This window comes from Hippichthys cyanospilos, chromosome 4, assembly GCF_059441005.1.
Source record: "Hippichthys cyanospilos isolate Australia breed blue-spotted pipefish chromosome 4, RoL_Hcya_1.0, whole genome shotgun sequence".
Classification (NCBI taxonomy): Eukaryota; Metazoa; Chordata; class Actinopteri; order Syngnathiformes; family Syngnathidae; genus Hippichthys; species Hippichthys cyanospilos.
Window position 1 is genome coordinate 4,441,658 of NC_142372.1, and position 72,089 is coordinate 4,513,746.

Sequence of the window (72,089 nt, forward strand, 5' to 3'; positions counted from 1 at the left end):
CCATCCTCCTGCCCTCTGCCTTCCTTCTTTTATCTTTCCTCCTTCCTTCCTTCCGTGCTGCCTTCCCTCCTTCCTTATACCCTGCCTCCCCTTACCAATCTTTACTTTATTTTCCATCCCTCTTTCCTTTCCTACTTCTCTCCTTTCCTTCTTCATTCTTTCCTTTCCTTCTTCTTTCCTTCCCTTCTTCTTTCCTTTCCTTCTTCATTCCTTCCTTTCCTTCTTCTTTCCTTCCATTCTTTTTTCCTTCCCTTCTTCATTCCTTTCTTTCCTACTTCCTTTTTTCTTTTCATCCTTCCTTTCTTGGATTTCTACTTCCTTCTTTCCATCCTCCATTCTTTCCTTCCTCCCTCCCTCTTCCTTCCTTCCTTCTTTAGTCTTCTCTTCTTTCCTCCACCCTGCCTCCGCTTACTCCTTCCAAATTTTTTTGTTCTATTTTTCCATCCTTCCTTTCTTTTTTCCTTCCCTTCTTACTTCTATCCTTCCCTACTTCCTTTTTTCTTTCATCCTTCCTTCTTCCACCCTGCCTCCCCTTACTCCTCCCTCTAACCTTCTTCCTTACTTCCATTTTTTCGTTCTTCCTTCCCTTCTTCCTTCCTTCGATTCTTACCTTACTACCTCCCTCTTCCTTCCTTCCTTCCTTCTGTCTTTCCTTCCTTAGTCTTCTCTTCTTTCCTCCACCCTGCCTCCGCTTACTCCTTCCAAATTTTTTCCTTCTATTTTTCCATCCTTCCTTTCTTTTTTCTTTCCCTTCTTACTTCTTTCCCTCCCTACTTCCTTTTTTCTTTCATCTTTCCTTCCTTCTTCCACATTGCCTCCCCTTACTCCTCCCTCTAACCTTCTTCCTTACTTCCATTTTTCCATTCTTCCTTCCCTTCTTCCTTCCTTCCCTTCTTACTTCCTTCCTTTCCTACTTCCTTTTTCCATCCTTCCTTTCCTTCTTCCTTCCTTTCTCTTCAACTTCCCTTTTTCTTTCCATCCTTCCATCCTACCTTCTTTTCCAACCGCCCTTTCATACATACATTTTCCTCCCTTTTTCCACCCTTCCACACTTCTTCCATCCTTCCTTTTCTTTTTTCCTTTTCTACCTTCCTTTCATGCATCAATGTTTCTTTCTCTACCTTCTTTCATACATCTGTTCTTCTTTCCTTCTTTGTTACCTGCATTCCTTTCTCCCTCAGTTCCAATTTTTTCCATCTGTTTTCTGTTGTTTCCTACCTTCATTTTATACATAAATCTTTCCTCATTTTCCCACCCTTCCTTTCACACCTTCTTCCTTCCATCCGCCCATCCTCCTTTTCACCTATCTTTTTTTATTCTTTCATGCATCCTTTTCTTTCGTCCTTCCAACACATCTACCGCTCTTTCTTACATTCTTCAACCTCCTTTCTCCTTCCATTCTTTCCTTCCTCCCTGTCTATTTAGCAATTTTACAGATGTGCGTGCAATTTGATAATGCACCGATAGTGATTCTTGTCTCGGCATGCACATCAAAAGAATCGGCATTGTTGCGAATGTCAATTTGGACACTCAGCAATAATCCGCGTGCTCGAACGTATGCAAAGCAACTTTATACCGAATCTTGCATATACCGGCACTGTTGCATTTGCGACTATATTTAGTCTTAATCCAAATGCAGGGCACTTTCCACCTGAAGTGGTGTCACGTTGACGGCTCTCATGAGGTCCACGCGCACGCCACCGCTCGAGCGTGTCCGCGCGCGCACGGCCCGGCGTGGGCGTTCCGAGTCAGCTATCCACGCGTGCTCTCGTGATCCCGCGAGCTGATTGGTGCCAAATGCGCACGGCCGATTCTCCCAGCCCGGCTCACTCACTCACTCAGTTGGACTCGGACTACCTGACTCACACGAGTGGACCTCACCTGAGGGGGTCCGCCGTGCGCGCGCACTACTGCGTGATGATGGCGATATCGGGCGCGCTTGTACATCTCGTGCGCACTTTTAGGAGCCGCCGGTAGGTGTGAGCTCGATACCATCACGACCGCCACCATGGACTGTTTGCTTCTCATCATTTGGGCTCTTCCCATGCCGCTGGTCGGCTGCGCCCGGGTGCGGCTGCTCTCCAGCCTGCTGACCTGGAGCCTCATCAAGGTCGATTCCGAAATGTATCCGCATTTATGCATCACCTGTTGCTGTACCTGGCTGATTTAAAAAAAAAATGTTTTTGCAGACGCTGCACGTATGCTGCACGCACGCATCCCTGCACGGCGTGTCAGACAACTATTTCTCTTCGTCTTCTTCCAAAGGCCACGGTTTGAATCATGGTGAGTGCTCCGTTCGTTGACTTCAACTTTACAATTAGAAATGGTAATTAACTCCATGCATACACGTGGGAAATGCACAAATTGGTGTTTCGATTGGACTCAAAGCTTGTTTGGTTAACACAAAATAAAATTAAGAATTCAAAGTCACTTTTGGGGTATCATTAAAATTAAAAATAGTCTTCATTACTAGGACATAACAAAATAACTAGGTTTGTCAATGTTCAAGCATTAACTTTGGAAATTAATTCAAAAATAAAATAAAACATATTCCTCGGTTGTATTTACTTCCTGTGGTAGGTGAACTCTGCTAACTTTACCAAATTTGGAGGCGGGTCACTTGTATAAAGACAGAAAACTTGGATCTCTTTGTAATTTTACTTTAAAAAGTTGTCGATGGCTCACTGGTTTTGGAAAGCCAAGTTTAAATGCTGTAATGTTACAATAATTAACCCTAGAGTAATTCATAACATAATATAATCACTTTATCTTAATTAACAAGCGTAATACATTATTTTAGTACTTCATTACTTAATTTAACTGCTTTAGCACTAAATAAATCAATTACTTTACTTTAGTACCGTACTTTATTGCCTCAAGTAATTGATTACTGTAGTAATTAAGTACCATCTAATTACTTCATTACTTGTTTAGAATAATTAATTACTTAAGCACTTAATTGCCTAAAGTAACCATTTACCTTAGTGTTTCATTACCTAATTAAGTAATCAATTGCTATAATCCTCAACGACCTTAATTGATTACTTAATTAATTTAGTACTGGCCATTTGTGACCCTTCTTAAGCCAAACGCTTGAAACAAATTATAAAAAAATATATATAAATAAACACCTGGGACCTAATGTTTTGACTCTTAAAAATAAAACATGTCTTTGGGATTGAATGAGTTAAAGGAACTGTTTTTTAAACAAAAAAAAGTCTAATATTTTACTCAAGTAAATATCTGTAACAATCTTAGAAAATAGTTGTTGATAAATGAGTTTAATCAAGATTAATTAATGAAAAATTTGCGATTCATTAGTAAAACAATTTAAGCCTTTACAACAAACAGTGTAGTTTTATTGTTCAAGTTTCACAAGTTGCCTGGGTTTTGTCTTGTCATGTTTGCAAGCTTAGTTGTGATTGGTTGTTTTCTGTCAAGTCATTTTCAGTCAACAGAAAATGGCCACACTGAGGTGGATTTTTGCATCTTAATTCATATTCCACAAATGCAACATCAATATAGGAATGCTGTGTTTACAGAATTGGGGCTCCATAGAACATAATATGTCAAAAAAAATTGGGGTCGACTTTAATACAGTGACAGATTTCCATGATTTCTAATTCCCCCCCAAATTTCCCAATGTTGAATCCCTCTCGATTTTTAGAGATTTCACTGTAAATGACAACCTTCTGGATAGCTCGAATCATCAACGAGCGAATGAGCAGTATGACAATGCCGGGGTCAATCGGGTCATGGCGAGGTCCAAAAAAAAAGCTTTGGGCACACTGGGATTCCCTCTTGGCCTGGTTGGCCCCTCACAGTGTCCTAGTTGGTAATTTGAAACATTGGCTTGCTATGACAGGCACGGGGATTAAAGCTGTAAAATATTTGCTAGCTTCCTGTCCCTTTCTGAACTGCATCTGACATACAGTTAGTGTTATGTATGTCGTCTATGGGTCAGCTGTATGATTAAAGGAGGCAGTAGATCAGTAATATCATCATTAGTCTTAACAGAGATAATATACGAGAGGAAATCCATCGGAATTATTATTTTTACATCTGATAGCCGCGGGCATAGCTTCACTTTGTTTGTTTATACACTTCTTGTCCTTTAACAAATGTGTTTGGTGTGAGAACATTTTGGAATGGAAAATTAGTGGAATTCAAGCTGTTTTCTGAAGAAAAAAAAAATCACCTATTTATGTTATTATATGATCTCTCTGAAAAGTGAGATTGAAGATGCTACCCAAATTGGAATTGGTGTCAAGGAAGTAAGTTGAAGTGATAGGCGAAAGTGATTTTAGTCTGGGTTGTTCAAGAAAACTACGGAGATATTTTAAAACATTTGCATTTATTTTTCTTAACTATTATTCATTCTAAACTTTGTTGTGTATTCGGAGTTGAAACTTTATTTTAGGTAAATAATGAACACGTGTGTGTGGTCTCGCCCCAGCTACTGGCGAGGGAGTAGCGGAATCCCAAAAGGAAGTTGATAAGGGCTGAAACGAATCCGCGACTAGTTTAAGTACCTCGGTCCAAACGATGTCAACAACACTATGTTGTCGTAAAAATCAAGTTCAATTGCTAATTATGTCAATTAAAATGAGACTTATTTACCCTGACATTGTTTTGTTTGTTGCCCGTGGCAGCACTAGCAAAAGTGAGCACAAACTAGATGCTAGCAACATTAATGGCTAGAAACTGCTCCATATAGGCTGGCGAGATCTTTGTGTCCTTCTCAAAAGGAGTTTATTGGATTTAAATGACTGAATGGAGACAGTTCCTGTTTCTACTGATCACTTTTTTACCAAGTTTAGTTTGGCAAAGACTTTTGCTGTGGCCCACTACATTAGCACTTTCGTTACCATCATTAGCTGTAGCTGCAGCTGGGTGCTTTGCATTTATACGGCAGGCTAAACTTGAGTTGCTCATACTGATTTTCTCAATGTAGGAACATAGATCTTGGTTTTAGCAGCAGTAACGCTAAAGACTGTCCTTGATTATCTGTTCTTCTCCCCCTCAGACTACATTTTTACCATCCCAGTGGAGGTGGACGCTCAGGGACAATACCTGAGCCATGACGTGAGCCATCAGGGCCGCCGCAGCAGGAGGTCTGCGTTGCGGTCGTCGTCCGTGCACTACCGCCTCTCCGTCTTCGGCCAGGACTTGCACCTGGACTTGCAGCCGTCCTCGGTGGTTGGCCCGGGTTTCACAGTGCAGACGCTGGGATCGGACGGCGCCGCCACGGTAATCAGAGGCGACGGGTACCACGACTGCCTCTATCAAGGATTTATCCGGGACCTGTCGTCCTCCTCGGCAGCCATATCGACGTGCTCTGGGCTGGTAAATCTGCTTTTCTTGTTGCGTTCAAATTTTTTTGATGCTTCTCGAGTTACACCGACAAGAATTAGCCCAACAAATGGGACTGAGTCATGAAGTCTGAGTTCTTGGTTTCAAGCGTGCCAGAAGATACAGAAGTAAATAAGTGCTATTTTCTGCTTCTGCATCAAAGAATCATGGGAAATGTGATCTTACTAGCCTAATGCTGCAATTGGCAGTTCTGTCAGCATCTTTTCAATGTCACAATGTGGGAATTTGAGGTAATAGAAAAAAACAGATAGGTTAGTGCATTGACTGGTTTAGCACGGTTGAACTGTTACCATGATAGCTATTAGCTTTAGCTTATATCACCGGTCCTTAGATTGACTAGAGATGATTTTTAGCGAAACTGTAGTGACTTGATTTTTCATTCAGAAAATCGTCACGCAGTCGCTGCATATTCACGTTAGCTACTTTGCACTCAGCTATACTTCTGCTGTTTCTGGATATATGCTGTTGGCGGCTAGCAGCCCAATTGCAGCTCCACGCCAACTGAAGGTCAGACAACTTGTCGATTCGTTCGTCGGACCTAAAAACAAAAGTTGAATTAATTATGACATCCTAATCCGTCTCCTTATCCAAGTACTATCCCGCCGTACATTTATGCAACTCTCCTGCCAAGAATCTTTTGGATTAAGTACAAAATGAGGAGCGACTTCATTCAAGGACGCCTGAGGGGGGATTAAGGTGGGATTACAAACAATGCGGCAGAGGAAGAAAGACACATGAGAGGGAAGAAAAGAGGATGACATCATCAATGGCGAGCGAGAGAGCGCGAGGGAGAGAAAGTGTTTTGCGGGGATAATGTGGAGCCATTGTGCGCTCGTGGAAGCTCCCAGGGAGGTGGGATGGTCTCTTTTCAAAGATGGACTTTTCATGTCAAAGGGCTTTGGGGGACAACAAAATGGGGTGAGAGCATGAAAAGCGGAGAACGAGAGAATAAGAGCACCTCGTTCTTGGCGCTGTTGTCCGTTCAAGAGGGGAAGTCAGCTGGGGCTGGAGGACTCATCGCGACGGTGGAGAGCTTCGGGCCGGGGGGGCGGGGTCAAACAGATGGAAGAGTAGCAAATGAGATGGAATTAAGAGCAGCGCTAGATGAGGACGGATTTGATCCCGCAGAGCCTTGTTAATTGCGCACACTTTGTAATTACTTTCTGTGTGTCCTTAAAGGATGGGTACTTGAGGGAAGTGAACTTGTCGCTGAGAGGAGGACCATTCATCAACACGGCTTGCTTCTTGAGGAAAAGAGGTTTTCTCATGTTAGGGTTGCTGAACCAGCTGACCCCCAAATTCTCGATATTGAGGGGGCCGCATCGCCTTCTAGAAGGCCTGGTAAAAAGTGCTGGGTCCGGTCTCGGTTGATCTCATATATATACAGTATATAAGTCAGTGGTTCTTAACCTTGTTGGAGGCACCGAACCCCACCAGTTTTATATACTCATTCGCCGAACCCTACTAAAAAATCAAATATGATTTTTTTACTGGTGCACGAAATGAATGGTGGACCTCTGCGCCGGAAGCTCCACCGAATCCCTGAGACCGACTCACCGAACCACTAGGGTTCGATCGAACCCAGGTGAAGAACCACTGATATACGTATATATGTGTATATATAAAGAACAGCAAAAGGATTGAACAAAAACAACCACACTTAAAAAAAAACTCAAATTTTCAAACCATTTTTCACAGACCATATAGTGAAAGTTAAAATATTATGTTTAATTGCCAAACTTGGTGTTGTAAAATTGTTTAATAACATTTACAATTTAAATTATTTATTTTCAAAATATTTGGGTTGGTCAATAAACAAAACATTTAGATTCAAGCTCATTTCAAAGTTGGAAAAGTCGTGCAGAATTTTTTTTTTTAAATGAAAAAAGCCAATTTTTTTCATGGCAGTTGCCTGACTTTTTTTGAGAGGGGGTTGTATTTAATTCTTAGTCTGCTCAACTACTTTTTTAAACAATTTTTTTTAACTTTATTTCATTATTTCATTATTCTTGCGAATACTGGAAATGACATTTTTTCCACACTACCCAAATTTAAAAAGTTTTGTTAAATTAGAACATCAAAATGCTTGTTGCCTTCAAATGTTGAACCCCCCCCCCCTTTTTTTTTTCTTTATCAGTGCAACAGAAGCATTAGAATTCCAGAAACAAACACAGTGTAGTCAGAAACAACAATTAATGAGAAAAAAATATCGAAATAAACAAAAAAGTCAAATAAAAGTGACATCCCAAGTTTTATATTAGGGTCACAGTTTCTCCTCCAAAACTTACACATTGCGCAACCTCATTGAATTCACCTTTGGAAACAGCATTGTAAAAGTATCCCCCTGAAAAATGTCAGTTTCAACCGATGAAAGCGCATCATTTGATTCCTTTGTTCTTTTAGCACATTCCCCCGCTCCCGTCGTTGACACGATGCCGCAAGTTGCGACTTCCGCCAGGAACAAGATCACACACTCGTGCCTCCGTCTGAATTACGTCCGACCCGACTCCCTGTGGTGTGAAGTAGCTTTTCCCGCCGCCCCCATAGTGAATGAATTTAGGCATGTAGTAGAAGAGCAGTTCCCAAACAGACCTCCGTAAGGTGTCAGCAAATCTAATTGAATGATTTTTTTTAATGCCATGACAGGAACAGTACGGTTTCCTTTCAAATTAAGAGCAAATTAATTAGAAGATGAAGCTCACGCGCCAAATTCTGTTCTACAGAGTTTCTTTTACAAAACATTGGGGCACGGGGGTCAAACTCATTTTTATCGCGGGCCGCTTTGCGATGGTTTCTATCGGAGGGCCGTTATCAATGTAAAATCAAATAAATTGGAAGAAAAATACAGTAGGATCTTTAAACATTTACCTAGATTTGAAATCAAACGGCAGTAAAAAAAAAGAAAAACTATTCAAAAATGGGATTAGTAACAAATTTTTTTTGTTGTTTACCAAACTTTTTTAAAGTTGGAGATAAGTTGAAGATAAGTTTAGTATTTTAGTTGGAAACTCAAAGGCATAATTGGCGTTTTGCGGGCCGGATCTGGCCCCCGGGCCTTGAGTTTAACACTTGTGCATGAGGGCTTCTACACGCCAAGCCGATGTCGGGGGTCAGTCGTGAGCCACCCACTAGATGTGGCAAATCGTTGTTGTAAGAGTGACTATCGCCGCCTGTGGCACGGAGGAGTACTGCATCAAACACTTGCGGATTTTTAGCACAGTGATTTTTCTGAAATGATCTGCCTAAATAATAGGCTGACACTGCGGGGAGCCACAAAACCAAGTTGGTTCGTAGAGGGTCTTATATGTCTTTTTAAGTTTTATACAGATTGTCAGTAACTCATCTCGATCTATCTCCAGGAGTTTCAGAGTAAATATAGCACCGGCAATGTAATGTTTATCAATTGGCTGCGCAATAATGCCCCCACTTCCCGATCCTCCGTTGCGTTCAAATGACACATCGTGAGTGATCTCCAGCCAGCATTGGGCCCATTTGTACCTGTCTACTTTGTGTAGAGGCCAACAAATTGGGACGCCCCCCCCTTGCCTCAGGTCCGGAGCCGATCCCTGGTGGTCCGTACGCTGACAGTGATGTAGTGCCCACTGTTAGATGCCAGCTTGAAAGGGGAGGGGGGGTGGGGTGGGGGGGGGTCTTGGAATGGCTAAGGGACGCCGTGTGTTTGTGTGTGTCCTTTGTCGTCTTTCTCACACAAGACTAATGGGCCGTGTGGAGGACTTCAAGTGGATGCTAACAGGAGCCATACATCAAAACTGGACCAACTAGTGTTGCACTAGTGTAATAATGGGATTTGTTGGCCATATTGTTAAATAAAGTACAGTACTTTATTATAGTCATGCACTCATGTGGAAAAAGCTTGTCGAATTTATAGTGCCCTGTCGGGAGAGGTTTCAAAGTTGCAGAGTTGGCAAAACCAAAAAATACTCACGCTAACGTTATCTTAGCTAGCCTGTTGATGTACTCCACAAGCTCAGAAAACTTCTTGCGGGTTCTCACAAAACTTCTCACAAAAGGTCTGTGTCGCTATTAGCTATTAGCGACTAGCTACTCCGACACAGGACAGTAAGTGACGTTGCAGCCGTAATGCTAACATTTTGACATCGTCATGCTAATGACAATTAGCATCTTACTGCTGCATAATAAAGAGTTAGTGAAACAACAAATTACAGACATATGTCACTTGAATCAATTTTTCAGAAGTGATCAATTACTTTACTTGATAAAGTAGTTGATTACTTTCAGACTTTAGCACTTAAAGTAATCAATTACTTTAGATAAGTGCTACAGCCTTGATTACTTTAGGTAGTCAAGTACTAAAGTGATCAATTACTTTAGGTAAAGTACTGATGGTAATCAATTACTTTAGGTAAATACTCGATTACCTTCAGTAATTTATGACTTTAGAACTTGAGGTACCTTGAAGTAATTTCTTACTCTATGACTTAATTGATTTAGTACCACCAAAAGTAAAAAGAAGATGAAAATAAGTATTTGAGATTAAATTGTATTGCACGGCAGCCGTATTGGACATAATAAATTGTCCTAAGGTGTGATTGAGTGCGCGAATGGTTGTTTTCAATTTTTGCCAAGAAAAACGCAACCTTTTATCGGATCACATTTATTTGATTATCCCGTATTTATTTTACGTCAGACATGGTCTCGCACTGCTGCCGGTCTCCTTGCTCTTCTAAATATAATATTACCACCTTGTGCTTCTTCCCCTTACAAGACCCATAATTCTTCTGGTCACATGACTCCCCGCAGATGTGCAGTAATCACCGGCTTGGGGCTTCTGGCCACTCGGCTCCCCACTGGCCCCCCCCCCTCCCCCCTTGTCTTTATGGCGTGTAAGCACTTAGTCATTTGCGTCATAATGTCATGGTAGGAAACCTTAAAAGCAGTTTATAAAGAGGCCAGTTTCGGATACTCAGTGAGCGGCCTTGTGCAGTAGAAGAAAAGATGTCGTTATTGACCGGGCAGATTGATGTGCGTTCAAATAAAAGAAGAAGCTGATGAAGCTTTTATTTGCTAGCTCCTGGCTTCGTGTTTGCAGCTCTCCAAACAAATGTGGACCAGCTGTCAAGCAAATAAAGATCATTTAGTGCATTCAATATAGGTAAAATAGGTAATTTTAGGAAACGTTCACGTTGCATTTAAGACCTTATGTCACTGGAGGGTGAAAGTTAGCGAGTGTCGGCGAAGGTAGCAGCACTTTTGATCTCGTCGGGGTTCGTCCGAGGTCATAAACGTTCGCGAAACATTCGCTGGACATCGCCAAACTTTAGTCAAGAAGAACTTTTCAAAATTTTTAACTTGTAAACTAAAATGAGTTCAGGGAAACGTCTGGTGAGTATGCGTACATGTACAGAAAATTGGATGAAAATTTCTAAATTTGCTTGCGGAAGGTACGGGTGAACCTCTGGTGACTGTCTGGTGATGATTGGCGAGTGCCAGTGAAGGTCGCGGATCTTTTGATGTCATCATAGTTTGTCCGTGGTTGCAAAGCCATTCGCAAAATGTTCACTAGACAGTCGCTAAACATTTGATTGCGCACCCCTTGTAAAAGCAATTTTTAAAATTTCATTACACACGAGGAGTACTGGCAAACTTTTATGAATGCTTGGATGAAAATTCCAAAATTTCCTTGCAACTAGAGCAGTAAAGGTGAAATTCTCACAATCATTTGGCAAACGTTGGTGAGCGGCGGCAAAAATTGTGGATCTTTCCATCTAGTCAGTGTTCAACTAAGGTCACAAATGTATATGAAACCTTTGCTAGACATCGCCAGACATTCACCATTAAGAAATATCAAAAATTAAATTGGCAAAAGTGTTGTACAGATGAATGTCTTGTGATTTTGTCGGGTTTTGCCAAGGCTGCACCGTTCGCCAGACTGTTCTACTGTACAAGGAAATTTAGCAAATTTCTTTGCCACAATTACCTTAGGTGAACGTCATACGATGCTCATCACAAGGAATTTTCCAAAATTTTCTTGTAACAAAAGCAGTACAGATGAACGTGTGCTGAAAGTTTAGCAAAAGGTTGCAGCCTTGGATGGAAATTTAAAACTTTCCTACATTTCCTTGTGACAAGACCATCTGGCAAACGTTGTCGAGTGTCAGCTGAGGAATTTCGTTGGGAGAAGAACAGGACAAGCAAACATCTGGCGAATGTTGGCCAATGTTTGCCATCTTGAACAAAACCTGACAGGATCAAAAGAACCGATACCCCGCCAACGTTCTGCCCTCATTAGGAAAGGGCTTTAAATCATTATTTGTTTTAATAGTTTCCAATAATTTTCTAATGCAATTTTCTTTTAATCTTAACCTAGTCATTATTGAATCGTCAACTAGTCTAGACGCACTTAAGACGCTTTGATTTCTGCAAGAAAGAGATAGACAGGTTTAACAAGTTACTTTTGACGTTTTAAAAGTTGAAAGTCGGTAATTGCACCTTTGTATGGTGGAAATGAAATGAAATGCGGTGAAAAACACAGACAAGCAATGCGGTGATATATTAGGCTTCACAAAGCCAATCCCTTTGAAAAAAAAAAGTCACATAGCGCCGCTTGAGGGTGAGGGGAAAGTTTCTGAGTGAGGATGACAGCGATATCGTTTGACGAGGTCGTAAAAATTTCAGACGGCGGCTGATGAAAGCGCCCTGACCTCTCTGATTTTACCATTCACTTTTGATTTCTAATTCAAGGCGCTGCATCATTGATTTGATCTGGAGAACTTGATGCGATAAACACTTTCCTTTCAGATATATGATGACGTATAACGTGCACGGTTATCCATTTTTTTGGTTGCATTAATTATTCTTATGTTGTGAAAAATCTTGTTCAATCATAACGTATCAGCGCACTGGGCTAGAGGAAGTTTACGTTCCACACAAATTAGAAAGACTCAGGCTCAAAGCGTCCGCTCCACAGCGAGCCCAGTCATGTTTTGACAACACCAGCTTCTCTTTTGTCGGCCTTCTGTTTATTTTGCAACCTGCTAGTCTGCTGTGTTAGACACATTCGCACACACTGATAGCCAAACACGCATACACACACTCACACTAAGGTCAAAGGTCACTGGGTCAGTGGGTTGATGCGTGTGTTTACATCTTACGGTGTGTGCCGACTATTCTGATGGGAATTAGTGGGAGTAGACAATAAATTGCTGCCATAATAAATGTATTTAATGAATTAATTTGTAATTAATTAATCGAAGTCATTTGTTTTTAATTTCACATTGATATACATTGATAAACAACAACAAAAAAAGTAGATCTGTTCATTTATCAAAGGTTCTGTAGCGTGTTTTCTAAGTTAAATTTACCATTCATGGGAACAACTCTCACATCTTCCATTTTAATGGCATAATGTTGAAAACTAGATTATCACAATAAAAAAAAACACTTTAACAACTGTAATGAATTGATGGGCACTCTTAATTAAAGTGACATTTTTTGCATAATACGATGCCAAATTTGAAGTCATTTTTTGCTACCTGCTACAAAAAAAACACACTGATATTACATAAAATTGTATTTGAGAGTTTTCTTCTGTGGTTTCCTTTATTTGTGCTGTAGAGTTAAACTAAAGTGACTTTAATGAAAAAGTATCCTTTTTGCTCAGCGGCACATACTGTTAAATCTGATATTCAACCGAATAGCAGTGAAAAGAAATACAACTTTTCTTTGAGATCGAAAGCAAGGGCAACAAGCGCAATGAAAACTGCAAGGGGCCTAAACTCGAACCCTGTAGGACACCACACCACAGTCGGACTGAAAAACCAAGGCTGACTCAAAACGTTCTGTCACCAAAACAGGATCTAAACCACACAAATGCACTATCAGGAACACCCTCCGATTGCTGTAATCGAGCCAACACAATACTGAGGTCCAACGTATCCGCCACAGCAGTTAGATCCAAAAACAGCACATAATCTCCACGGTCATTGGCCAGGAGCATTTCATGACAGAACTCTGGCGGAGGTAATTAATTGTATGCATTGTATTTGTGTCCCAGTCAGGTTTGATTCGTGTGTCCGAGCACGAATACTTGATCTCGCCTCTACCTCATCATCTGGCCGAACGTCACAACTACAGTGCACCCGAGGGTCACCAGCCGCATGTCATCTACAAACGCTCCGCCGAACACATGGTCCGAGAACAAACTGGCGTTCCACCGGGTTTCCGTCTGTCCGCGCAGCACCAGGACCAACAACCCCACCAGGATCCACACCAACATCAGGATGACCAAAATGGGGCCACGGAAAGACCGCACTTTTGTGGACGCCGCAAGCAATGTATGTAAGGGAACTTTATTTTCCTCTCCGAACTAAAATTTTGTGAAACTACAAAGATGCTTGGAATTTTCAGGATTTAGGCAAGATCAGTCAAATATTCAGAAAAACAAATTGTCTTTTCAGATTTCTGTGTATTTGGAACTTTAAATAGGTACAAATCTAACTGAGCAGTCTAGTGGACTGTAAGAGAGTGCGCTGAAACATAATCAAGGGAAGATTCTTTTCCACGCGCAAAACAAACAAGTGCTTCAGTTTTGAACACTTATCTGTTTTATCTTCACAAAGAATTCTCATGTACACAAACTGAAAGGGTGGTCACAATAAACAGTAGAAATTTATGCTGATGCTTGCTGAATATCGCAATTTCACAAATATAAGACACTTTTTTTCCCAAAACGGCAATTTAAAGATGAGATTTTTTTTTTAATTCTACGCCATTCGAGGAAAATTGATCTGTCAGCCGCATAACCGAGTTTTGACGCATTTTGGTGCGGTGTGCATTTTTAAACCGGCAGTATTCTTACTTACAATAACTACCGTAACGGGACAAGCGAGAGGACGGACGGCAGTTGGCTTAGGATTCGGTGCCTGTTGCAGCTAACAGCAGTGAGCTGTGGTTGTTACAGCATTATTTTCAATAAAAGAGGTGAGCAGACTGAACCGACGTACGAGTCCATCCTTGTTCACAGATGCAGTAATATTGCTAAAATGGAGAGGATCGCGTACAAATTATGATGTCTCCAGTTAATTCAATAAAAAGTGGCAAGGTATGCAACTAGAAAAATATTCCATTTGACTCGTTTATTAATCGCGGCCTTTTTGCATATACGCATCATAAAATTGCCGGAACACGGATGGTGCACAACTTTGGATATTTACGGCAAAATAAACTCGAGCTGCGTCGGGAAGAAAAAGAAAAACAACGGCAATAAGCGCATTCATTGTTACACTGGTGTTGCGTTCACTGCCCGCTCACAATGCCTGAAATCTGATACACACTAATAAAGATGAAGAATTTACAAAGATGAGATTTGTTCTGTTTTGCTTTAATTTTCATATTGTCACCAAACTGTTGGGGCAACCTATACAAGGTAACATAAAAAAAAATCACAGAATTTGAGCCCAAAATTAAGGGTGCGCCCTATATTTGTGAAACTACGGTATTAATTTTCCATTACTTTCTTTACTCTAATTTTCTGGCTGAATGAAGCAAAAATCTCCTCACCTCGCAGACACTCCCAAGCCTCCTTCTGAGGACCCTTTCCTGATGCCGGATGAGTTCACCACGCTTGACGAAGACGGCCCGGGAAGGCCGAAGCGCTCACCTATTGACTCCAACCGGGTGGGAAGTCTGAATGTGGAGACCCTGGTGGTGGCTGACAAGAAGATGCTGGAGAAACACGGGCGGGAGAACGTCACTACCTACGTCCTCACCGTCATGAACATGGTCAGTGTCCAAAAGGAAGACACCTCAAGGAGTTTACGTGTTGCAACGGTTCCACCAAACCTTGATCTTGATCTAGATTTCTCAATGTCTGTTTGAATGCACGACATACGTAGCTAGCCGCTAGCGCTAACGCTGGAGATTTGTAGCCTATCATACAATTAGGTGAATAGCATTCTCTTTGTGTCCTTCGTCAGGAATTAAATGTTACTTTTTTTAATGGTGGTGTGTTGATCTTGGTAGAAATGTGATATGACAGCAAGCTCACAGCTCAAGCTAGCCACTCCGCTAACACTGTTACAAGAAGTTTCAATGAAAATGCTGTAGTTGGATATGTAGACCTTTCTTTTAAATTTCTGTCATTGTTTTTTCGTGGAAAGTTGTTGAGTGCGTCGGCGATACTTGATGACGGTCTATATCTCAAAGTTGAGTACCGGTACCTGTTTCGATCTGGATTTAAATGTGGACTCAAACATCCCTAAATATTACCAAGTAGTATAATTATATTTTGTTTGCCTTCCAGTTATATGATCATCAACTTTAGAGAATTTTACCACAGAAAGGATCCCTTTTAGTCTTGCATTAGAATCAGGTCCAGAGAATGCCAGTTTTTGCTGCTCACAGGTCGGTCCGTACCCGTCCTTAAGCCCTGCCTTTCATTTTGAAAAGTGTGGTTTCGGTGGCGCCGGTGGCTTCTTCCCATTCTCCTAAATGCAGCACTTGTTCAATCCCCGCGTGCATCGATGACAAAGACTTTCCACATTTTCGTCTACGGTCGCCCCGAGCGTATTCGGCCGTGACGACGCGCAACCAGGAAAACACACGGCGGTAACTGATTTTAGAGTTGGCTCATTTGTTGAGTTAACAGCCACTTTTACTGCTTTTTTTTTTCTCCAGGTTTCCAGTCTTTTCAAAGACGGCACCATCGGGACAGACATCAACATTGTGGTAGTTAGCTTATTGCTACTGGAACAGGATCCGGTGAGTATTTCTTAGTTATCGCCCTAGCAGGAATTCAACCTTGCAATATTGGTGAATTAGTAAAGTGTCAACCGCTGGTATGAATTTCTGCTCAACAACAACAGCTGGGCCTGAACATCAACCACCACGCTGACCAGTCGCTCAACAGCTTCTGCCAGTGGCAGTCGGGCCTGGTGGGCAAGGGCGGTAAGCGGCACGACCACGCCGTCCTTCTCACCGGGCTGGACATCTGCTCCTGGAAAAACGAGCCCTGCGACACCCTGGGTAAGGCGACGTGCCAAGACCAACTTGGAGGCCTCCCTATTTTGGTTTTGCTTTGTTTTGACACCTGAACGTCTTCACCAGTCTCCACACACGAGGTTGCTGGGTTTGGATGCCGCGTGCGGGTTGCTGACCCGCTTCCTGCAGACCCGCGATAGCTATCTTGATTCACATGCTTGGATTTGAAACGTTGCGCGTCGAAGCGCTAAGTTCTCGAAGTTTAAATGACATACATGTGAGCCAGGCTTGGGATTTCGAGTTTGACTTCCGAGCCAGGGATGTGTTCTTGAGCAAGTTAGAATAAACGTTTGTGATTAGCAAATTCGTCTGAAAATTCATTTGCAAATATGTTCTGACTTACTTGTAATCTAAATTCTTAAAAAGTAGCATTTTTCTCCCATAATGCTATGGGGTGTTCTAGTTAACAATGTTAAATACATTGTTTGAAAGTACCTTATTTTCCGCACTATAAGGCACACCTAAAAGCCTTAAATTTTTGAAAAAGCTGATGGTGCGCCTTATTATCAGGTGCGCCTTATATATGGATCAATATTGAGATTGGGATTGGTAAATGGGGAATGAAGTGATAAGTTAGCTTTACCTGTTTCTTTTGTGTGTTTACAGTTGAACAAGGTTGCTCATATTGACATTGAGTTATAATGCTATTGAGAGTTTAGAGTTATTATTATTACTTTGAGTGTTACTATATTGTGATTGAAAAAGTTTTAAAATATTTCATTAATTGAGGGTGCACCTTATAATCCAGTGCGCCTTATATCTGAATTTTTTTTTTAAGAAATATGTCATTAATTGAGGGTGCGCCTTATAGTGTGTAAAATACGATACTTTTAAACATGCTTGTAAATGTTTGAGCGTATTTAACAGAGTTAACAATAAAAGATTAAAATAAATCGTTGCAAGTAAAACACATCTGAATGTAATTGCAAATCTGTTCCAATGGATTTATAAGCTAAATTCTTAAAACAATACCCACCCATGCCATTTTGGGCCTATAAGTACGTTTAAACGTACTTTGAGATACAAACATATTTGCAAGTACGTTTGAACATTTTTGCACGTATCTTTGCCCATATTAGAAAATGGATTTGAACGTAATTGTAAATATTTTTAAGTACTTGCAAGTGAAAAACGTACACTTCGCAGGCAGCTCCACACTTATTTAGTTTCAAATGTTTTCAAGCTTTAAAAAGAAACAGACTGGACTGAAACAAAATTCTGTACAGTATCTGGCATGGCATCAAATCCCACTCAGTCTCAAGCAGTCCAGGATGAATGTAGTATTTTTTCCGCCTTTGACATGGTACCCTCAAGAGACGGATGGATGGACAGATGGATTGACCTCGGATAATTGCTGGAAAGTCTTAACCGTCCTACCCAGGGAGTCTCCCATGTTTGCTTGGGAGTCATTTGGATCCAGACTGCGGTCCAAGGCACATTTTCATTCCTGTTATTTTGGTTTGGATCAAACTAAAATGTCTGGACTGACCGAGCAAGGTGGATGTAGAATTATCCTGAAGGGACATGCATGGCATTGAAGTTTATTCCAGCGAAAGGCTAAAAAAACTGTTCAAACGTTAGCAAAAATTAACCCGCTAGCTGCAGCAATCACGTCGAGAAAACGTATTTTCGTTGAATATTTTTATGGATTCATGATCGTGCGTGTTCAGTAAACCTTGTGTAGTATTTCGGCAAATCCTTTGACCTTTAGATCACTAAGGAGCTGAAATTTCACCCAGATGGTGACAACATGTCAAAGTTCAACATGGTATTAATATTACTAGGAGTGTGACGTCCATTGCCTAAAATACCATGAGAATGACGAGGAAGAAAATGACCCAAAAACCAGCAAAATACTTCACAAGGGTTAAATTTCTTACACCTCCAAAAGTTTTTTCACTTATTTTTGGTGAACTTTTTGGAGTACGTAAATTATTCGTGTCCCTTAAACGTGTCTTACTTCTTTTAAAGCACATATGTGAAGGCAATTTGTGTTGCAACTAGGTCATAGCCAATGATGGTCTTCTACTACCCTCAATCGGAATAGTACAAATTCTTTTCAGTGATTTTTGGTGAATATTTATGTGACTGATTTTGTCCATTAAACGTCTCTTACTTCCCCAAAAAGACAGGAAAAGGCAATTGCAGTAACTAGTAACCTTACATCATCTTCCACTTTGGCAATTAGAATGAGAAAATGAGCTTTCATTTATTTTTGGGGAGGGAATACAAAATATGTCATCTATATTGCATATGTCAAATGTTGTCCCATAATTTTCTCTTCCCCTAAAAGACATATATGAAGACAACTTGTGTTTTAGTAGCCAATAGTCTTCCAGTGTCTTCAGCATTTATTCAGTTTTGGGGGGTGATTATAAAATATTTCATTTGTAGACAAAAGCATATACAGTAATATCACTGGGCAACTATACTTACTACATGTGCCTGAATAAAAAGGCATCTACTACTACCAATTCTGACTCGCAAAAAAAACAAAAAAACAACTTATTTCTGAACCTGCTTGACATGCTAAATTTTTCTGTTTATACATAATAGGACCATTGGGTTAAAGGTCGAAAAAATTTTCCAGTGACCCGTTGTTGTTATCTTTTGTCCTTTAGGTTTTGCTCCAATCAGCGGCATGTGCAGCAAATATAGGAGCTGCACCATCAATGAGGACACGGGACTGGGTCTGGCGTTCACCATCGCTCACGAGTCCGGACACAAGTACGTGTGTGGCGACAACGCGTGGCAGCCAATTGGCATAAATTGATAAAGCTTCGGCGTTATTGACCCAAAAGAGGTCCAAACATCACACGCAATGACACAAAACACGCTTTGGCCTGCCAACATTACGTCCAAATTCAACTGTTGGAGACACCGCTCTGTTTGTGTTTGCGTTTCCATCGAGATACTAGTTTGATTGGGACAATTTACATAGGTTGTTTTTTTTTTGTTTTTTTTTGAATGGGCGTGATAAAACTCTGCTTGCCTGGCACTCACCCAAGACAAACTTTGGACATGTTTTGTCCTGCTCTTCACCAGGCGGCTTATATATCAAAAAGGCACTAGTGCATGTTGAGGCCTGAGAAATGGAACATTATAACGCAAATATAATCAACCGTCACTATTCCATGTTTTAAGGTTCAAAACAGCTGCAATAAATGAATGAATACATAAATACAAACATGCATGTACTGTATAATTGGCAAGCTTTTTTCAATGTTTTTTAGCCATGTACCCGCTAACCAAGCATTTTTAGATGGAAAAAAAATTGATTTAATGAACCGAATTACATTTGTAGTGGTTTCTCTAGGCGTATTTTATACGGCAACACCAAAAGAAAATTTAAAATCATCCTTATTAAACTTAAGGGGGCAGTGTGTAAGATTTAGCAACCTGTAGTGGTAAATCACTTATCTAAAATCACTTAAAGCCCTATCACATCAATTTATTTCCTTTTTTTTTTTTAAAATACAGTAACAGTAGGTCTAGTAATCCGTAATTATGTTACAAAGTTAGATCTGGCATGATTGAGATTTGTGTGTTGCAAGAAAAAAATAGTGCATCCCCCCTTTTATCATTTGAACCATTTATGGTTGCTGTCATAACTCCAAAAATAAAAATGCATTAAAATCAGTAGTGTTATGATTTATTGGCCATCCAGGCCCTAATGTAATCATTTCAGTGATTCTACTTCAAATTTTTCTGCGCAAAAGTAATCCATATTTTGTCTTTATGCCCCCCCAAAAAAATCAGGTTTTCCTGCACAATGTTTAATCATTTTTGGGTCATTTTCTTCCTGATTATTCTCACAGTATTATAGCCAATGGATGTTTGACATGTCGTCACCATCTGGGTGAAATTTCAGCTCCCTAGTGTCTTTTGATCAAAGTATTAGACAAAATACCGCACAAAGGTTAAACAAACTTTATATCTATAGTTAGACTGCAAGTAATTGAAAAGATCTATTATATGAGATTTATTATTTATTTCAACACTTTTATAACAGTGACCATTTATGGTCCACGAGTGTTTACCATATTTTCAAAAATTCTTAATGCTGGCTTGAATCCCTTGCGTGAAAGCCAAACTTTGACTCAAAATCCGATCTTGAGATGCTATTTTTAAAACCTGACAGAGGTTTCAAACCCTCACATCAAACTCTTTTTTTTGTTTGTTGGCTTCAGTTTCGGGATGATACACGACGGTGAGGGTAACCCCTGTCGCAAAACCGAAGGCAACATCATGTCCCCGACCCTCGCCGGTAACAACGGGGTGTTCTCATGGTCCATTTGCAGCCGTCAGTACCTCAATCGGTTCCTTGGGTAGGTATCCAACAGATCAAATCAAGATATGGATTTTTTCGGATCCTAATTGCGACGCGTCCTCCAGGACGACTCAGGCATCCTGTCTGGTGGACGAGCCCAAGCAGATTGGTCAGTACAAATATCCCGAGAAGCTCCCCGGGCAGCTGTATGATGGAGACACGCAATGCAAGTGGCAATTTGGCTCCAAGGCCAAACTGTGCAGCCTTGACTTTGTTAAGGTAAGTCCTTAAAAATCTGCCAAACGTCAACTTATGCGGACCAGTCTTTTAAACCAAGACCAGAATGTTTTTCACCACTTTTCCCCCCGCACTCACCTCATTGTTTGCACAGCATGAAAAAGATCTATAGAACAGTTTTGCCTCTTATGAACCGGAACTACCCCACAAGTCTTTGAGACCATTCAGAACCTCCGGTAATGATCACCCCTGTCATATGGGATCCAAGCATTATTGTCTTTACAGCATCAATGATGTCTTACAAAATGGGGCACTTTATTAATCGCCGTGATCTCTGCCAAACAGCCCAAGACCCCCTTGTTTTACTCCTGGTTTGAATTCCCTCAAAGGACGGACCCCTTCTATGCCAATGGAGCCCCGTGGGCTAGGTGAAGTCTTTATGCTAGCTGTTATTCACATGGAAATCCCGCTTGGCCTCTAACCGCTGGGAAATCGACTCAGACAAATGCTATAGCTAGCGGATTAGCGCGTAACACGCCTCCAGGGCTATTCAGGACGTTTCAAAGGGTGTTTACACGATCATGATCTCTTCAAAGAGCGTTTGGTATTGAAAATAAAGATGGCAAGGTGAATAACATAAACATGCTTGTCTTTTGTGTAAATCACGGTAACTTTGATGCTAACATATATGCTAGATGCTAACAATATTGGCTTCAAAAGCTTAGACAAGAGCCCGGCCAATCGAATTTTCCGATTATGGGCCTTCAAATACCCATCCATACATTTTCTTAAGAGCTTGTCCTCATAGGGGGTCACGGGTTTTCTGGCGCCTATCCCAGCTGAGCTGGTTGCCAGCCAATCGCAGGGCATACAGAGATGACCAACCATTCGCACTCACAAACACATCGAAGAAAAATTTGGAGTATGTGGAAGTAAACGTGCGGCACAGGTAGAACATGCAAATTCCACGCAGGAAAGCCAGAGTCGGAATCGAACACTTGATTTCTGCATGTTAGCCGGACGTCCTAACCAGTCTTCCACGGTTCCGCCCCCTTCAAACATCAGCCAAAAATAATCGTCGAAATGACCAATATACACCGGTGATTTTACCCTTTCTATATGCCCTATTTTTACCCTTACCTATATGGACTTTAACCAATGAATATTCATATTCATTTCACTTCCCGAGCGGACTGCATTCCATAATCGAGCAAATAATAAAGTAGGCAATAAAACAAATATCAATGAAAAGGAAATCTAGATTTGAAAGGCAAGCTTGAAAGGCCAATCTTGAAAGGCCCTCGGTCGCGGCGGCTTCCCCCGTGCCCGGTGCAGCCGGGCGGGCTGCCAGCGCGGGCGGCCCGTCTCCCCATGCGAGACGAAGCGAGGCTCTCCCTCTGTGCTCACTCACTCGCTCCGTTTCTGTGTTGTTGGGTCAGATGACACACGTAATTATCGGCCGTTTCATTAAAGCGGCGCGCTGATTAGATTTGACGTGCGGGCTTTTTTTAGAGGAGGCTCATTGTCGGGCTTATGGCGCGGCCGCTGCGAGCAATCGAGTACAAATACTTTGTTGCTTTTGCTGCTAATTGAGCGGTATTTTGGAGCTCCCTTCGTTCCTGGAAGAACTTAGCTAGCGGCAAACAAACAATACGAGACGCGGTTTTTAATCATATCAATTTCGATATGCGTGTGTCTCATCTCGCAGGACATCTGCAAGTCGCTGTGGTGTCACCGCACGGGCCAAAGATGCGAGACCAAGTTCATGCCAGCCGCCGAGGGCACCACCTGCGGGCCCGACATGGTGAGCAGGCTCGCTACAAAATGATCAGTAATGAAACCTTAATATTAGGGTCAAATTCTTATACCGCGTATAAGACGTAACTACAGTTCGCCGACGATGGAAAAACGACAGCAAAACAGGATGAATCAAATTTTCCTAACTTCTTCATATCTTCTTGTGTTCATATCTATATACAGTATTATATATTTGTTGCGGGTTAAGTATGTTTCCGATTTCGCGCGTTGTGAACGGTCAGTGAATGCAGCGGCAGTGTAACATCGAATGCGCTGATTTTCTTTTCCTCACGGCGCAGCTAAAGTACAAAATACCAAAGTTGCGCAGCATCCGAGTTCCACCAAGTTTACATGATCCTCTCCTGCATGTGAAAAAGGATGGACTCGGACATTGGTGATGTCTGCTAGCTTCTTTTATTGAAAATGCAGCCGTAACAACTTCAGCTAACATAAGTAGCTGTTAGCTGCAATAGGCACTGGCTGCTAACAGCCAAATGACTTCGTCTCTCTCGCTCGTCCCGTTTGGGTAAATATTGTAGGTAAGAATATGGCCAGTATAAAAATGCACATCTGTGTGTCAAAACTTGATTTGAATGAATACGTTGGAATCAAAGAATTTGGAAATTGAAAGGAATGAATGAAATATTGAATTGTGTGAAAACTGAAGGTTTAGAATGAAAAAAATGAAACGAAACAATAAGACTGGAATTATTTGAATCGGTCAGGAAATATAGAGGCAATTGGATGTCAAAATATTGTGGAAAAAAAACTAATAATTATAACAACAACAATAATAATAATAATAATGTAGACTAACATATTCGTAGGTCCACGTTTTCAGCTTTCACAGTTTTATTTAAATATACTGCATGTAGGAAATTATATAGGAAATCTGATCATTGTTTTCCTTTAGTGGTGTTGGCGCGGCCAGTGTGTCAAACATGGGGAGCACGGCCCCAAGGCGGTCCATGGCCAATGGTCGTCCTGGTCTCAGTGGTCGGAATGTTCCAGAACCTGCGGAGGTGGCGTCATGTACAGGGAGCGCTCCTGCACAAGTCCACGGTAACAACCCCCCCACTACACACACACACAATGTAACACTTAGGTTTAAGTCTATTTTATTCAGTCCTCAATCGCTTTGCTTTGAAAAATGATTCACAGAGGCTAAATTAATGAAAAAAGTTTGAGACCCGCTATAGACGTCATTTGTGTCACCTATGAGAACCTAGCTCGCCTATCCTAACTACTTCCATGAAAAAAAACGAGCAAGAAAAGCTCCTTTTCACCTTTTTTTAAGGTAACACCTGAAAGCATCATCTGCCAGGTAGCTGTCAGCATAAACACACAAATGCATGTCCACTCACACACACACCGAGTCAGCTGACAGTCCAGACAGCAAGACGATCTCTCCCCAGGCTCCAGACAAGGGTGGGGCAAAACTTCTTAAAAAAGGAGGGGTTTTTTTTTTTTTTTTGTGCCGAGAGCTGCCAAAGTCCCGCATGGCTGCTCGCTTACATAAACGTAACATCGCACATCCCACAGTGTCCGACGTCTCTTTTCGTTCGTATTAGCAGACATTTTATAACGCTTTTTGCATATAATAACGATACAAAACGTTTATTGGTATATCGTCGCTTTAAAAAAAAAATCCCCTTTCAAATGGTAGGAAGCAAATCAGGAATTTTGTGGCTGAAGAGTTTGCGTTCACGCCAGGCAACAGTGGGTGAGGTTTTTCAAATCAGACTGATGATGTGAAGCAGAGGGGAAAAATAACTGCACTACCCCTCCTGTCCAACAAGTGGCGCTACATAAGAAGCGGAATGTCAAGCAGAATGACGAACAAAAGAAGTGCTGTGAATGAATGAAACCAAATGAGCTTTTTCTTTATGATATTCAACTCTGTTAGCTGTTATAGCAACTGAGTGAATACTTTCTTTTTTTTGTGGGTGTGATTTGCACTTCACGGCCTCTGTACTTTGGAAGACTGAATTTTCAAATAAATTCCATAGAGTGCTACCATGCCAAATTGTGGAAGTCATGCCTGCTCGATTATACGAATGATTTGCTTCGTGTTGTACAACCGTGGGGGATAGTTGGTGGAACTAATTGCCGTCGTTTGGCTCGTTGGGCTCTTGGCCGAAGAACATGAAGCAACAGTCAAGACAAATTTTATGGCCGGCAGCACCTTTGTTGTATTTTTTTCTCTTGCCTTTGTGTTCCGTCAAGCAAATACAAATTTTCTTTAATTTAATTGCAGCTGTATTCACGTACTGGAAGATCAATGTTATGTATAGCATAATTATAGACTTTTATTTATGGATTTTTAATCATGGATTTTGAAATGAGACAGACAGATTCAGGAAGCTAACTAACTAGATATTTACGTTAGCATCTAGCTAAATAGATAGATAGGTAAGTAGAAGCTATATAGAGAGATCTAGAACAATTAGATATCATAGCAAAACCTAACTAGATAGTAGCAGTAGCTAGCTAGACAGTAGACAAACAATGGTGGCCATCAGCCAGCTAGCTAACTGCTATCTATCTATCTATCTATCTATCTATCTATCTATCTATCTATCTATCTATCTATCTATCTATCTATCTATCTATCTATCTATCTATCTATCTATCTATCTATCTATCTATCTATCTATCTATCTATCTAGCTAGCTAGCTAGCTAGCTAGCTAGCTAGCTGACTAGCTAGCTAGCTAGCTGACTAGCTAGCTGGCAGATGGCTACCATCGTTTGTCTATTGCAGCTGTCTAGCTAGCTGCTAGCTAACTAGCTAGCTAGCAAGATAGATAGATAGATAGATAGATAGATAGATAGATAGATAGATAGATAGATAGATAGATAGATAGATAGATAGATAAAAAAGCAAGGCAGTTTTATTTATATGACACATTTCATATACGAGGTAAGCTACACGCTAACAATACGCCTCACTAAATTGAAAATAGAACATTGGAACAAGTGAAGAAAATACATCAAAAGTAATTTACTTTTTTGGGTTAAAATGGATGATTGTTTAAATGTTTGAAAAGATCTTAATCATATCAATGTGAAGGCGGTATAACAATCGCAAGTAAGATATCTTGACAGTAAAATACAGCAACATCTAAAGAGGCGGCCAGCGCTAATGAGCAGTTTTTCCCGTACATCATCCTGGCTTTACGAAGTTTTCACCATTCACCCTCCCCCTTTACAAACACACAACGAGGTCAGTTTAAATATTTGGACCATTCACTTCACTGGGCTCATCAGCGCTTACTTAACAGCCAGGCAGACTTTGGCGCACCCGGCCCGTCTGCTAATCCCTCCGGCCGGGGGATCAAAGATGTTTTCTGCTCATATGATACACGTTACGCATACGCCACATTCGGCAGAGCAAGAGGGCCCACGGAGGAGGCCCTTCGTGAGCAGGTTAGCTGTCGGGTTCGTTTATCATTCCAGCGGCAGTGAGAGGGGCACTTTCGTTATGGGGTCAGTGGGACACGGAGAGGGAAAGGAGACATTAAAAATGATGATTATAAATCATTTTTAACTTGATCGCGGTACGTCTTGACCTGACAGAAACGTTGATTGGGAATCATTGGCGGAAGACATGGCATGACTCCATCTTGTGACTGGTTTCAAGTCAGCCCTTACGTGGTTCAGAAGCTCCAAAATTCCATCGCTGAACAGACGATACTTTGCGATATCGCGGTTGCATCTTAGCGAGTCACCGTGCCATGGCGAACTCATTCAACCGTGTTTGAATGTCCCACTGTTAATCTCCGTGATTAATTTGGCAGGGCCCCTCTTTTTCCTAATCAGACCACAACCAGATGGATTAGCCTGAATCTATTTGCTTGTCGCTAATGTCATTCACACCCTACATGCTGCTTCAAATTAACAGCATGGTGAAATGACGTCAAAACCAGCACAAGGTCTACAAAAGTATCAACGCAAATCCATAGACTCAACAAGTAAAACAAGAACAAATGGGTGCAGCTTGGTTTTGTTTGTGGATGCACTTGATGTTAATGCATTCAAATCATAATATCTGCAAACTTTTTTTTAAAACCGATAGCATAGTGAATAAATGGTTAGCACTTCTGCCTCATAGTCAGGATTTCTGTGTTCGCATTTCCATGGATTTGCTCCTGTTACTCCTACTTTCTGACCGCATTCCAAAAACATGCTAAGCTAATGGAAAGCAGTGAGTCCTCCATGGCTTAGCTGACTAGATTTAAAAAAAAAACAGCACTAGGAGACAAAATGTTTGCTAAAAATGAAATATCCAATTCTCACCTGGAACTATGCATTCCAAATTAAGCCATGAGTCAATCTGGTTGTCACTGAGTTTGTTATTACTCTAGCTAATGCTAACAATTCAACGCGCTCAATCTTATTCATAAAGCTGAAAACAATTCACACAAAATTGTTCGCCGTCTAACATTTTGAACACGCCACCAGAAAGCTTATCCCGCTATGGTCTGACTTTATTTCCCATGATTAGTTGACACTGGAGCAGGAAGTAGTAGACATATGCGTAAACTATCAATTCTTGTTCAATTAGTTTACCTTATAAATCTTTGCAACTGTGTGATTGACATGCGCATGTTCTAAATAAGTGATTTGCTGGACTTAAAATCACTTCAGCTACAGTATCTGCGGACTAGAAATACTAATGCTAAAAGCAATGCTAACAACAAAACGACGTGCATATGGTAACTGTGTGGGTCTGTTGGTGGACAAAGAATGAGAAGAATTCAACAATTTGCATGTCGGTGATAGCAGTCTTCCCCACATCTGCTTGTTGTCCTCTTCATCTCGTAAAGGGATTTCAACCTCATCGACCCACTCGTGAAATACCTTTGAACTTGGCCCCTTGTTTGCCTCAGCGCTACGACCAAAGTTATCTCCATCGAGCGTCTTCTTTTGAAGGCTCGGCAGATTAAAACTTTGTAGTAAAGGCGGAAAATGAAACTTTTGTTACCCCCGCGGCCTCCACCTGCCTCTTTACTCGATTGCCCCCCCATAACCCCTTGGACCACCTGCCAGATCAAACACGGTCTCCCCTAATCCTCACCAACAAGCCTGGGCGATTAGGGTCACAATCTTGACCTGGTTTTGACGGCGCACATTTTGTCACACACTCGATGTAAAGAGGAATGTTCGACCTCAGCGGTGCTCGGTTCGGATCGCTTTGTGAAAGATCCAGACTCTCCAGAAGGAAGTTCCTCCACTGTAGTTTGTAAACAGTTTTCATTTCATTTTTGGAGAATGCTCCACTTTTTCTCCATAGGGTTGAGGTCAGGGTATGATGGTCAACTGTGGCTCGTCCCGAAGCACGACAAAGCAAAAACTGCATGTGTGTTGATGCAGGTTAGGGTTAGCGGTTGGATTATCAGACATCTGGTTCATGTCTTGTTTTGGAACTACATTGACAGTTTGGGATGCCATCAAATGGTCATGCAAGAAGGCTGTAGAAGAAAAAAATGAAATATTAGAGCAGAATTTCGGCATAAGTGCATGGCCATATGCGATCGAGATTTAAATTTTGAAGATGAACTGAAACCCCACAACAGAAAGCGCCCTGAGCACTATCCCATCACTCCTCCGTTAAATGGAATTCAGGATGATATTGCTTCATTTCGCATACTTTTCCCCGATATTTATGTCCTCCCATTCGGTTTCTGTTTCTAGTCAGCATTCTTTGGTACCTTGGAAGTTGAGCAGTATTACAGTTTTTATGAAATCAGCAGGATTCTTCCTGATCTGTGCTTGCCATACCTTTATTTTTGGTCACTAGCGTAAATAGCTAAAGGCAATTTTCTCAGCTGGTGGTCGGACCAGAACGCCCGAGTTAAAAGTCGCGGGAAATCCAAAGCTTGCGAAACGTCAACAACCTTTCTCGAAGTTAAAAAGTCAACGTAATGGTCTGCTGCTTCTCTTTTGTTGTGTTTGCATCCATTTTCAATTTTCCTCCAACCGTTTTATTAGATACGAAGCAAACTCTGTTTACGACAGTGTTCGGTTCCTATGACGGCATTGTAACCTGATTTTCTGCTCCGCGGGGTATTTCCGCAGTCTGTCACTAATTTACACTAGTTGTTTAAAAACTACGTTGAGATCATGAATATAAAACAATCCAATAAAAAAAAAAACGCTAAAGAACACGGCCAACTTATTCTTACACCACTCAAAACTCGCAAACCTCAACGTTTGACCATTTTCGATTCATTTGAACAAATTTCCCTCATTTCCTCCAGCCCACAACATAACGGCAAATTCTGCTATGGTCCCGGCCGCCACAACCAGCTGTGCAACACCCGCCCGTGCCCGCTCAACTCCGTGGATTTCCGGACGCAGCAGTGTGCCGAGCACAACAGCAAACCCTTCAGGGGCTGGTACTACAAGTGGAAGCCGTACACCAAAGTAGACGGTAATATTGCAAGCTTGTATTCAAATATTCGGAACGTTTTAAAAAATTGCATTTTTTTGTGGCTTCCGTAGCTAAAACATGGTAACACTGAAGTGCACTGCTTTTTGTAAGCAACATAGCTGAAAACTTAAAGAAGATAGTTAAAAAAAAGATTTTCGTCATTATGACTGGCATTTCCAATGTTTCGAGATCATCATTTCCTACACCTGCTAAGAACATAAACTTACCGTATTTTTCAAGCCAAAAGGCACACTTAAAATCGTTTTTTCTCTCTCAATATTTGACAACACTTTATTTATGGCTGACAATTTGAAGTTGAGTCAAATTTGACATGCGCCGGATAATCCGGTATGCCCTATACATGGAAATTTCTTAAAATTTACCTTTTCATCATATCTATAGTCAGAAATATACAGTAATCATTTTAACAATGTTTTTTTGCTGGATATAGCCAAAGTCATTGTCGCAAAATCAGTGACACATGGTTAAAATATTTGACCTGCGGTATGAGTTTTTAAGCCGCACGTAAATTGTAGTTACGAATAATATTGCAGTACTCTCCTTTGCCTGCGTCCCTGCATCCCAGACGCATAATTTTTGACAAGGACACATACTTTCAAATCAACGGGTGTCCATCAGACACATCATTTTTCACATCAAAATATAAATCATTGTCCAATTACTCTTACTCAGTGAAACTCACCCACTTACGAAACATTTTGACAACATCGTCTGCCATGTTTGGATCTCGCTAGTACCGTTGTGTTGTTTTTACCCAAGATTTTAATGCTTTGAAATTTGTCTGCCGCATGTAATTATTGAAAAATGCCTCCAAAAAGTTTGATCTTTAGGCAGGAAACAACATAAATTCTGGAATTTTTTTTTAAATATCAGTGACAAGTCAAATACGATACAAGCAGGTAACAATGAGCCAGAAATAAAATGCTTCAGAAGATCGAGAAGAGGAACAAAACAGACACGTTGAGGCTAAATTTGAAAAAACTGAATTTTCTTGCAAAATCGACTGTTAGATCAGTGATTGAGAGTAGAAGAAGATGATTATGGATGCAACCATAAGTAAGTAGGTAAGTAAGTAAGTTCATTCTAATATTTTGATATATTTTATTGTTACATTCGTTAATATCTGTTGTTGGTTTTTGCTCACTCTTATAAATGCAGTTTGAACCTTAGACTTGTTCTTTTTACTGCACAGTTTTATTAATAACGTCAACCTTTTGACGGATTGAAATGGTAAAAGCAATTTCCAAACGGTCTCTGTCTTAAATCTGATTTTTGTTTAAAAAAAAAAGAATTTTATATAAAGATCGTATTGCCCGGCCCCAGTAGAGTACATTCAGTTCGGTCATGGTTTGTCTGCCCAATTGTTAAGTACTTTCCGAATTAGTTCCCGGTAATTGAATCCTTGGGAATATTTTCGACATAAAGCACAATCGCAATCTGATTGGCCGGCGCGGCTCCTCTTAAACACACAAAGGAGCACGTTTTGCTGTCGATGAGCTTTGTCTGGTCTTAATTCACTTGATCTTCTTCTGTATTCCAGCCCAAATCTCTTTAATGAGATTTTTTTTTTCTGCCATGCCTAAAGCACCATTTACTGCTTCCGTGGCCCAAATAAAAGTTGAGGAGAAGATCTTTGTAGAATGTGTTGGAGGCAGTATTGTGCCCCCCTTTGCAAATGATGATGTTTGCTAAAAATGAGAGATGAAATGTTTGCTGATTGTTACTTTTGCACTTTTTTTTCTTGCTGTTTAAACACATTTTTGGTACTATTGTTTCCCAAGCCCTTCACGCTAATAAGGAAACCATTGACCAAAATTGAAGACTATTGTATTTCTTTTGCAAAAGCATAAAAATTTGACTGCCCTATCAATAGAATTAATATTGTTTCCCGGAATTCCATCACACCCCTGTTCTGATGTCATCATTATCAGTAATCCTATTTTTTACTCTCTCTTCTTTCACCTTGTCCTCCTCCCCCTCTCTGACATCCTTCTTCACCTCCATGTTCTCCTTTTTCCGCCTCCTCAAATTCTCACTCTGCTCACTGTTCCTGCTCCCTCTATTTTATTCAGACATCTTATTTATAGTGCTTAGACTGATTGCAAAGTGAAGTAATGATCTAAAACGTTTTTTTTTTCCCTGTACAGTGTGGCCAGATAGTGGCAGAACAATTTAAATAATATCCAAATATGCGTATGGTTCGAGAGGAGCGTGTTGATCATTTGGAAATTTTGTGTAAAGCAGGGAATTGTGTCTATTTTACTGGTCTGTTTTTACACAAGTATCAAGAGTGTGAGAACTTTTTTCACCTTTGATGTGAAGCATGCAGACACTTGTAACCCTTCGAAAGAGGAGGGGGGAGGGGTAAGGGGTGGGGGGGTGGGGGGGTGGAGGACAGCGATCTGTTTGGCCGTCGTCCCAGGCCTGTTTAAGCTCTTGATGAATGGGAGGTTATGTCGAGAGGAAGATTGTAAAGTGCCCGGGGAAGCCGGGGCCAAGTCACCTTCACCGTAATCTGCAGAGACTTGTCTGTGATTCAAGTGAAGGAAGAAATCCCCTGAGAGAGTTCATCGCTAGTCTTTTCTTGTTCGGTGCTCGCGTGAATTAGCGAGCAGAATGGTAAGATGAAAAGATCGTACCAAATGTAGTGTTTCACTATTGGATGACACAAAATATTGCGATTATACCAGTGAAAAACCCACAAATTTTAACAAAAAAAATTTAACAAAAAAATCGTGATTAATTCATTAAAATTCATCATTTTTTGTCATTTGTCTTTTTTCATGTTTATGATTCAATTACAAATATTTTTGCACTTTTCTACAAGTGAAAAACAAATGGCTTTTTTAACAAATATTTCAAATTTTTAAGAGCTTTTTTTTAAAAACTTTTTTTCATCTCTTATATTTATGAACAATATTATCATTATTTTGGGTGATTTGAGTAATTTCCAATTTTTAAAAATAATTTCCACAAATTTTAATGTTTTTATAAGCAAGTATATATAGTTCAAACCAAATCCTTTTTTTTTACAATTTTGACTATTTTATTTTACTTTCACTATTTTGTCGATTTGTGATAAAATTTCTCTCGTTTAAACACACCTTTTCACTAAATTGTGGGATTTCCTGTTTAGTGATATTTACAAGTGTTGTTTCAATCGATTAAATTTACTACTATTTTTGCAGGATGTGTGTGCGTTCCTGTACCACTAGAGAAAACCGCTTTGAGTTTTCTACCACACACACACACACACACACACGCGCATACAAAATTAACTATTTCACTGCCAACCCAGAAAAAAATGTATCTTTTACTTTTACGTCAGCTATAGCTGAAATATTAAATTTACAAAGCAAAATAAGTTTCATGTGTTTTCAAATGATAAAGTGCAACACAGCCCCCCCCCCCCCCCCAAAAAAAAAAAAGACATTTATGGCTGTCAACAGCAGTGAATGAGTTCATTATAGACAAATGACTTGAAAAAGCAAAATAATTTTAGTGTCTTCATGAATGAAAGCATGAAAACGCAGTGCCCAGAAAAAAACATATCTTTGACGTCTATAGCCGTCAATGGCAGCGAACGTGACCTCGATCTTATTTTTTCACATTTTTAGCGACTTTTATTCTTATCATGTGACTTTTTCTTTCCAGACGAAGACGTCTGTAAATTGTACTGCACGGCTGAAAATTTCGACTTCTTCTTCGCCATGTCCAGCAAGGTCAAAGACGGCACTTCCTGCTCCGACCGCAAAGGCGACGTTTGTATCGACGGCGTTTGCGAGGTACGGCGATCTCTATCGGTGGTTCTTAATGTAACGAGTTCCTTAAAAAAAAAAAAAAAAATGCATACAGCGGGCAAGCCAGTCCACAACGTGACCAATCGCTTTGGTCCCGCTTTGACTTACGCGCGGTTCTTTCACCGACCTCGGTAGACCTCAAGTGTCACCTTTCAGCAGCCGTCAAGAGCGCGTTTCCAAACAATCGTTTCGAAACCCCGACCGGGATCTTAACTCAATTGTCTTGTGGTCCAACCCCAACCGAGGCGTTGACACTTATTTCGTCCCGTTTCCACGCGCGCTGTTGCTTTTGGTGGGCCACCAAGCCTTGGCTGGAATTGGCAGAGACTCGAATCGCATGTGACGTTCGGTGTATTTATAAGCGGGGTGGCGTTGCGGACCGGAACGCGAGCCCAGAGGATTTGGACCGGGCGCGTGTCAATTAGTGTCATTGCGATAAATAATTACAGCTGCGCGGCAATTTCCATGAGGAGGTTCCAGGGCAGGGATTGGTTGGAGAGGATGAATGGTTTGTCTGTTTACTCGCCGTTCCACGTGATGTCATCCAAATATTATTCGAGCCTCCCGTTATGACGTTGGGTCAAATGACCCGTTTTAAGGTCAATGTTGAATGCAGTTTTTCAGTACAATGGCATGATGGAGTTTTGTCGTCACGCTTTTGGAAATGTTTGACTTTTGAGTTTCTGAAACTTTTGGAGGACTCTGGGTCAAATTGACCTTTTTTTTTTAACTTCTAGTTTTCATATTTTGACTTGCCTTCATAATTAAAATTAAATTGACTCCTTTAAGGATTTTTGCCTGATTTATTTGTTGATATTTCGTTTTCACTCCTTCCTCTTTTTTTTTTTTACGTTTTTAACTATTTAAATAATAATTTTCTCAATTTCATTTGGAAGTTTGTAACTTTGTTTTACCATTTTTGCTGTTTTTTTTTGCTCATTTTGTTTTCTTTCCTCATATTTTTATATATTGAGCAGATGTCTTTAAGCATATTTTAAAAAATGTATATTTTTTTGTCAATTTTTGTAATGTATTTTTCACTTTTTTTTTTACCACTTTTGATTTTTTTTTTGCAGTGGGAGGCTTTTCTTTTTTTTTTTTTTTTTTAAACATTTTATTCCACCAGCATTATTTTTTATTTATTTTTACTGAATTTTTTGTTTTACTTTTTTCACCATTTTATTTTTGGGGCTGATGTAGTTATGCTTTTTTTTTTTTTTTAAATATTTTTGTCACTTTTTTCTTACCATTTTTTGATGATTTTCTTTGCAGTGAGTGGGAGGCTTTTGTTTATTTTTACATTTTATATTTTTATTTATTTTATAAATTTATTTTATTTATTTTTACAGACATTTTTTTTTTTGCTTTTTTTCAACACCTTTATTTTTATTTTTTTTTAAATCCTACATCACATGGCATGCTCATTTTTCCCCCAGTTCCTGTGTATAAAAATTCACAGGTTTCCTTCCTAATTTTTTGCGTGCAGGCGGTTGGTTGTGATCAGATTTTAGGATCCAAGGCTTCCCTGGATGCGTGCGGCGTATGCAAAGGAAGCAACTCTACGTGCAAATTCTACAAAGGCATGTACACTCTTCAGCACAGGGCTAACGGTAAGTTTGTGCGACTTCGCCGGAAATATCGTAAGGAAACGCATCGAGTAGTCTGTTTTGTCTGGACCCAGAGTATTACTCCATGGTCAGCGTCCCGGCGGGGGCCCGAAGCATTCGCGTGGAGGAGATGGAGGTGTCCACCAGCTATTTGGCGGTGCGTTCCCTCAAGAGGAAGTACTACCTGACCGGAGACTGGACAGTGGACTGGCCGGGCAAGTTCCACTTTGGAGGCGCCACCTTCAGCTACCAGCGCTCCTTCAGCAAGCCCGAGAGCCTGTACGCCGCCGGACCCACCAACGAAACGCTGGTCTTTGAAGTAAGTTGGAGCTCCAGTCAGTTTTGGACTGAGCGGCCAGGTCGGGCATTTTTGACCAAATTGATTACCGTATTTTCTGCACTATAAGGCGCACCTAAAAGCCTTAATTTTTTGAAAAAGCTGATGGTGCGCCTTATAATCAGGTGCGCCTTATATATGGATCAATATTGAGATTCTTTTGTGTGTTTACAGTTGAACAAGGTTGCTCATATTGACCGAGTTATCATGCTATTGAAAGTTTATTATTTGAGTTATTGTTATTACTTTCAGTATTACTATATTGTGATTGAAAAGGTTTTAAAATGTGTCATTAATTGAGGGTGCGCCTTATAAACCGGTGCGCCTTATATACAGGTATGGAAACATTTTTAAAATATGTCATTAATTGTAGATGCGCCTTATAATCCGGTGCGCCTTATAGTGCGGAAATTACGGTAGTTTGAATCCAGTTTTACCCCCTTGAAAAGTTGCACATTTCTGATGTTGTTTTCCTTAGCTACACCTCACATTTTTACTTTTTTTTTTCTCATGTTTTAAGTTTTTCCACTCATTGAATCGTTGTCCCAAATTATGTTGCTCTTCTTTAAATCACTCACCTGCACCACGATTTCCAACCTTTTTCATATTCAGATTCATGATATCACAATTTCAATATATTCTTTTATCATTTTTATTTATTTACTCATATGATACGATAGGATATTCAAGATTTAAGAGTTTTATCGTCATGCACAGTAATACTACAATAAAAATCTTATTCTGTTCACTTCACTGAACAGACTACATTCCATAATCGAGCAAATTATAAAGTAGGCAATAAAAAAAAGAAATAGAGCAATAAGGGCAGTAATAATGAACTACTAATTAACAAATAGATTTACATTGTAAGCATATTATGGAGTCGATCTAGTGGAAGGAACTGTATACATATGAGGATGATAGTACAATATATTATGTAGTGCAAAATATTATGTGCTTTCCTGCACTGTGCAGGATTTGTAAGGTGCATGTGTGCGTGCGGTAAAGTGACTGGTTATGAAGCAGATTAGTATACAATATTGCAATGTTTTAATGGTTTGTTTTGTCCATATTATTTTTGCATTTACACTTTTCAATTATTTTTGTTTTTCTAGTTTTAAAAACTCTAACAGAATGAAATCACATTTATAATCCTCAATCTAATTTTGCAATCTTTCACTTTGACACATTTTGAGAGCTTGTTTTATTTAGTTTTATTGTTTACTTGTCAATTTTATTTCAAGTTTCTCAATGCATTTTATAAAGGGGCATTTTAAGTATTTGTGAAACTTTTAAAAATATTTTGAAACAGTTGATATCGGTGCTTAGTGTGGAAAAACTGCAATCAAACATCCGTAATTTCAACATTATTCAGTGCTATATGAAAAAGTTCACTTTGTCATTTTTCTCTTAAATGATTGTTTATCTCGGATGAATTTTGAATGTACTTTTAGTTTACAATGTCCTCTGTGCATTGTGATTGCGCCATGAGAAGCACAGGCACATTGAATGTAAAGAGCCAGTCACGTGTTTTTATCCACGTCTAAGCATCCAAAGGCACGGCCATGTGGCCCCCGTGGCCCCCGTGGCCACTGACCTCAATAGTGCTTTTGTTGCAAACGTGATTGGAGGTTAGCGAAGCGAGAAAACGGAAGACAAACGAGAGGCGATAAAGAAGGAGGGCCAGTTTTTTTTTGTTTGTTTACCTGCCCGGAAGCGAAGCGTGGCAGTCGTTTTTTTTTTTTTTTTCCTTGTAAACTCCGACCTCTGGTCGCAGAAACCAGAAGTTAAAACCAGGTGAGCACGCGGACACTTGTTCTCACCTGATGCACCAGTCAAGAATGAATGGACGGTCATAAATCTTCGGGGAGAAACACCAACGTTATCCTCTCAAAAAGTTGCTCCACTTGGCCGTCCGGAAATGTTTGTATGTTTTCGCAGCTATTTCGGAAAAGAGGGCTTGACTTGTGGCCGGGTTCTGTCGAGTGCTTGTTGGCAATTGCTTTTGTATATCCGTAGAAGTGAAACATATTCCCCTGCTATCCTAGCGCCGCATTCCAGAGAAACGGGAAGTTAGAAATTTAAGACCTCTGACTAGGAAAGATGCATGTGACTGACTGTTACTATATGATATAAATTTATAAAAAAAAAAAAAAAAAATCCCTGAGTGAAGCCAAATCAAATGAAATACTTGGAATTTTGAAAGCTAATTCCTGTGCAGTAAATTTGAAATCACATTCAATCGCCAATTCATACCGCTAAAAAAATGAGTTAATAACTTGCATTTAATTGGACTGTGCCCGTTGCCAGGATTTGGTGTAGCCCCTAGCATAAATTGGCTACTAGCTAGCAGTGCTCAAATTCTCCATATCAAGAGCAGTCGGATTACTTTTCAAAATCAGTTTAAGAGACTCAAATTACTTGCTTTAATGCTGACAGTTCCCGTTCATACTGATCACTTTTGAACAAATCAGGCTGATTCCAACGCGTTTTATGTGGTTCTGACGAATATCAGTATATATTTAACCAAAAGACTATTTGAGATGAAAATTAAGTGGAAATGTGTTACTTGGTCTTTTGTGTTTATATTTTTTTTTCACCAGCAACGATGTGGATAAAAACCGGTAGGAGGAAGAGATTTTGTGCTCAGTCATGGCCTGACCTTAACTCATCACATTCAAAGAGCTCGGTTGCAGTATTCTTAATCTTTTAATCTCGCCGCCACCGCCGCTGCCACCGCAGTTTCAAGATCCTTCTCGTTTTTTTTTTTTTTTCCCGTAATTACAGGACATACTTAGAGAGATTACGGCAGTGACATCTGCAGATCAGTGCGAAGTGCATTCAGCTTCCCCCTTCTTTAAAAAAATAACAAAAAACAACTCATAGAAGAAACTCGACGGAATGAGTAACGTTCATTTTTTTTCTTATTACAATACTAGCCTTGCTACCCGCTAGCCAGAGGCTGCGCTACATTGTGTGTATTTATGGACTAGACCTGTAACGCTTCTACCAAATGTTCACGTATTAAAATTCTGAATCTTATGCCGTAATATTCCTCGCAATGATCCCCTAGTCATTTTTATTTTTAGGTCAAGTTGAATCTGGAACCAGATATTCGCTTGATAAAATAATCACGATTATTTTGGTCAATATTGAAATCACGATTATTCATCATGTTTGGTTTAACGTGTGTATTTATCGCCCTTTTTTAAATAAGCAGTTTATAAACAAGGCTTCATAGCTAGATGCTTACAAATAATAATAAGAAACGAAAATAAATAAACAAGTAAACAAATTCACCCCTCAAGACACGGCAGAAATTTGGTACACAGGGCAACACAGCTAACTTACTTGCTGAATATTTACTTTTAAGAAATGTTTAATCAATTAGCAGTCAAAATGTCATTTTCTGTCATTTCAAAACAAATGTATTCCAATTTTTTCAAAATGGGTCTCAATTGACTGTTAAGAATCAGCTGAGAAACTCAACGCCATTTCACACTGGTAAATAATATATTAGAGTGTGAAAAGCAGACGCTTTTGTCATGCAAACATGTAAGAAATATTGCCCCCTAGTGATAGGAGGACAAAGTGCTTGATTTAACTTGTATTCAAAAAAAGTGCCTGACTTTTTAAATGTTAATATCGCCGAGGATGAGGTCATTAATCGTTTAATCGTTTTTACGTCATTTCTCTGCCCTACCACCCACAACAGGAGCCTATCAGGTTATGCCAAATATAATGACAACCAATCGGTGTCCACTTCTGGGTGTGATCGATTTTTTTCCTTTTTCCAACCCCCAAAAACTCTAGCACAGGAATCCCGATTCATAAAAACGGATCTAATAAGAATCCGGGAAGCATAAAGTCAAATATTAAAAATCCAATTAATGTGATTAAAAAAGATAGAAAGCTACAATTAAATGAACATGATTAATTTATTAATCCGACACGACTATTAACTGTTTCAGTATCTATCATTTTTAGACACTTGTTTTTATTTTTTTATTTATTTTTTTTATTTGAAAAAAATACTGGTACCTGAGATTGAATGTCTGGATTTAAAAAACATTCAAATGCGTCTTTGGGATTCAGTGAATTAAAAAGTATTTAATATAAACTTTTAGAAGAAAAAAAAACACATTTAATTTTCGTTTTTTAAACGTTCAAGGCCTACGGATCAAGTGCCAAAAAAGCATTCATGATTACGCTGCCTCCATATCGCTTTAACGCTTGGAGTTAAAGCATCAAATTTACTGAGGCTCTTTTGAATGACTCTGATTTACTTTGGCCTTCGTCCCAGCTTACACAAGAGCGAAAGGCGAGCCCCTCCCCGGTCAGATTCGTATTCGAGAGCCCCCGGAGGCGGAAAATCGCCGACCCGAACGATCACTTCTCGCTTGCAAGTGCGCGCCGGGTCCTGCGACCAAAATTTTGGAGCGTTCATTCCGGCCTGCCTGCGCACGCATGAACAGGAGAAAGGGACAAAATTATCCTTCTCAAACAGCGCTTATGCTAACTGCTGTCATTGATACAAAAAGGGCGGATGGCGGCCATCTTTGCCAGGCATGCTGAAACCTCCCATGTAGTTTACACGGATTCTTTTGTGCTTAGCGTCAGCAGACTTTCCAGCGTAATTACATTTTTACAGTGTTTCTGACTTCAAACTACAGTTGGAGATCCAGGAGGAGTTGGGTTATATTTGGCATCAAACGTTTTGTTTGAATAACAATGAAAACATCTTTTTATTGTTGTAAATTTTTCTAGTTTTTCAGATATGATTGAAATTAAGCAAAGCTCTGCAATAACTTACTTGTGCTTCTTTGGACTAAAAAAACAATGTAAAAAAAAAAATCAAAAAATATGTTGTAGTATAAGAATTAGCAAGTAATAATCCTGCGGTGTTCCTCAGGGGTCTATCCTAAATACTCTCTAAATCATCGTGCAGTATTTTGTCCAATCCTTGGATCTTTACATCAAATGCATTTCAATGAAAGGAGACACCAGGGAGCTGAGTTATATTTTGCATCAAACGTTTTTTTTGAATAACAATGAAAACATCTTTTTATTGTTGTTGTTGGGCTGGTGGATAAAACACGTCATTTTGTAGTTTTTCAGATTTAATATGATTGAAATTAAGCGACGATCTGCAATAACTTACATATGCTTCTTTGGACTGAAAAAAATAATAAAAATAAAAAAAAATCTGTTATTTGCTTGAAAATTAGCAAGTAATAATCCTGCGGTGTTCCTCAGGGGTCTATCCTAAATACTCTCTATATCATCTATATCCTGCAGCGCTTCCTCATGACTGTATCATTTGAATCAGGTGTGTTGGTGAGTGAAACATTGAAAGCATGTAGGATACATGTGTGAGTTTGACACATGTGATCTAATAGTATCAAAAAGGGTTGCATTAAGACTGTGATTATAATCATTGTGCAGTATTTTGTCCAATCCTTGGATCTTTACATCAAATGCATTTCAATGAAAGGAAACACCAGGGAGCTGAAATTTCATCCAGATGGTGACAAAATGTCCAAAAATGATCAAAATACTGCACAAGGAGTTAATTTACACATTTCTTGGCTGATAAAGAAGACATTTTATACAGTTAAAACAAGTGTAAGAGCAAATTAATTAGAACAGTAAAGAAGTCATGAACTCCTTCCATTTTGTGAATTGTTACATTACAGCTAAATGATTTTCCAGTCTCAACACACACATATACACAATATACATATATATATATATATATATATATATATAACTCACACAGCGATTGGTTTATAATTTGTGCAATTTCATGTGAACAGCAAATTGAGCTGTGTCCAAAAATTCTTCCCAAACAGCTGCAGAAACAATATAATGCACAGACATGATTGTGTATTTTGTAGCTTTCCATCTGTGAAACAACTCCCTTTTGTGTCAAAGATACACATCGTACGTCTGCCAAGATAAACACCGCGCAACTTCTCGAACAATTGTTTTGGACAAAGCCAAATATTGCTCTCCAAGCCAAACACCAGCAAAGACAAACAATCTGCCACAACCAACAACATACTAATCTGCATAGTCCGTCAAATTAGCAACGGAAAATGACGATTACGAGCAAAGTAATTTGGATGATTGACGGACCGGCTGTCAAGTGTCGGAAATGGACATATGTAAGATGCAAACAGTGGAAGATCTTTGTCATGTTTGACAAGTACAAACCATTTTCACAGTAGGGACAACAGACCGCGGATTTTCCACATCACCGCGCCACTCGCGAAATGACATTGCAGGCTCGGAATGGCATACCACAAGAATGTCCGTTTGGAAGAATTATTTCGCTCGGAGGCCAATGTTAAGATTTCCGGATGCGGTTGAAAGCAACGTCCGTTATCAATTTGCTTCCTGGTCCACCACGCGGACCTCCGCAGCAGTCTTGTGATTTTGGGGTATATTTTTACACTCAGACTTAGCATAGTGCCCTTGCTAAGAAACCACTTGTCAAATGTGATGCAGCGTAAGTCTCCGGCGCTAACGCTAGCTGTTAGCTAACATGGTGAGAATGGCACATTCAAACTCAGTCGGACATTTCACACTCAAATAGAAAGACGTTTCATCAACGCATGAAACGGTTACGGTAACTATCTAAACAACGTGAGCTTTCGATTATTCTATTGAATCGGACTTTTTTTTATATATTTTTTTCACGACAATAAATAAATCCTAATTCAGTCATCTGTGTTGACAAAACTTAACTCCAAGCGTTATTGGATGAATCAACCCCTAGTGCCAGCCGATTTTTAACGGTTTCACTCATCTTTCAAGGCCGGCAAAATATTGCTTGCTATGTTCATGCCAACATAGTTGATATCATGTGAAAGATTAATCTGCATTCCTTACTAAGAATTACAAGTATGTAACGTATGTATAGTATCGATGGCTTTTTCCCAAACGTGAGCTACACTGCCATCTAACGGTCAAAGGTCATCACTACAGTGCTCAATTGGTTTAATATTAAAAATAAGCACGAGCTACCCTTTCATAAAAAATACTTTCGACGAGAATTCTCTTCATTGGCACACAACGTATGTTAAAAACGAGAATTCTCGTCACTGGGCCTCTATCTTCAATTCTTGTGGTTTGTCAGAGAATCGACATTTAAAAAAAATAAATAAATTAATCCCCTTTCAACAACAGTTAAAGGGACAGTGTGTAAGATTTAGACGTTTTTAATTAAAAAGGAATAATTAAATGATTGTAAGTTCTGTTCTTAATCACCAACAGTATGTTTTAAATATAATCATAGGTCTAGTTATCATTAAATTGTATTACACCGGCACTTCTCCGGAGGCGGCCATTTTTGTTCTAGCAACGGAAGATGGTAAATGCAGCATCTCCTAAATCTTGCACACTATCCCTTTAAAATGCTGCACAGGAATAATATTGAGAGCTATTGTATGCAGTTTTATTTCATTTTCATCGGTCACCTGAGCTTTGTGAGTTTCTGCAGTGTGCTCACGTACTTTTACTTTTTTTTTTTTTAAACATCCGTGAAATAAGTAGTAGAGCAGTTCCTGTTCCGCGAAAATATTTCGCAAACATCATTTCCGCTGTGGTTCCGCTGTGCCGCTCACCCACTAGGAAAATTTTCTTGGCATTAGTCTAACCTCATCAAATTCGGGAAAAAAAAAAACGTGTATATTACCATATTTCATACACAATTTAATATTTTATAAAGCTTTTTGAGAAACACTGAATCATTTGAGCAAATTGCTTGGATTTTGATTCGAGCATGCAAATTGAGAAGACAATATATCAACAAATACTTTGTACCGTACCTTCCTGAAAAAATGTGTCGCTAGCACCACTTTGGGTGCAAACGATGCGCTTTCTCAATTCACAAGTTGAGAAAGATACCTTAAATAGTCCTTAACATGTTTAAAATATCAGCGCTCCCATTGATGGAAAAGCGCCATGTAAAAATGTGACACTTTCTGGGGTCTTCACCAAGAAAATTAACGGCAAATGCGTCAGTCCCCGACTTTCCGTCTTCTCTTCTTTCTTTTGGTCTTCTAGATCCTCCTACAAGGCAAGAACCCCGGTGTGGTTTGGGAGTACACGCTGCCTCGCACCGAGAGGAAACCGGACTACGGCTGGGGTGTGGTGCGCTCCGACTGTTCCGCTCCCTGCGCCGGAGGTGAGTCCTTCCAGTTTGAAATGCGTTTGGGGATTTGCCTTCTTGTGTGTATACGGGCAACGATCCATTTGGCGCTGTATGTATTCCGCGCTTCTATTATGAATCAGATGGGCGCAAACGCCAAAACCGCTTAGGGAGAAAAATAAGAATAAATACGCACCCCCAGGCACGGGTGTCAAAGTCAAGACAGTTTATAATAAATTTGATCTCTTCTAGGTAAACAGAATCGGTTTCATGCTCCGATTACAAGGACAAAAACACGCGCGGTGTTTAGTTGTGATTTTCTTGTTTTGTTCGACCTTGTCCAAAAAAAAAAAAAAAAAACATCCAACGCATATAAAATAGATAAAACACAGCAGCAAAAAATAAGCAAAAATACACATTTGCACATCACAAACTTTTATACGAGAACTTATTCGAGATATACGTGTTTTTATCTTTTTAATCCTGTTTTTCTATTTTATTTTTTTATTTTATTTTTACCAGTGGGTTGTCTCCTGGTGGCTAGCAAAAAAAACAAACAAAAAAAACCTGCAGAAATGCTGCACTGGTCTACAAGCCACAGGGTTCAAATCATGAGAAAAAAGTTGTGGTTTATAGTAAAAAAAAAAATACGGTAATTGACGACAATGTAAAAAAAAAAACTGCAGAAAAGCAGCACTAGTCTACAAGCCACAGGGTTCAAATCATGAGAAAAAAGTTGTGGTTTATAGTAAAAAAAAAAAGACGGTAATTGACGACAGTGTAAAAAAAAAACTGCAGAAAAGCAGCACTAGTCTACAAGCCACAGGGTTCAAATCATGAGAAAAAAGTTGTGGTTCATAGTACAAAAAAAAATACAGTAATTGACGACAATGTAAAAAAAAAACTGCAGAAAAGCAGCACTAGTCTACAAGCCACAGGGTTCAAATCATGAGAAAAAAAGTTGTGGTTTATAGTAAAAAAAAATACGGTAATTGACGACAATGTAAAAAAAAACTGCAGAAAAGCAGCACTAGTCTACAAGCCACAGGGTTCAAATCATGAGAAAAAAGTTGTGGTTTATAGTAAAAAAAAATACCATAATTGACGACAATGTAAAAAAAAACTGCAGAAAAGCAGCACTAGTCTCCAAGCCACAGGGTTCAAATCATGAGAAAAAAGTTGTGGTTTATAGTAAAAAAAAAACGGTAATTGACGACAATGTAAAAAAAAACTGCAGAAAAGCAGCACTAGTCTACAAGCCACAGGGTTCAAATCATGAGAAAAAAGTTGTGGTTTATAGTAAAAAAAATACGGTAATTGACTACAATGTGTTTCTAGTCTAATTTAGCTGAACAATCTCCTAATGTTTGTGTTTTCCCGAAGTATTGGAACATTGTGGTTTCCTACGTTCCAATGTTATCCAACTGTCCATCGCGTGTAAAATTTGATCTTGAAGGAAGATTTTCACTCCAAGCTAATCACATATGACAGCTACAATAACAAAAAGGGCACTCAAAGAACATGAGCAGCCTCTTGTCGAATGCAAATTTGTGAACATATTCCCCACAAAAGAAATTCTTGGACGCTTCACTCAAATACCTTGAGGCATTATTTACCGGTTCACACAAGATAGGTATTACTTATTATTTTCTTCTCATGGAAAACCTAACTAAATAAATTGTCCAAGAGACTCATTATACATGACCTAATTATTGTAATAAAAAGTCCACGACTTTTTTCGTGTTCTAGTTCATTTGCTCTCAATTAGAAAATATGTCGTTTTTGTCATTTTACATGTGTTTTAATTGTAATATATTCTTTTTAACATCCAAGAAATTTATATATCATCTTAACCGTTGTGCAGTATTTCATATATATATCATTTTTGGGTCTTATTATTCCACATTATCCTTGTGGTATTTTAGCCAAAAGATGGCACACTCCTGCTAGTGTGATAATGAAATATGACATGTTGTCACCATTTGGATGAAATTTCACAGCCTTAATGTCTTATTTTGACGCTTTCTCTTTGATGTAAAATGCTTTTGATGTAAACATTAAAAGACTGGACAAAATCCTTGTTTAAAAACACCGTTTTGGTACCATTTGGTGATCATATTTGTACATTTTTGCGTCAATAAACAAGACAAATAATGAACTTGAAAATCAAGTACATTAATCACAAAATAACTACATATTTCTAATACCTGCAAAAAGCTTGATTTATTTGCGATGTCACTATACATCACTGGCATAGATAGACAGTGATATCATTTTTGTAGACAATAGATACAATTTTTCGCACCAATGAGGGTTGCATAGCACTCTGGGAAAATTAGTCCTATATTCTTCATGTTTCCTTGCCTTCAGGTCGCATTTCTACCAAGGCCATTTGCCTGCAGGACCAGAAAGTTCACGTCAACGCCACCATGTGCAATCCGCACACTCGGCCTACGCTAGGCTCGCATCTCTGCAATACGCAGCCCTGCCCTGCATAGTAAGTGTGTACGTGTGTGCGTTTGCGGTTTGCGGCGTATGCATCCATGTTGCCAAATGTTGCGCTGGTTTTATTACAGCCTTGCGCACCCTCGCACATTGCGGCTTAGGAGAGTCTGCACTTTGTCCGCGGTCAAGTTGCCCTCCTCCTCTCTCCGCTCTTTAATCTCTCCTCCGTTCCTTTTTGAGAAACTCACCGAGCGGGTTTGCGACTCGGGTCTCTACTTAAAACGTCAACGGGCGCCTCCGTCGTGCCTCGGTCGCAGGCCGCGTTTCAATCCCATTGACACAAAACGACGGTTCATATTCTCTTCATGCTGACCATTACATAAACGCATTGATTCACAGTTTTTGCTCAGGTGCATGCATAGATTTTCTCTGTACAGTATATAACATGCAAAAATGCTCAAAACATCTTGCTCATTCAATCCCGAAAATAGCTAAAATCTATCTATCTATCTATCTATCTATCTATCTATCTATCTATCTATCTATCTATCTATCTATCTATCTATCTATCTATCTATATCTATCTATCTAGCTAGCTAGCTAGCTAGCTAAACAGCTATCTGTCTTGTGAACATATGCTATCATCTATCTATCTATCTATCTATCTGTCTGTCTGTCTGTCTGTCTGTCTGTCTGTCTGTCTGTATGTCTGTCTGTCTGTCTGTCTGTCTACCTATCTATCTCACTAGCTAGCTAGCTAGCTAGTTAAACAGCTATCTGTCTTGTGAACATATGCTAGCTAGCTAAACATCTATCATCTATCTTTCTATCCTGCTAGCTACCTAACTAGCTAAACAGCTATCTATCTCGTGAACATATGCTAGCTTGCTAAACAGCTATCTATCTAGCTAGCTAGGTAAACAGCTATCTGTCTTCTGAACATATGCTAGCTTGCTAAACAGCTATCTATCTATCTATCTATCTATCTATCTATCTATCTATCTATCTATCTATCTATCTATCTATCTATCTATCTATCTATCTATCTCAAGTGTTTGGCTAAAGGGTTTAAAACTAGCTTGTACTAAATGAACTAATGAATGAATTTAGGTAATTAGGTCATTTAGGTTAAGTAGTACGAAAATAATCAACGACTTTCTTACCTAATCAATTACCTTACGTATTTTAGTACTTAATTCAATTAGTACCAGCGATTATGAAAACAAAATTGGGAAAAAAAAAAACAAACACAAGATATACTGGGGATTTAATGTTTGGACTTGTGAAATGTCAGAATTTGCCTTTGGGATTGAACGAGTTAATAAACCCAACCACGGATGCAACATGCAACTCACACCACGCAGGAAGCAAAAACCGAAAGGCAGAAGCTCCGAATTTCGAATCAGATGCGCTAGCCACTCATTCATCATCCTGCCCGGACGTATTTTATTTTAGCTTTAAAAGCCGCTGACTTTCAACGGACGATCGGCCCACCCGTGTCTCCTGCGTCTAATGGCGCTGGCTTCCAGAAAGCAGGGCGTGCATGCGTGCAGTCTGGGGCGCTGCGGTAGCGTTCAAGTTGAAGCGGCGGCGCCCCTATGAAAGACTTTCCCTCCCCCGGCGAGCGGCTACGTGATTTACACGCGTGTTGCAGCGAAGAGGCAGGACACGGCGTTTTGGGGTCAGGGCGCGCACCAGCACTTCCACTAATGCTGCAATTATGCGCCGCGCGTCCAAGCCGCGAGGCCGAAAAATAGACTCGCGAAGCATGTGTCGGATGCTCGGGGGACCAAGTCCGCCCGCCCGGTGAGCTAACGCTAACGCCGCCAACGCAACACACGGCCTCCGTTCCCAACACTCGAGACGCCATTTCCTGCCGTTAATCTCCGGCATTGCATTTCTCTTATCTTGGTTAAAGGTATTAGAGCCCCCATGACACTGCCCCTTTGTTTGCCCCCCCCCCCCAATCTAGGACATGTGAAGCTTGCCTATACAAATCTGTGTTTTTTTTTTTTTTTGATAAAATCAATTTTATTAGGTCTTTGAATTCTTAAAAAAAATGGTTACGTTAGGTACTAAATTAAGAATTAATTCATGAATTAACTACCAAAATAATGAACAGTTTTAGGTTCTAAAAGTACTAAAGACATAGATTACTTTAGGCACTAAAAGGATCAAAGTAATTGATGACTGAGTATTGAAGGTAATCAATTATTTTAGGTATTTAAGTAATTATTAATTATAATTACTATAATTATAAATTGCAGTAATAATATTGTACCCTTCAGACATATATTTGTCAAAATTCCATTTTTATTGGGCTGGGTGTGAATGAGTTACAAAGATGAATTAATTGTGTCAACATCACTTTGTAAAGTAGAAATTTGAATTTTGTTGTTGTTGCTCATCCATATTTGACCCCGAAAGCTTTTTTCTTCCATGCATAATGCGGATGATTTGCTTCTCACTCTTGCATTTTGGCCGCTGACATGTTTTATGTGCTGAGATTCCCACCGGGGCCACGGCCTGTCTCGCCTGGCCAACTCAATCCAGAACCCCAAGAGCCACGCGCACACACACGCACACGCACGCACGCACACACACACTGGAAATGGAAAAGCGCAGAGAAGACAATTTGACACTTGAAGCTTAAAAACGTGAGTCAAAGGTTTTCAACAGAAAGATGCTTTCAAATCAACTGCAGTGTTAGTTTCCGCCAGAAGAGGGCACTGTTGCTGAAGCTTCAAAAACTGAACACGATTTCGAAGCGATTTGCTCAAATGGTTCAGTGTTTCTCAAAAGGCTTTATTAAAAAAATAAAATGTGTATGGAATATGGTAATATACACGCTTTTTTCCCGAATTCGATGAGGTTAAACTCATGCCAAGAAAACATTGCTCGTGGGGGAGCAGCACGGCGGAACCGGAAATGACGACACTACGCTTATTTAAACCTATTCTGCCATTTTTACGTGACTTTCGTGATTTTTACGTGAGTACCTCACGCTGTTCTGTTTGCGCTCCTCTAGTTAAGAATACGTTTTCTAAATTAAGTTTTTGCATAAAGTACGAACTTTGAAACATGACATTAAGAAATTAAAAATGCCACTGTGTAAAGGGAGAGGAACATATGCTAAAAATGCCTGTATGAATTTTTTAAAAGGTTATTGTTGAAAAAAAAACCCATCATAAAATAAAAAAAGATCATAAAAAAATAGTAAACAACGTTTTTTTTTATATTTTGGTCAATTTAAAGTTATTTTTAAAATGTCATTTTTGAAATTGCACTAATTAATACATTTAAAAATGATGAAAGATACTTCATATTACCATATTTTACAATTTAATGGCTATATTACACAATTGGTTGTTACTTAATAAAATTGAATTTACTTTAAAAAAATGTTTTTATTTATTTAATTCTAACCAAAAAAGATCACCGGTTTTAATAATAAATAATAAAAGCAAACATATATACACAGTTTTCTTCCTTACGCTCTTTTTAGTGACATTTGTCTGACTGCTAAAAACAAATGTATTCATCGTTTTTTTGGTCACACACCTTTATGAAGACATTCCAATACTTGGAAGAGTTTGAAAGTGACTTCGAGCTAAATATTTTATACATGATGATTAAAATAGCAGGTGTCAAGAGAACGATAAGTCTGGTTCTGACCTTTTGTGGATTTCTTTGGATTTGGCATAAAACAATGTGGGATCATTGCCATCAAATTCCAGATTAACTTAAGGGAAGTTCAAAATAGTGGCTTCGTCCGTCTATCTGAAGACGGAGCATTTGCGGCATGCAAATTAGCCTGATGATGTGTTGTTATTTATAATCCCGGACAAAAAGCAACCGCTTTCCCCCCAAAATGTCGCCGGCGGAATTCTAAAGAGGAGAAAAAGCGTCCGGGTGCCCCGAGGTCGTTTTTATTTTCGCAGCGTCCCGAGCCATCTGCCCCACTCGCCATCTCTCTCCCCGCCCGTGGTCAGACCGCTCGTTTGCAGTAATCTCCCACTTGAGCTGCGGCGAGAAGACCGTGGCTAATTTTGGAGCAAAGATGTGCAAGATGCAAAGGATGTGATCTTGAAAATGTGGTAGTTAGAGCGGAGGTGAATTCAAATGCGATCGGGCCGCGACCTGGCATCTTTGATTTTTAGAAATCGCATGAACCGTGAATCCAAATGAACGCCGTTCTCGATTCCCGTTCAGCTGGTGGACAGGAGAATGGGCGGCGTGCAGCCGCACGTGCGGCGGAGGCCAGCAGAGCAGGACGCTGCGCTGCATGAGGAAGGTGACCTACCAGCGGGAAGAGGCGGCGCCGCACTCCCTCTGCCCCGTCGTCTCGCCCGCGCAGCTCCGGCCCTGCAACACGCAGGCCTGCCCGCCCGGCTGGAACGCTGGAGCCTGGTCGCAGGTAGGCTGATACTTGCCCGAGTGTGGTTTTATAATCCTGAATTAGAAGAACAGAACATTGCCATGACTGTAATTTCATCATGTTTTAAGGAAAATGTTTTTTTTAAATGATGTCATTGTATTTAGGGGACTTTTATCTATCAAAAGTATTTGTGGTATCAGTGCTTGGTATCGTTGACTACTTAGGCGTCGAGTACTCGTGGAGGCATGGTACCTGTATGTGTTTGTGTGTACATATCATATATATATATATATATATATATATATATATATATATATATATATATACATATATACATATATATATATATATATATATATATACATATATATATATATATATATATATATATATATATATATATATATATATACATATATATAAATATAATATATATAAATATAATAAAAAATAAATATAAATAAAAAATATATATTAATATATATATATATATATATATATATATATATATATATATATATATATATATATATATATATATATATATATATATATATATATATATATATATATATACAATGTTGATACTTATTTCTGATATCAAATGAATCGATTGGATTCAATGAATGGGAAAAAGGTGTGTTTTACTTTAGTTTTTTTTAATATTTACCAAGTTTTTATTGGTAAGGAATGTGCCTTTTCTACACGTAAACAGCATGTTGACCATGATATCAATTTTGGAACGTTTTAAATTGGGAAAAGTGGTAAATGAACCTTTGTAAATGTTCATCCATCGCTAACTCTTGAATAGGTTTAGGGGAAAAGGAGCTAACATTCTTTTAGCCGAATTAGACAAACTTGTTATAGATTTAAGGTTATCCTCTTAATTAGTGCAACTGTTCAACTATTTTATATTTTGCCCTGTTAAATTTAGTAGGTTTCGCTCTCTAGGTAAATGGAATGTCACACCCCCAAAAAAATACATTTGTAAACATTTAAATGGCGCCTTTGTGATCTTAAATTCAAACATGGTGACATGATTTGAAGATGTTTTTATAATTAGGGGCTTTATACAAGCGAAGAAGAAAGAACATTTGCACACAAGCCAAACAACGGCTCGTTTATCCTCAACGCTCTGCTGCCCTCTGCTGGTTGTTTTGCTGTATGACAAATCGCAAAAAACAAAACAAAACAAAAAAAACAACTGATTTGCTGGTTATGATCCTCATAGCTTCTCCTGCAGACAAACTGTTAAAAAATTTTAAGATGTGAGCAGGCCATGCCAGATCATAATTCTGTTTTAAAAGGGTAAAAAATAAACAGAATAAGAATATTGTCACTCAGCTATCATTCAGCTGTCAATCTTTGTGACAGCTGTGTGACAGTTTGGTGAGTTCAGGTGTCGGTCACAGGCATTCTCCAAAACACCCATGGAAGCTTTCAGTGTCAAAAATGTGTGTGTGTGTGCATATAAATGGTGTGTGTGTGTGCAATCACATAAAGAGCCATGGCATCCCTGATGAGCAGTTACTCTTTTTTTTTTTTTTTTTTCCATCTGCAGTTTACTGCGATGTTGTGTTGCCGCATCCTCTGATGTTTGGAGGTCACAATCATTTGTGAGCGATTGCGCTGTGGTGTAATGTTTGGGATCCATAACGGAGCCTCCGCCAAGCGCTGACCTTCTCGTTGCCCGTCATTCATGCGTTGAATTACAAATACCGTTACGGCTAACGACTGTATGGAAAACCCATTGGGGACGTAAAACTACGTACTTTTTGTTGTCATAAAAATATAAAATAAAAATCAAAATGAGTAGGGCCTGACTGATTAATCAACCAATTCTTTAAACATAAAAAAAACAAAATGGCTGATATTTGCCGATTATTTTAATTGTTTACCTTTATGTAAACTTACCATTTACAACAGTCTTTTCATTTCACATATGAAAAGCATTGAAAGAAGACACTAGGGAGCTGAAATTTCACCCAGATGGTGACAACGTAAAATTACAACATGGCGTTACCACTTAGTTAGCACACTATTTAGTAGCGTACCATCCCTTGGCGAAAATACTGCGAAAAGATGTGGAAGAAAATGACCAAAAAAATGATCAAAATATTGCACGCTCTCAAAAAAAAATGGGCGGGGATATCCATTATCAATATCGAATAAGTGCAAGATTAAAGTAGTATTTTTTTCCTCAATAAAATATCTTGCCATAGTTTTTAGAAAAAATGAAAAATTAACGATAGGATCTTTGTTTTTTTTGTTAGTAAAAATGTCCAAAAAAGTTTGATTAAAATTTCATGATTTCTTTTCAAAGAAAATGTTGCAAACTTCTTAATTATTATATGTTTTATTCATTACTAACTACTAACTGTAAGTAATGCACAAGTTATGAAAATAAAACTTACAATAAAACTGATACAAAATCTGACTAATTTTTGTTTTAACATTTAGCATATGATTTATTTCAATAAATCAACCCTTTAAAATACATTTGGGGGATTTATTATTTAATTCACGTCTATAAAAATCATATTTGTTCAGAATTAGTGAAAAAAATGTATTTTTAAGAGAAAAAAAATACTCTGTCAACCCCTTCGCTCTTTTATGTGGGTCGCGTTTAAGTGGAGCGTGTATTTTAAATCTGACCTCGGAGGATCCCAAAGCAAAAAAAAAAAAAAAAAGAGGTCGGCACGTACGTTTCAGAACCCTCCCGAGGACGCCACCTGTGTCTCACGGCGTCTCCTCGCTATGTCCCGCTCCCACAGTGCTCCAAGAGTTGCGGGCGCGGGCTGAGGAAGCGAAGCGTGTTCTGCCAGAGCGCCGAGCCCGGGGTGGCGGCCGTGGTGCCCGACAGCATGTGCAGACAGAACCAGGCGCCCAAAGCCCAGGAGAGTTGCGTCCTGCGCCGTTGCCCCAGGAATGACAGGCTGCAGTGGACCCATACTTCCTGGGGAGAAGTAAGAACCGGCATTTCAAATTTGGAGACCGAGAAGAAACTTCTTCATGCTCCGACGTGAATCCACAATCAGAATAGCTTCGTTGTCATTCTAACCCCAAGGGGCGATAAAATTCAGCCTAGCATATATTAGCCGTTAGCTAGCCGCGCTCCGTATAGAATGGTGTATTGGACGGGAATGTCTCTTCACAATTTGATGCTGATCACAGTTGCCGTTCCTACTGATCACTTTTTAACAAACCACTGAATTATGCTAACGTAGTCTGTTATAGCTGTGTCTAGCATAAATTAGCCACTAGCTAGCAGCGCTGCTGCTTCGCATAGAATGACTCTTCATACTTTGATGCTAACAGCCTCACAGTTGCCGTTCCTACTGATCACTTTTTAACAAACCACTGAATTATGCTAACGTAGTCTGTTATAGCTGTGTCCAGCATAAATTAGCCACTAGCTAGCAGCGCTGCTGCTTCGCATAGAATGGCGTAGGTTGACTCTTCATACTTTGATGCCGACAGCCTCACAGTTGCCGTTCCTACTGATCACTTTTTAAAAAACCACTGAATTATGCTAACGTAGTCTGTTATAGCTGTGTCTAGCATAAATTAGTCACTAGCTAGCAGCGCTGTTGCTTCGCATAGAATGGCGTAGGTTGACTCTTCATACTTTGATGCCGACAGCCTCACAGTTGCCGTTCCTACTGATCACTTTTTAACAAAACATGAAATTACGCTTACATTGACTGTTATCGGTGTCTAGCATAAATTAGCCGCTAGCTAGGAGCGCTGGAGTGCTCCATAAAGAATGGCGTAGATGTACTGTAAATGACTCTACACTTTTATTCTGGCAGTCTCTAGTTGCTGTTCTTACTGATCACTTTTTAATAAACCACACCAACATTGTCTACCAAAAATTAGCCCCTAGCTGACGACAAGTAACAAGATGTAAATGACTGCACATGTTTATTCTGACAACCTCACAGCTGCCGTTCCTACTGATCACTTTTTAACCAACCACTTTAGTACGCTGATATTCATGCGTCTATCAATGGCTGTAATGTTCATATGGTTGATTGTGATTGTATTTTTTTAGTGCTCCAGATCATGTGGTCCTGGCCTGCAGAAGCGAGAACTCCGCTGTGGGGAAAAAGACTTCCAAGGAGGGTAAGAAAACTTTGCGAAGATATGACCTTCGTCTCCAAAAGTCCAAGTCGGTCATGTTCCCTCCCGCCCTCTACAGGTTTGTGGAGTTTCCGGCGAGAAGGTGCAGAAATCTCGCCAAACCCTTGGCGACTCTCCAACAAGTTTGCGACCGAGGTCCCTGTCCTGAGCTGGACCGGGTCCTGACTGGTAGGACCGTCCCCGGTGCTGTGGTGTCAAGCTGGTACTCTTCTCCATGGCAACAGGTACCCTTCATTCCCAGTCAAAAGTTTGGAAACAGTTGTGAAATTTTCTTTGTTTTTCTGATAGTTTGTTGCACGCGTGCCATCGCCGCCCGTTTCCAGCAGTGAAGACGTCTGCCCGCATCTCTTTGTTTTCTTCACAATTTTCTCTTTTTTCTTCTCCCTTGAGTGCTCCGTGTCCTGCGGCGGGGGCGTCCAGACCCGAGCGGTCCAGTGTCTGCTTCAGGGTCGCCCGGCGGCCGGCTGCCTGGCCCACCAGCGGCCGATCGCTTCGCGGGCCTGTAACACTCAGTTCTGCCCCCGCGCCCCCCCGCCGCCGCAACAACACAACCGGGTCACGGCCGTCGTCAACACAATGAGAGGTAAATTTGCCGTTGTGCCGAAGTCACGCCTTCTCACACTTTTTAACGCAATTATCACGGTCCATCAGTCCGTTGGTGTATTTTTGCCCCACCTTCCGCCACCACTAGAGGGAGACATTTAATTATTGTTTTTTTTTTTTTCTGGTCCGTCATTCGTCGGGCGCTGGTCAACTTCTGTCTGCACTTACACTTGCTCTTTTTTTCTGTTTGAGTACTTACACTTAAGTTAACACCATGTCTGTGGTTCTGCAATTACACTTCAATTGAAACACAACAGTAATATAAGTGTAACACGAAAACAAAGCAAGAGCATCATGTTTATCTGAGGGAATACAGGGGACGAGAGTGCAATCAACACTCATGTCCACTTGATTGTCATGATAACGCTGTACATGACACTCAATAGGTGGATGACAGTTCTAATTTACAACTACCTGCCCTACAACTATAAGAGACGGTTTTATGAACGTTTGTCTAAATTTCATCTGTCACATACACCACAAGTAAAACAAAGTATTGCTGAGGTTGAATTGACTAAAAAAACATCTTTAATGATGGAATTAAAAAAAGTTATATCTTGGATTTCCTGACCAAGAGCCAGTCAGAGAAAGAATACAAATTTGTTCCGCGTTCCCAGTAAAAAAGCAAAATTATGAGAGTAAATTATGACTTTGTGTGCAGGTGAGACACCCTGCGTTGATCGCTTCAGCTGGTGCCACCTGGTGCCGCAACACGGCGTCTGCGGCCACAAGTTCTACGGGGACCAGTGCTGCCGGTCCTGCACGGGCAGGAGGCTCTAGAGCTCCCTCTGGTGGCCAAGGAAAAGGGAGCCAGAAGACACAGAACTGCACTTGACAGAATGTGTTTGTTCCTGGACTACTTGACAAAAGATGAACGAGCAACGTTTGCGTCTGTGGGACATTTGAGCGCTCCTCCTCTGTTGTATGGTGATCCCATGCCTTTCTTTAACTTATTGCTCATGATGTTCCATGATGTTGTGCAGTGGATCTGTGACCTATAACTCGCCCAATATGGACGTTCTCCGTGGGATGACATATTGTTTTTTTTTTTGATGAAGCATCATTAGCATTTGGTGCACTTGTCCTGCTCCTTTTTGTCTTCTTCCACCACCAGGACCTTTCACGCGTGTTGACACGCGGGAAAATGTGTGCTATGACAATAATGCAGTTTGAATGAGAAGCAAAATCTGCCGGTTTTCATTGACTGCCATAAAAAAAATATATATATATCGAAATTTGTTATGGGCTGAGCTTTGGATGTCATATTCCTTTTGAAGGTGAAAATAGAACATATGCATGTCTAGTCATAGGGTGGAATGAAAACACCTAACTATACATGGTTGTTTTTGAAGAATTAAAAAATGCATACATATATAAAACAACTTGCTATACATGGTGTTTGTTTTATTTTAAGAATGTGTGTTTTTTTCCCCCATGGAAACAAAACAAACAAAAAAACCAACAAAAAAATAAGCCTTGCGATACATGTTTGGGTTGGTTTGTTTTTCCTTGAAAAAGAAAAAGCCTTACCATACAAGGAGGTACATTAAAAAAAAAAAAGGTCCCCAAAAAAGCCTAACTAAACCTTGTTTATTTTTTGATAAGAAAAGCTTTAATACACGTTTAAAAAAAAAAAAACGTTTTTTTTTCTTTTTTTGAAAGCCTGGTTCCCCTCGCTGTTAAAAATGAAGATAAATTTTACTATAATCGAACTATACAAGATACCGGTATTTATTTATTATTTTTCACCAGAAAAATAAACCTTACTTACGAAAAACTACAATACACTTACAATACCACCCCCGAAAAAGCCTTACCATACATTTTCTTTTTTTTTTTTCACGTAAAAAGTCTTACTAAACATGGTCGAACATCTAACCTCATTCGGTTCTTGCCAAAAATCCACAGGTGGTTTAAAAACCGAAATTAGCAGCAGAGAAATAACATCGAGCCGCATTAGCATTCCCTATGTGCTAAATGCTAACAGGTCACGATCCAAATAGCCCCGTCTTTATAATGCGAAATAGCGAGCGCCGTGTCGGCACCTCCTCTGTCCGATCCCAAATGGAAGCTGTCCTTCTTAATCCCCTCCACTCGGCCTGATCCAAGCAATCTTGAATTTCTACATTTTGACCATCTTGTTATTTGCCAACCGCCAGCCTGTCAAGACCCGCCCCCATCCCGGCCTGGCTTGTGCGTGCGCTGAAACCCGATTAGGGCCCCTCAAGCACCGTCGGTGGACCTGATCGCACCTTAAGAGAATCCCGTTGAAAAATCCATTTCGGGATTTCGCCATCATATTTCAGCAGCTGGATTAACTAATAACCAGGACTGTAGTCCAGTCTACCTTAATTAAGTCACAAAGGTCCAAGTCCATCAAGTCCATCATGAGTACTAATCATTCACTGTCAACGATGGCTATAGACCTCCAAGACTGAGATCTGGGACTTGAGATTTGAACTTGGAACCGAAAAACCCGCTTGGAGTGATGAGTCAAAGACTTTAGCCCTGACTTGGACATGTGGTTAGGGGCTTACGACTAGGACTTGGTGCCTTGACTTGGTCTTATGGTCAGGGGATTGAGACTTAGAACCTATTCTTGAATTTGACTTGGACTTACAGTCCGGGACTTGGAACCTAAAGACTTGGACTTGACTTTGAATAGGGTGTCAAAGACTTGAGACTTCACTTGGACTTGTGATGGATTTGAGAACCTGCATTTGGGCTCTGTAAACTTGGACTTGACTATGGTCAGGGAATTGAGAGTGGGAACCTAGACTTGGACTGGACTTGGAATAGTGAGTCAAAGACTTGCCTTGGTGGTCAAGTAATTGACACATGGAATTGAACCTAAAGACTTGGTTTTGACATGGACTTGTGATCAGAAAATTGAGAAACCTGACTTGGGACCTACAGGCTTGGATTTGTGGTCGGGAAATAGAGACTTTCAACCTAAATACTTTGAGTTGGGAGACCAAGACTTTAGACCTGAGGTTAGGGTTAGGGTTAAGGTTAGGGTTAACCCTAATCCTAACCCTAACCTCAGGTTAGGGAACCTGAAGACTTCTGCTTGACTTGGGCTTGTGATGAGGAAATTGAGAAAAAGGATTTGGGACCTAAAGACTTAGACTTGTGCTCCGGGATTTGAGACTTGGAACCTAAAGACTTGGACTTAATTTGGACTTGTGCTCACGTGCTTGAGGCTTGAATTGATCTTGTGGTCAAGGGACTGGAGACTTGGAAGCTAAAGACATAGAAACTTCTGTCCAGACCTGGTTGTGTGAATGGACGCGGACTTTCTGTCTCCAAGTGAGAAAGTCCAATTTGAGCCACACATCAGAAAGCACTTTCCCCGGCCTGCGGATCCCGGTGTCGTGTTCCCCGCCGCCACAGATCTGCCGTGATTAACGGCCCAAAGGACAAGCGACGTCTCTGGCCGCGTCGGCCGCGTCTCTTTTGTGCCTCCGTCGCGGCCGGAGTGATTTGAAAAGGCCTCGTCGGAAAGAAGTCCCGTGGATATCAAGCGAGGCGGCCGAGCCTCCGGCCCATTAGCCTCTCCTGTCCTATCGATCTGCGTGTTTGTTCCGCCGTCTTGTCCTCCTCCACCTTCGCGTCACCTTGTCTGTCTCGTTACCTTCGTCGGCCTCTTGTAAACTCTGGAAAGTTTCTACTCCGCGGGTCGCGCGAGCACATTGCGTTTTGAACGATTTCAACCTTGGCCCATGGAGGAGATACGGGTGACCCCATTCACCGTTGGAAAATGACGGCTCCGCGCTTATACGTACGATTGGTTTATATTTCTCGCAAGAGTGCCCGGCAGAAGGAGCGGCACCATGTCCATTGACTTGCAACAAAAATGGGACGCAACCTGTTTAAAGTGCTTCAAATAAGTGTTATGGTTTCCATTTAGGGATAGGGTTTCAATTTACCGTATTTTCCGCACTATCAGGGGCACCTAAACCTTAATTTTTTGAAAAAGCTGATGGTGCGCCTTATAATCAGGTGCGCCTTATATATGGATCGATATTGAGATTGGGATCCGCAGATGGGGAATAAACTGATAAAGTAAGCTTTACCTGTTTACAGTTGAACAAGGTTGCTCATATTGACATTGAGTTATTATGCTATTGAGAGTTTAGACTTATTATTTGAGTTATTATTCTTATTACTTTGAGTATTAATATAATGTGATTGAAAAAGTTTGAAAATATGTCATTCATTGAGGGTGCGCCATATAATCCGGTGCGCCTTATAGTGCGGAAAATAGGGTACGGTAAGAGTTCCAAATTGGGGTATCGATTTAGGGCTGGGATTTTAAGATAAGATTTCAATAAAGGGTTTGTGTCAAATTAGGGTTTACATTTATGTTTAGAGTTTCAATTTAGGGTTAGGGTTTCAAATTGAGGTTCAAATTAGGGTGAGAGTTTCAAATTATGTTTTATGTTTGGGAGTTTCAACATATGTATTCAATTTAGTTAGGTTTTCAAAATTGGGTTTCAATACAAGGACTGACGTTTCAAAATTGCGATTTAATTTAGGGTTTCAAGTTTTGAATTAGTTTCCAATCAGGGTTTCAATTAAAAGTTAAAACTTCGGATTAGGGTTCCAAATTAGAGTTTGCGGTTTAAAATTGAGTTTCAATTCTGGGTTGAAGTTTCAAACTTGCATTTTAATTTAGGGTTTCAATCTCATTTTTCAAGACAGGGTTGAATTTATAATTAGCTTCCAATTAGGGCTTCAATCCAGAGCTAATACTCCAGGCTTCCAAATTAGAGTTTGGGGTTTAAAATAGAGTTTCGATTATGGGTTAAAGTTCCATGAAAAAAAAAAAAAAAAAAATCAAAAGATTTCAATTCACATACCCCTATTCTACTCTGAACCCAGACCATAACCGAAGATTATGGTCCACAGAAGATTTTCCGAAAATGTAACGTAGCCTCATCGCTAACCTTGTCAAAACCCTAAAAACTATCCTTTCATTCAGAATTTCAGCACGACAAAGAAGAATGCTTCGTTTGTTGCTCCCCGGCTGAATATGTGGCGGCTCTATTTGGCAAAAACCAAATTAAAAAGCTTCTATTTAGCGTATTCTCTCCCGGAGGCTGCGACTATTATTGATCAGCGTTGTTTTGCCGCCTCATCCATCATGCTTCGAGAGGCCGGCTCCTCATCATTTTCACCCCGGAACGAGAGCATCGATTGGGGGGGGGGGGGGGGGGGGTCCTCGGGCCCGGCGGCCCGTTAACCCTGCGACCTTGAGGAAAAGTCAAGCCAAAGAAGGGAACCGCCGCCGTCCGCCACGTCCTCTCGTCTTGCTGTCCTACTCGTCCTCGCCCTTGTTGTTTGCGAATTAATCAGAAGAACGCGGGGACGCTCGTCTGTTCCCCCGTTGTTGATGTTTTGTCCCACAACTCCCCCTCCCCTCCCCGCGCTTTGCTCGACATCAATTTATTCATGTCGGGACACGCACATGCAAAGACACGCACGTGCATATGCGCCGAGTCCGAATGATATGACAAGAAGTATGGAAGACATACGGGTCGGATTCATAACATGGCCGATAGGGGGCACTGTTTACCCGCGGGCTGGTTTGTGCTTTTTTTTCCCCGGTGTCCAATGCAAACGCCAGGACAACACAATAGATGTTAGATCACACGCTCGCAACAAAGACAGCAGATGTATGCACATAAATATGCAAGCTTGATGGCGCTTACCTCAAACAGCGTCAAAGCTTTTGCCAGATGATGTGCGCATTTCCGAGCGAGTGGTCAGCGCGTGTTTTTTTCTCGCCTCTTGTGGATGACAAAGAAGCGATGAATGCTGTAGATAAAAAAATAACGCGGATGTCAAATCACCTTTAACTTCCGTCTACTCGTAGTGCGCTTACAGACAACAACGATCCCAATGGTAAACTTTCAAAATCAATCGACAAGTAATCATTATCAAATCAGCTGTTTTAATAATAATCATTTAGAAAATTGTCCAAATGTTCTGATTTCAGCCTCTCTACAGTAATTATCCGTTTTCCGTCGTATTTCATTCAAATAAGGTAAAAATATGCTTTTATTTTGGAAAACAATTACTAGTTACTCAATCGATTTCAAAACATTGGGTGCCTCTCGAGCGCATTGCTCAATTGGTATTTTGATGTTGTTTTTTTCTCCTCTAAACAACACTAAATTAACAGTAATTGTGGAAAAAAATTGTCAATAAATACACGGATGCAAACTGAAACTATATCCAATTAAACGAATTGATCAAATTCAAACAATATTTAATAGTGACAGCACCTTGGGAAGCCCTTTTATTAATATGTAACCTTGATTACGTAAAGGGAAAAAGATGACAAAAGAAACGTTTTTTGCATTTTTTAAAAGGCTGCAGGTGAATCATTGAGGTTTTCATTTCATGAAGAGCATTACTTATACATGTTTCATCATCATTATGATTTGCAGTGTTGTCCTCACTTCTGGAAAAAAAAAAACGTTTTGTGGGTCCCAGTGTTTTATTTTTTAGTAGGAGACTGACAGAGTTATCAATAAGAGAGACTATAGACAAAGTACACAAGCTGAGTCCATTTTGACTCTGGCTTTTTATTCCTTCCTAAAGCAGGGAGTGATTCACAACCCTTGTGAATATGGAATTTGCCTTCAGGAAATTTACTTAGCTCCCCAACAGGTTAGATACCTTCCTTTGTTGACCTTTGGGACAACCAAGGGACTCACTCATGACCTGAAATGAAAGGACGACCACCGGGTTCGGAGTATAAACCTAACCCGCAACCGAATACAGATCCAAGACTCCTAAACCCCAACATACTTCAAGAATAGCGCCTCTACGCTCCGAGCCCACGTCAGGGGTCGAAACACGTCATGCGCCATCGGCTCGGTGTGGAAAAAAAAGGTGAGAACTTCAAGGTTCGTCATGGAGTATTGGAAAAGTGTTTCGGGCAGATTTAGCATGTAAAAGGCTGTTTAGCTAGCGAATCAACGAACAAGACGAGAAACGCGTAAAAACAAATGAGGCGAAAGTCGAAACCTTTATAATGCGCAACTTCATTAAGAACAGCATCATTTTCCAAATTTTTTCCCTTTGTTTACATTGAAAATTTTGTTTTTTGGCATAACGACTACCTGAGCAGAAGAGGATCCATTGAGAGTGAACATGAAAGAAGCGTGTTTTTCCACGTAACCTCAGGCCACAATGCATTGTGCGAAATGTACACCACGAGGTAGGAAGAATGACTATCGCCTCCTATGGCACGGAGGAGTACTACATCAAATGCACAGAAGTGTGATTTCTCTGAGCCAATCTGCCTAAATAATAGCAAGGGGATTAGGATTAACCGTAGTGCTCACCCTTTCCGGACTTCATTACAGTTTAAAAGGTTTGCAAGTCACCGAACATTTTGATCGTTAAATGAAAAAAGCGTCTGTACAAGTCATGATGATAGTGACGAAAAAAAAGGCCTATTTTAAGGCCTATTTTGCGAAATGTACAGCGCGCAGTAGGAAGAATGACTATCGCCTCCTATGGCACGGAGGAGTACTACATCAAATGCACAGAAATGTGATTTTTCTGAGCCAATCTGCCTAAATAATAGCAAGCAAGGGGATTAGGATTAACCGTAGCGCTCACCCTTACCGGACTTCATTACAGTTTAGAAGGTTTGCAAGTCACCGAACATTTTGATCGTTAAATGAAAAAAGCGTCTGTACAAGTCATGATGATAGTGACGAAAAAAAAGGCCTATTTTAAGGCCTATTTTGCGAAATGTACAGCGCGCAGTAGGAAGAATGACTATCGCCTCCTATGGCACGGAGGAGTACTACATCAAATGCACAGAAATGTGATTTTTCTGAGCCAATCTGCCTAAATAATAGCAAGCAAGGGGATTAGGATTAACCGTAGCGCTCACCCTTACCGGACTTCATTACAGTTTAGAAGGTTTGCAAGTCACCGAACATTTTGACCGCTAAATGAAAAAAGCGTCTGTACAAGTCATGATAATAGTGACGAAAAAAAGGCCTATTTTAACAAACGTTTGCCTTTATTAGACTTCAGCACAGGCGGCAGCCCGGAAGGTTCTAAATATACTTCCGCTCGTTTTATTCTCTGGCGCGAACCTGTCGACGCGCATCACAGGCGAGATTCGAATTCGAATGAAAGCAAATCAATCAAAAGACTTCCTCCTCGGACTCCCGCCGGCGGCTGCCATTAAAGACCGGCTTCAAGCGGAATGTTTGCTCACCTTCCGCGGGTCAAAAAAGACGGGCTCAGGTGTTCGTTTGGTTCGCTTAGCTTTCGCTAAAGCTTTTCAAATAACCCCGCCCGGCGGTTGCTCAAGCGGCAGGGCGGCGGGCCCCTCCCGGCGCCGGCCCTGCCGCAGCCTCAATTAGCCGGGAATTAAAATCCCGCTTCGGCGGATGACATCTATGTGGGGCATTGCTCCTTAATTGCCGGCGCTCTCTGCGTGCTGATTGCGCAGGAAACAAATTCGCCGGCCCGGGACCCACCGCGGTTCCGTGGGGCTTTTAGGGAATCTTTCAAATCAGCGGGTTGAGGAACATTTGCTCATCAACTTTGAAGGCAAACTGTGTCCAATAGTGACTAACTTACCAAAATGTTGGCAGATAAGCATCTTCTCCTGTCATCAGTATTTGCAGGAGCATTACAGGTAACGGCCGATTTAATGTATGATTTTTTTTTTTTTGTCACTTTCAACTATTCAAAATGTTTGGTGGCATCCAGGGTCACAGCCAAAACTGGATTTAGGCTTTCAAATTTGTATTTTCAAAGTCCAGATGCTCTTCTACATACAAACATTTGATTTACGGACACTCAGAGAGACAAAATCAGATTTTGCTGCCGTCGTAAACAAACGAAGAAAAATACCGTTTACAATCGACTGAAAGGATGCAAAAATCACAAGCAGAAGAAACATACAAACAGAAACATACCTGATGCTTGCACAATAATCCGGAGGGGAATGAGGTCCAAGCACTGACAGAAAAGTCACTTCTAAAATGAAAATTACAAATGTCAAGTAGTAGCTAGCTTCACAATCATCTTCACAAAAATAGTAACCTATTAACTTTTAGATTATGCGACAACGTTACAATTTATTAGGTTAACAAAGCACAAGCATCTTTTATCAGTCAACATTTAGTTCAAGTTTGAACCACGTTGGCAGTGCAACGAAAACAAGAAAACATAGCGTCATAATGTTGCAATCATATCACAACAACACTAGATAAGTTTTCAATCAAATCGGCATTTTAAAAATGAATAACACTTTGATTTGCTGCAAACAAACCTCTGGAATCGCTAGTTAACTAGCCTGCTTTTGTATCGTTAGCGTCGTTAGCATATCGTTAGCACGTTAGCATAACACACAGGAAGTACACAACTCAAGTAAATTTACATGCTCAAAATCATCCCAAAATGATTATTATTGCTCCCGTGGACTTCTAAATGACATCTGGATCACTGGAAATGTAAAATAAAAACGGAAAATAAAACGATCTAAACAAAGTTGGTACACGTACCACCAATACACTAGCGCCATTTCAAGGCAAATTACCTGCATATTATCAACTACTACAATTAATATTATGAATTTAAAGGGTTTGGTGACGTTTTGGGGCTTGAAACAGATTAGGCTACATGTAAAAATGTTTTTATTTACGAAAAAAAATCCACGTTACGAAATGACTTTGGACAACCTGCAGATGTACTAAAAACAATGTTTTTTGTTTTTTTCTTATTGACGTTTTTTAGTCTGATTTTTATCACTAACACTTACATACACAGTCAACCAACGTAACATAACTCGTTCGTATGTAAAGGATTCTCTGTATATCGACAAGGATTGTTGTTCAATCCAAAGAGTGATTTCTTCCAGCCAGCAAACATTAAATTGACAAAAGGATTCCGAGGATCGCTTCAGGTGGAAATGAAGCGAGGCTTCCCTAAGAAATCAAACAAGACCATCTCAAACAAAGCGCATCGCCACACAGCTCTCCGTCTTTGTCTCCGCACCTGTGTGAAGCATTTAAAGCCTGAAGAGCCTCCTTGAACATCAACCAACGAGCCCAGAAGAGGCTCTTGGACCAAGGCGCTGAAGTGGCGCCAATACCGGGGAATTAGCGCTACTCGATGTGGGCACATCCACGTCCTTGTGTTATTTCAGTCCAAAACATCAACAAAACCACAAGAGCGACAAGCGTTTGCCACGCCGCCGCCGCTTCAGGTGAAAGCTAAATCGAACGAGCTGGAAAAGTTCCATGGGCTCGTCAAGTCCAAGGACAAGGGGGGTCACGGGCGCTGCTGTGCTTTGATTGACGGGTGACAGCCCGGGCCAGCCGATTCGCAGCGGCAGTGACATGGCGGCCGGGGACTGCCGCCATCAAAGTGGTGACAACATGGAAGGTTACCTTCAGGAGAACTGAACATCGAGCACGTTGTTGACGTTCTTTGACGGCCTAAACAGTAAAAACTACCGTAATTGCTGAAATTGTCACGTAATATGAGGGCTGTTAGCCTATTAGCCCAAAACTTGTAGCGGCCTCACGGTTTGCAATCTACTCTGCAAAAAGAAACAGTTTCTTCTTAAAAGTTATGTAATATTCCTATATGTCAACAACACTGGGCTCGATCATGACATTTCTATGTGACTGCAGCTGGAGGTGTGAGATTTCGTGTATAAAAATAATTATTGTCCAAATTTTGGCCCATATAAAACCATTGTAATTACACCTTTTGAGATGCATTTTTATAGAATTTAGTACATTGATTTTCCTGCGATTTTTGAAACATTTCATTGAGCGGCGGTCAAACTATGTAAGCAAAGAGAAAATTCTTTGTGGACTTTTGTTTCATCTCAAGACAGTAGGTGGCGTTAGCGACCAGTTAAAATGTCATCATCATTTCACAGGCTACAAAGACAGACACATATATTTTTTCCATTTTTTTTGTGGCTGTTAATAAATTTAACCTACTAATGTATGGCTAGATCTGATGAAAAAAATGATGAAAAAAATCATAAATAACTTTATAACACATTTGCAAAATTAGAAAAAACAAATGCAAAATGTATAGTTTGCGTAGTGTTTGCACAAGGGTTATACTTTTATTTTGAAACAATGACTGATCGCATTCTCCTTGTGAAACATAGTATTTAATCATGTTTATCATGCCTGGGTCATTTTACTTTCTGTTTAGCGATATCTTTGCAAAAAAAAAAAAAGTCTGAGCTTCATTGGGCACCCTTGTACTACTAAATATGTAGTGCGCGTAACGTTTGTCTCCATCAATTGGTTTAAGATCGTAAACCATGCAGATTCCTTTCAATTGCTAGCATGCATGAGATATCTCAGCCCCCTACAGGCTGAAAAAGGTACAACAGCTCCACACACCTTTTATAAGCTCCAGAGAGCAATGTTTTCCAGCTCTTTTTAGCACGGAAACAAAGTGTCAATCCAGGAACGATACTTGAATCGTCCAACTCCCTCGTCCATGATGTTCCCTCAGCTGGTGCTGTCTTAGAGAGAGAGAGAGAGAGAAAAAAAGCAAAGCAGCCTGTTGAGCTGCTGGTATTTGATCAATGGGGCGCCTCTCTTTGTGCTGCAAAGCGACACATAAAAGAGGCTGTTATCGTCTGACCAACATCGGCGGCGCCCGGACGGAGGCGGCGGCTTGCGGGGGCCAGGTGGCGAGGGCTTGGCGGAGGGCGGGTCAAAGCCTCGCCACGAGCTTTTACAGCTGTCACCGACCATCTGGAAAGAGGCACTCGGGGACGGCGAGGAAAGATTTGAGGGTGCGTGGCATCGTTAAAAAAAAAAAAAAAAGAGCTCCAATGATGCCAGTGATGGAATTGGACGGCGGCGATGGCTGCAGCCAAATGAGGCGGCGGGGGAAACATTCAAGAAGCTGTGGTTGCGTTGGAATAGGGCTGGAGCCAACACACCACCAAAAGCACCTGAGCTGCCACAAAGGCAACACATTCATGGATCTTTTGGGGGCTTTTGTACATGCTCAAAATTCAAAATGTTGCCGCTCCCATGTGAAAACGTACCGTTTATGTGAATGTGAATACACAACTTCAAAACCATTTTTTTTTAACTCATTCAATGCCAGGGACGTATTTTCACGTTTTTCATAATTAAGTATCAGTTTAATACTTTGATTTGATACAATTTTGCAGATACGTGCAACAAAGGGAGGTCTGCGCTTTTGTGGGGGTGATCACAATGTCAACTTTGGTCTAAAAGCTTATTTTTGTAGGGTTAGGCTTTTAACATAGTGTTAGTGGTATGTTTTCATGACTGGTGTAAATTCAGCATGCAATTTTGCAGATAAGTGCAACAAAGGGAGGTCTGCGCCTTTGTGGGGGGGGGGTACACAACTTCAACTTTATGGTCTATTTATGGTCTAAAGGTTTTTTGAAGTGTTAGGATTTCAAAATACTGTAAATAGCTGGTTTCATGAAGTGTGTAAATCCGGCACGCAATTTTGCATTTAAGTGCAACAAAGGGAGGTCTGCGCTTTGGTGGGGGTGATCACAATGTCCACTTTATGTTCTGTTTATGGTCTAAAAGTTTATTTCTGTAGGGTAAGGCTTTTAACATAGTGTTAGTGGCTTGTTTTCATGAATGGTGTGAATTTGGCACGCAATTTTGCGCAGCAAAGGGAGGTCTGCGCCTTTGTGGTGGGGAAACACAACTTCAACTTTATGGTCTATTTGTGATCTGAATGTTTTCTGTTGGGTTAGGATTTCAAAATTCTGTAAGTGGCTGGTTTTCATGGATGGTTTAAATCTGGCAGGAAATTTTGCAGGTAAGTGCAGCAAAGGGAGGTCTGCGCTTTGGTGGGGGTGATCACAACTTCAAGTTTATACTGTTATGACAAAGACGTATTCAGCGGAACTTTTCGTTATCATGTATTCGATAGTGCGTATTACATTAGCGTTTTCTAGCATACAATTAAACATAAGAAATCATTAGATCAGTGTTTCCAATTGTGCTTAAAATAATGTGTGCGTAACAATAAATCGGGGTTGCGACAATGCTGGAGGGCTCGTTCCTCATTTATTTTTTTCCGCGTTTGACTCGGGGCGATGGCGCCGTGACAAAAACGTCTGACGCAAGTGCATATATCGGCTGCAATTAAAGCGCCGTCAGCGCGGACACAAATAGCGCGCGGCGCTAATTTACTCGATGGCAGGCCAGGAGGAATTTCGACAATCATTTGACAACTTGTCCGCTCCTTTAAGCATCGTGCCTGCAGGGGTTGCCCTCGAGCTGGGGTTGTAAAACATTTTTTTTTTTTTAATACTTATTTTATGAAGATGAGGCCAAGCGTTTTAAAAAGCCTTTATTTGTCCCAATTACTGTGACGGCCCTAAAAGCGCGCGGCCAACATTCACGGTTCAGCCGCACGGCTAATGAATGAAGATGAAGTGCCCGGCGTGAAATTCGGGAGCCATTTTGTGCCTGATGGCGGCGGGACGCTCGCCGGCTAATTTTTTTACAAGTCTGCTTAATAAGGCTCTTGACAAAACGGCGGGTGACGAGCGCGTCGGAGATTAAATTTACGGCGTCGTTAACTTTGCTATTGTTAAGCGTTAATTGCTGACGGGCGCGCCGTTTTCAAGTTTTATCCAAAGACGGCACCCCATTTCTCGCCGCATCCAAATGAAGTGGCCCGATTTGCTTGGTTAAAAACTACTGCCGTGATGATCCCGCCCCTCATATATATTTCATGATGTTTTTATGGTAAAACGTTGAGGTTTTCAATGATAGGAGCTTTTTATTGCACCACGCTGTAAGAAATTGCTGTTAATTTATGGTGTACTTACAATAATGTTACTATTCAGTCTTGCACGTTCAAAAAGTCGCTATGCGATACCAAGAAATAAATACCGTATTTTCCGCACTATAATTAAACTATAAAATATAATTTTCTCAAAAACTGACAGCGCACTTTATAATCTGTTGCACTACATTTTTGGGGGATGAAAAAAAATGAAAACAATGAAAAAACTTAATCGCTTTATAAATTCATCAGGTTTTACCTCTGCATTTCAGTTATAAATGTATTTTTAACGATTTTTTTTTCATAACACCATTCAAAATTTTGATGTGCTACATATACTCACATCTTTATTATTATTTAATTGTATGTTTAATTTTTATAAAAAAAACAAATCCAGAAACTTAAATGAATAAAACAATATATTTGGTTGCAATTTGATCAAATAAAATACGTTTAATATTTATTTGAATCTGAATCTGATTAATCTGTTTTTTTTTTATCTTCCTTTTAGCGCAGCTCCATCTAGTGGATGCCTAACGCAACCCAAGCAACTACAGTAGCTTCTATTCTATGCACCTTATAATGCGGTGCACTTTATATATGAAAACTGTTTTAAAATAGGCCAGTCATTGAAAGAGTGCCTTATAGTGCAAACAATTTAGTAAATGCTTATCTTTTACAGCTAGGGTATTTTTTTTTTTTTTTTGCCCCAAGATCTACTGTGTAGAGCGCTGCATGTGAGCTAAAGTTATGGGCTACCAATATATTTTCAGCATTGGGTAAATAGAATGGACAATAATTGGCGTTGGTAATATTTAGTTTAGTCCTTTGACAGACAGTGGATGCATTTGTATCCTAACGACGAGCAAAAAAAAAAAGGGGGGGGTGACCATAACCCTAGGTTTTGAGGGCTACGGGTGAGCTATAATTATATGTCACGATACAGCTCGGCACCACAAATAAGTACAGTAGAAATGGGGGTAATTGGTGTCAGTGATATTTAACGTAGTCCTTTGACGGACAATGGATCCAAATGTAACCTAGCAACTACGACCATGTCCCTAGGTAATTACAATTATTACAATCTGCTACAATTACGGGCCACCGATACGGCTCAGTAACACATATAAATATAATGCCGGCTAATTGATGTTAGCAATATCAGCTTAGTTTTTTGACAGCCTAAAGACATGCTAGAAATCTTATCATGGATCAGCATGACCCAACTATTGAATATAGCGATCAACCTGAACATCGTAGCTTGGCCACATCTGGAGTGAGAAATTTTTCTTCAATTGGGATTACAGTTGCAGTATATACGTACTGTATATGTACTGTAAAATACCGGAAAATTACAGGCTCCCGCAAATTGTTTTGTTTGAACTGTTTTTGCCTTGTGACTTCCTGTTCACTCAAGGAAGCTAGCATGTCTTAGCATTATGCCATGAAGGCGCTAAGTAGGTTTTAATATTCTGAATAATATCGAAACCTACTTATCGATTTTTTGATTAATCTTAATCTCTGGAAGGAACAGCTAAAATGTCCACGGGTCACTTTGACCCAGGGCATATTTAGTCATGTCCGAAATGTGTAAAATCCAAATCCAATATTCGGTTTTACCCAGTGTTTTATGTTCATTTCTTAAAAATATCAATAGTGTCTCTGGGTCAATATGACCCAGAGGTGCGTGCGTTTATCCATTTGTGTCAAAAAAGCATTTTTTCGATTGGACGCCAATTCACAGAGTAACAAAAGCAATACCTAATATCTGTTTGTTTCTATGGACTAATAAGGGGTCAATTTGACCCGAGCTCATGTGTAATTATCCAACCCGAGATCATGCATCAGAAACTAACCCCCCAATAAACAGCAATAGTAGTTGTGGGTCATTTTGACCCGGGTTTAACAAAAATGCAATTTTAATGTTTTTGTAGGTATTCGTTGATTATACAAAAGCCGAGCTTGTTTTGTATTGAAAAACAACAGTAATGTTCCAATGGGTCAGTTTGACCCACAACATAACAGGAGAGTTAATTAGCCCCAATCTGAAGCAAATAACCGCCGGAGTCTTAGAAGTCTTAAAAGTTTGATGGTTTGCAGCTTTAAATAAAGTTTGGGAGCAATATATTTTGTATTAGATGATAGAAAAGCTCTTTGAACAACCGATTGATGTCAAAGTGAGCCAGGGATCTTTGTACGTTGGCAATCTTCCCTCCCAAATGCCCCTAATGTCTCGTTTTCCTGGACATTTGATTTTTGACATAAAAAATAAAGACAGTATAACGGCGGTGACAGGAGACGAGCGTCAGATCTCCCGAAGCCTCTGAAGTGGAGAAAAAGAGACTTCCTGTGCGAGAGATTAAATCAAATCTCCTCTGTGATATCAAAGATTAATAACGTTACACGCATTGGATGGCGCTAATCCGCCAGGTAAAGTGAGACCGATTTATTTCTGTAGCCGCGCACACACGCGCGCAAACTCACAAACGTACGGGCATTACGTTATTATTATTATTATTACATTACGCTAAAATACTTTGCGTTTGTCTGACACCTTAAAAAATGTCCAAGTAGTAATGAATTACCACAAGGTACAGTATGTCATGGAAGTCATTTTCCCTGAGTAACATGAAATTAAACCGCAAACATATCACTCCGGTTTGAAATAAAGTAGGTTTAGGGATTCAAAAGAAGATGTTAAACAAGATTAGTATTATGGATTCAAAATATGGTTACGGTATCAAGGTATGGTGTTGAGATCGATTTAAAAGTTCAAAGTAGGGTTTTAAACCAGGGTGTTTTGCAGAAGGGTTTTCATATTAGTTGTAGGGATTCAAGATTGTGGTTTAAAGTAGGTTTTGGAATGGAGTAGGGTTTCAAAGTAGCTATAGGTAGGGTTTTAAATGAGGCTAAGAGTTTCAAAACGGGGTTTTAAACTGGGGCCAGAGTTTCATTGTTTATCTCAAATTATGGTTGGCGTTTCAAAGTGGGCTTTTCAAAGGAGGGCTTCAAATTAGGGACCGGGTTTCAAACCATTCTTGACACTAGACTTTAGCTTTTAAAACAGGCTCAGATTTTCAAAACGGGGTTTTAAACAGTACAAAGTAGGGTTCAAATTAGAGTACAGGTTCCAACGCAAGTCCTGAAATTAAACTTAAGATTTTGAAATTAGGGTTAGGGTTTTAAGGTAATGATTAGGGATTCCAGCTAAGATTTCAAACTAGGGTTATTGTTTTAAACTAGGTTTTCAAATCTTGTCTTTAAACTGGTCTTAAGCTTTTAAAGTTGAGTTTCTTATTTGAGTTAGGGCTTTAAAGTAGGTTACTAAATTGTGATTGGTTTTTCAAAGTAGGGTTTAGAACTAGTTTGGGGTTTTTCAAAGTAAGATTTCAAACTAGGCTTATGGTTTTAAGAATGGTTTAGACTACTCTTAAGCTTTCAATGTAAAGTTTCAAACTGTGTTAGGCTTGCATACAGGCACCGTATTTTCCGCACTATAAGGCGCACCTAAAAGCCTTAATTCTTTAAAAAGCTGCGCCTTATAATCAGGTGCTCCTTATATATGGATCAATATTGAGATTGGGATCAGTGGATGGGGAATGAAGTGATAAAGTAAGCTTTACCTGTTTCTTTTCTGTGTTTACAGTCGAACAA

General features: G+C 40.1%; 1 protein-coding gene across 2 annotated transcripts; it reads left to right on the forward strand.

Moving 5' to 3' along the window:
• Positions 1-1,787: 1,787 nt before the first annotated feature.
• On the forward strand, positions 1,788-56,002 carry adamts18 (ADAM metallopeptidase with thrombospondin type 1 motif, 18). 2 transcript variants are annotated; one of them, XM_088413693.1, is made up of 24 exons: positions 1,788-2,110; positions 2,190-2,283; positions 5,027-5,346; positions 13,409-13,688; positions 14,921-15,135; positions 16,030-16,113; positions 16,218-16,377; positions 19,014-19,119; positions 20,583-20,720; positions 20,788-20,941; positions 22,608-22,703; positions 23,610-23,758; positions 28,959-29,131; positions 32,807-32,937; positions 34,439-34,562; positions 34,634-34,878; positions 42,967-43,087; positions 45,422-45,548; positions 49,709-49,913; positions 52,649-52,840; positions 53,929-53,999; positions 54,076-54,241; positions 54,408-54,600; positions 55,282-56,002. In XM_088413693.1, exons 1-24 carry the CDS (start codon positions 2,009-2,011, stop codon positions 55,398-55,400), a joined length of 3,765 nt encoding a protein of 1,254 aa, XP_088269819.1. In that variant the 5' UTR covers positions 1,788-2,008; the 3' UTR covers positions 55,401-56,002. The 2 variants fall into 2 exon arrangements, with proteins under 2 accessions (XP_088269819.1, XP_088269820.1); XM_088413694.1 differs by lacking the exons at positions 1,788-2,110; positions 2,190-2,283 and having other exon boundaries at positions 5,205-5,346; positions 13,409-13,692.
• The last annotated feature ends 16,087 nt before the right edge of the window (positions 56,003-72,089 follow it).

Coding starts and splice junctions, on each gene's coding strand:
- adamts18 (XM_088413693.1), top strand. CDS start 2,009: ATGGACTGTTTGCTTCTCATCATTTGGGCTCTTCCCATGCCGCTGGTC. Junction 52,841..53,928: donor CCCATACTTCCTGGGGAGAA/GTAAGAACCGGC, acceptor GTATTTTTTTAG/TGCTCCAGATCATGTGGTCC. Junction 54,242..54,407: donor ACTCTTCTCCATGGCAACAG/GTACCCTTCATT, acceptor TTCTCCCTTGAG/TGCTCCGTGTCCTGCGGCGG.